The sequence below is a fragment of the Equus przewalskii genome, chromosome 19 (assembly GCF_037783145.1).
Source record: "Equus przewalskii isolate Varuska chromosome 19, EquPr2, whole genome shotgun sequence".
Taxonomy (NCBI): domain Eukaryota; kingdom Metazoa; phylum Chordata; class Mammalia; order Perissodactyla; family Equidae; genus Equus; species Equus przewalskii.
In genome coordinates, this window is record NC_091849.1 from 26540757 (window position 1) to 26612389 (window position 71633).

The 71633-nt window shown below is 40.3% G+C and overlaps 1 long non-coding RNA gene and 10 other non-coding genes across 11 annotated transcripts in view; 5 read left to right on the forward strand and 6 right to left on the reverse strand.

The window, feature by feature from the left end:
* Positions 1–3903, forward strand: part of LOC139077451 (uncharacterized) — a 14453-nt gene extending 10550 nt beyond the window's left edge. The window contains exon 3 of the long non-coding RNA XR_011529992.1: positions 3735–3903. This is a non-coding gene — a long non-coding RNA (uncharacterized lncRNA). The remainder of the gene's footprint in view (positions 1–3734) is intronic.
* A 2998-nt stretch (positions 3904–6901) lies between these two features.
* TRNAS-AGA (transfer RNA serine (anticodon AGA)) lies at positions 6902–6983 on the forward strand. The gene has a single exon. It is a non-coding gene; the product is annotated as a tRNA-Ser (tRNA).
* A 7053-nt stretch (positions 6984–14036) lies between these two features.
* Positions 14037–14118, forward strand: TRNAS-AGA (transfer RNA serine (anticodon AGA)). Its single transcript has one exon. It is a non-coding gene; the product is annotated as a tRNA-Ser (tRNA).
* A 3770-nt stretch (positions 14119–17888) lies between these two features.
* On the forward strand, positions 17889–17960 carry TRNAM-CAU (transfer RNA methionine (anticodon CAU)). Its single transcript has one exon. It is a non-coding gene; the product is annotated as a tRNA-Met (tRNA).
* A 4057-nt stretch (positions 17961–22017) lies between these two features.
* On the reverse strand, positions 22018–22099 carry TRNAS-GCU (transfer RNA serine (anticodon GCU)). Its single transcript has one exon. It is a non-coding gene; the product is annotated as a tRNA-Ser (tRNA).
* Positions 22100–24440: 2341 nt separating this feature from the next.
* TRNAQ-CUG (transfer RNA glutamine (anticodon CUG)) lies at positions 24441–24512 on the reverse strand. Its single transcript has one exon. It is a non-coding gene; the product is annotated as a tRNA-Gln (tRNA).
* A 7126-nt stretch (positions 24513–31638) lies between these two features.
* Positions 31639–31711, reverse strand: TRNAV-CAC (transfer RNA valine (anticodon CAC)). Its single transcript has one exon. It is a non-coding gene; the product is annotated as a tRNA-Val (tRNA).
* Positions 31712–39704: 7993 nt separating this feature from the next.
* On the forward strand, positions 39705–39777 carry TRNAV-AAC (transfer RNA valine (anticodon AAC)). Its single transcript has one exon. It is a non-coding gene; the product is annotated as a tRNA-Val (tRNA).
* Positions 39778–46980: 7203 nt separating this feature from the next.
* TRNAI-AAU (transfer RNA isoleucine (anticodon AAU)) lies at positions 46981–47054 on the reverse strand. The gene has a single exon. It is a non-coding gene; the product is annotated as a tRNA-Ile (tRNA).
* Positions 47055–60450: 13396 nt separating this feature from the next.
* Positions 60451–60532, reverse strand: TRNAS-AGA (transfer RNA serine (anticodon AGA)). Its single transcript has one exon. It is a non-coding gene; the product is annotated as a tRNA-Ser (tRNA).
* Positions 60533–67218: 6686 nt separating this feature from the next.
* TRNAS-AGA (transfer RNA serine (anticodon AGA)) lies at positions 67219–67300 on the reverse strand. The gene has a single exon. It is a non-coding gene; the product is annotated as a tRNA-Ser (tRNA).
* Between the last annotated feature and the right edge of the window lie 4333 nt (positions 67301–71633).

The window sequence follows — 71633 nt, forward strand, 5'->3', positions numbered from 1 at the left end:
GAAATAAATACTCATTTTCAATGTAGGTGGACCTCCTCTATTTCTAACCATTCCTTCTTTTCTTCCTAGACTTTATTACACTTGTATAAATGAAGATGTATCATGATAAAGCACTTAATTTTGGAGTTTTTCTTCCTTATGAAAGTTTAGTATGGCAAAGTAAGCGTTCTGCTTTTAAACTATCTGACCAGATGGGAAGAATTCTCAAGTAGAACTTCTTCAAAGACTCAAAGCCAAAATAGAAAATAGTTTTTAAAATTAAAAAATAGTTTTTAAAGTTAAAAAAATAGTTAAAAATAGTTTTTAAAGTTAAAGAGCCCACCACATTCTTGGGTTTGTGGCCCCCTTCTTCCGTCTTGAAAGTCAGCAGTGGTGGGTTGAGTTCTCCTCGTGCCCCATCTCTCTGGCGTATTGTTTCGCCTCCCTCTTCCAGTTTTAAGCACTTTTGTGATTAGATTGGGCCTACCTGGATAATTCAGGATAATCTCCCCATCTCAAGATCCTTACCCTTAATCACATTTACAAAGTCCCTTTTCCCATGTAAAGTAACATATTCCCAAGTGCTACAGATTAGGATGTGGACATTTTGGGGATACCATTATTCTGCCTATCACAGCACTTATTGTCTTTTTTCATTCAGCTTGAAATCTTCCTGGTTTGCGGCATGACAAGTGATTTTCAGTTGACACCTGGACAATTTAGATATTGTGCTATGAGCCTTTGGATCTTATTTAAACCTTCTATTTTAGCTGGCTTCCTCTGACACTGTTCTGACAGGGGAAGTGGTAGGAGAACCCCCTGGTTACTACCAGGTGGAAATAGAATTTCAGGTTCCCTGCTCAGTCTTTGTTGACACCCAAGGTGGGGGCTCCTTATCATTGCTGTGCAGGAGAGGGAGTTCTGGCTCTCCACTAGTTTGTTCATGTGTTGGAAGAAAAGGCTGGGCCCAACTATGATACTGAATTTATTGCTAGCTCTGGTGGGTTTAAACAATTCAAGAACTGTTATTCATTGCAAAATGTGAAAGTGAATGGTGACTCTGTGAGTGCTGATGTGAAGGCAGCTGAAGAATTTTTGGAAACGCTACATAAACTGACTGTGGAGGAAAATTACTTGCCAGAGCAAATATTCAATATGGATGAAAGCTTTCTATTTTAGAAATGGATGCCTGAAAGGATTTTCATCCACAAGGAGGCCAATGCCAGGTTCCAAGGCTTTTAAGGACAGGGTAGTAGTCTTGCTTGGGGGCAATGTTGCAGGCTACAAATTGAAACCCTTTGTGATCTGGCACAGTGAGAACCCAGAGCCTTCAAGCATATCAGTAAGCACACAGTGCCAGTGTACTAGAGGGGCAATAAGAAGTCATGGATGACCCAGCTCCTCTTTCAAGACACCCTCCTGAATTGCTATGCTAACAAAATGAATAAATACTGTTTGGAGAATAACATACCTTTCAAGGTTTTGCTTATTGTTGATAATGCTTCTGGACATCCTGAGGAAGACCTTTCCCCAGCCTATTGCTGTCACTGAGGGAGACACTGAGAAGACACTGATGCAATTCTTCAAGAATTACATCTATGACCGCATCAAGAACCTTGCTTGTGTTTGGGGTGATGTCACCAAGGCACATACGAATGGCATCTGGAAGGAGACACTCAAGAGACTCATCCATGACTTCAAAGGATTTGCCAAGGATGAAGAGGCTGCAAAAATCAACATGGCTGGGGCTGGCCCGGTTGCTAAGTGGTTAGAGTTCCATGTACTCCACTTCAGCTGCCTGGGTTCATGGGTTTGGATCCCAAGCACAGACCTACACACCAGTCATCAAGCCTTGCTGTGGTGGCATCTCACATAAGAGAGCTAGAATCACCTACAACTAGGATATAAAACTATATACTGGGGCTTGGGGAGGGGAAAAAAAAAGAGGAAGATAGGAAACAGATGTTAGCTCGGGGCCAATCCTCCTCGCCAAAACAGTCATACCTAAAAAAACCCAAATCAACAAGGCTGTGGTTAAGATGGCAAACAACTTTAACTGAGGGGTGGATGAGGGTGACATTGAGAAGCTCCTAGAGGTGGTTGGCTCCTAGATATTTTTGTACAGTGTGTGTTTTAAGCTGTTTTATTACAAAAGAGTTAAAAAGTTTAAAAAAACTAAAAGTTTATGAAATAAAAAAGTTACAGTAAGCTAAGGTTAATATATCATTGAATAAAGAAATTTTTAAAATAAATTTAGTGTTGTCTAAGTGTGAGTGTTCACACAGTCTGCAGTAGTGTCCTAGGCCTTCATGTTTGCTCACCACTCACTCACTGACTCATCCATAGAAACTTTCAGTCCTGCGAGCTCCATTCATGGTAAGTGCCCTATATAGGTACACCATTTTTTAATCTTTTATATTGTATTCTTACTGTACTTTTTCTATGTTTATACATGTTGAAATACACAAATACTTACCACTGTGCTCCAATTGACTACAGTATTCAGTACAGTAAAATGCTGTACTGGCTTGTAGCCTAGAAGCAATAGGCTATACCACATAGCCTAGGTGTGTAGTAGGCTATACCACCTAGGTTTGTGTAAGTATACTCCATGATGTTCACACAACAATGAAACCACCTCACAACACATTCTCAGGACATGTCCCCATCATTAAGGACACACAACTGTGTGTCTCCATAGCTCTGTAAGTCAAGCCCCCCTGGCAGATCCTCCAACTGTGCTGGTCGCTATGGTAATTGCAAGCCCCTAGCATCTATTGCTTTGGAGTCCTGTTATCCCCAATGCTATTAACAACTCAAGGTCTGTGATCACCTCTCCTTCAGTGAGCCCTGGCTTGCAGATATGGGCTATCCCTGAACTTCTTTGTGATTCTGGTGCCCTTTTCACCAGCACATTCCTGATGGCCTGGTGAACAGTGTGTCCTGTGGGCCCTCCTGTGGAGCATAATCCACTGGTGTGTCTTCTAGCTTCACATAGTATATGCATTCCAGCATGCCAACTGCCCTGTGCCTTTAACCCCTTCCTCAACCATCTGCCACAGCAGCAGCACAGGCATTTCAACTTCTCTCACCACTTTCTCTAGGCTTCTAAGAGCCACTCTATAAAGCATTTGTCCCATCCCCTGGAATCTTGCCAGGATGCTGACTTCTGGGCTTGACAGAGTGCCTCCAAGTCATTTAACTCCTGCTTTTTAAATCTTATGTTTTTGTGTATGGTGATGGATGGTAATTAGTCGTTAGGTGGTAAACATGATGTAATCTACACAGAAATCAAAATATAATGATGTACACCTGAAATTTATATAATGTTATAAACCAATGTTACCTCAATAAAAAAATAAATAAAATTAATTTTATGTTTTTTCCCCCTTGATCACTCCCAAAACCCAATCCCATGGGTATTTCCATGGCGCCTGCTGGTACATGCTAATTCTTGCAACTCCTTTAGGGTATAATCTGTCTCCTCCCTTACTGGACTCAGTATATCTCCCTCTGATTGTGCTGTGACTTAACCCTAGTTATTGGCCTGGCTACTAGGACAGAAAGTGGGAATAGCTCCTGAAGGATCACCTATTGCCTTTCAGGGAGGAAGCCTCTGCAACATCCTGCACAGAAGATGTGCTAGCTCTTAGTTCCTAGGGGTGAACCACTCTACAGTTTCTGAGGCTACAGAGCAGCCTTCACAGTCACAACCTTCAGGGACATTCACCAAGGTTTCTCATTCTGTGTTTCAGGGTTCCAGTCTTTCTCAACGAGGGCCCTGACCGTTGTATAACAGACCTGCATCTGCTAAGCATTCAATCATCTTCTAAGTTCAAATGACGCTAAATGTAAGGTTCTGAGAATGCCCCTCAGCTGTGTCAGTTCTCCTGCCACAGGAAACAAAGGCCTCTCTGCAAGCTACTCTATGAGTTCTGGTTCTTTCTTCTTCCTCTTATGCCTGTAATCAGACCTTGATCCTACTTTACCCTTCCCACAGTTTTCCACTAGACCCTGATTTCCATGTTTTAATTCTGAAGGTAAAGCGGGAACTGGTTAGAAACACTAATGAGGATGCCCATTCACATGAAGGTTTGTCTTCCAACAGTAGAATACATAAAAGAATTGTGCTAGGTTTTTACAGTGGAGTACTATATGGCAATACAGGTAAAGGAATTCTTAATACATGAATCATGGATTAACTCACAATATATAATGTTGAGTGAAAGAAAACAAAAATAATAAATCTGTATATTTCTACTTATATACAATTTTTTAAAATGTAGAAGTTCCCTATGTCATTAGATATTAAAATAGTGGTGAGAAGTGCCTGGGGTCAAGTGGGAGCTTCTGGGATGCTGGTTGTGATCTACTTCCGTCTGGGTCACACTAGTGTGTGGACATTGTGAAAAGTCACACAGTCATATGCTTAAGAGTTGTGCATATTTCTGTGTCTGTTTTACTTTGATAAACACAAAAATCACTGTTTGCCTTGATCGAGATATTTGTTTAGCAAAAAGAATAAAATCCAGCATTTAATACAGAGGTTGCTCTACGGTAAGCATTTTTCTAGGAATGTTGCAACATGTTAAACCATTACATCCTCATTATTAGGGATAAGAAACCAATACAGAGATCTTAAGTAACTCACTCAAAATCACACAGGTAGAAGTCATAGAGTTGAGGTCTGAATCTCCCAGTGAACTAGGGGAATTTGGCAGCAGAGTCTAGGTTCATAATTCTCAATCTCTACTAAAGAGAAAAATAGGAGCTTTGAAACGCGGTTCTCCCATAAAGTAAATTACAGGCTGAAAACGGTAACGAATTTGGGAAGGGATTAATTCTAGGATGGTAGGTGTATAATGGGGGAAGAAATTTTACCCGGAAAATCGGGAGCAGTAGAAGGAGAGAGATGGAAGGAAGAGGATGAAGGACGTGAGTTTTGGAGAGACACCTGGAGGTCTGATGCGGATTTTATCAAGCGGAGATGGAGGAGGGGCACCAGCAGAGCAAGAGCAGCTGCCCTGGGGACTTCAGTGACTGAGGACACTCGGCTTTACAGCGACCTGCACGATCCTGCAGTCAGCGCTACTGGATGCTTCTCTGATCCATCTCTTTCACCTTTTCCTTTCACTCACCAGGAACTTTCTTTTCATCTTTCTTTCTTCTGGTTGGGAACCAGACTAAGTGAATCTACTATTTGTGTCCCAGAGGAATCGTTTGCGAAGCTCCCAAAGGCATTTAAAGCCCCTGAAAGTGCTGGAGAAGGTAAGGAGAGAGCAGGTAGGGAGTGGGGATTGTAGGGTGCAGGATAGAGGCATTCAACACAATTGTTACAGTTTTTACAGACAGTAAAAGGCCTTTGCCGAATTACAGCTGCCTTTTTGTTTTTCCCAAGAAAACTGGTTTTGCTTTGTTGAATTTTAAAAATCCACTTATTTCTGGATTAGGTGGGAACTTACTTAAAAAAAAAAAAAAAGCGTTAAAACCTATCCCTGTTTTGAGAAGCAACAGGAGTTGCTAACTGGGACCAAAGGAGGGAAAGTTGTCAAGTGGGACAGGATCAAGTTTCTTCCTTGGAGGCAATATTAGGCTCTTAAACTGGTCATAGGTAGATTGCAGACCATGATCTTATCGCACTGGGCCATCACTAAAATATCAGTGTATTTCTTATTAGTAAATAGCAGTGCTCCTCATTGTTCCGTTACATGGAGATTCCAAAGTATATTTAAAAAGCTAAAAATTGATGCCCATGTCTGTTTTTTTTTTAAATCGTTGCTATAATCCCTAATTCTGTAGTAAATGTTAGAGCCTGTCCCAGTTGTTGAGCGGATCGCATGGATCCCCATCAGATAGTGGCAGAGCAGGAAGCTGATCTCTTGGAATGTCTCCTGTTTGGTCTCCTTCCATCAAACCATCAGAATAAGTTCTTTCAGTTCTGAGGATAGAATGTTAGTTGCTGATTTGGTGAAACAGCATGATAGCCATCTAAATGATGTCAGTTAACAAGAAACATTTACTATAGATACACTCTGATATGGAATGTAGGCTCCTAAGGAGAGCTAAACTCCACCAAAGCTCTTTAATTTTTAGAGGTTGCACGTTGTGTGGCTGTGACCGAGTAATCAAGGCGATCGACTAGGAAGCTCTCTGAGGCGTTTTCGCGTGGGTTCAAATCCTGGTGCCTGCGAGTCGTCGGCTGTTTTGTAAAGGTGTTCTGATCACGTGTTAACAGTTTGAAAACGTGATGTCAACGCCTGGGGGCCGGGAACTGGTGCCAGTTACAACTTCTCCCTGCTTCCCAAAGAGGTTACTGGAATCGGCCTGTTTTTCTTAAAGTAAACTCGATTAGAAACTCCAACAGCGAGATTTTTTTTTAAGTTCAACTCAGTACTAACGATGGTTATACATGGATTTTTAACTTCTCATTTTAACGCACTAGACCACGACAGAAACCCCAGCGGATGCTCTATCAGTAAACGGAAGTGCACCTCTTTCTTTTTATCAGCTACAGGATCTTCCACTATGTAGATGTTCGAAATTTTATTTTAAAAATTGATGGTCATTTCGAGTTTTCCAAATCGTCGCTTTACTCATAATTCTGCAGCGAATAGTACAGCCAGTCCCTGTTGTTGGGTGTATCGTCTCATGCATCCCCATCGGAAGCTGACAGAGCAGCAAGCTGGTCTCCCGGGATGTCTCCTGCTTATTCTCTTTCCATCAGGCCATCAGGATAAGGGGCCTCTCCAGTCCAAGGAGGAAGTGTTACTTGCCACTTTGCCACGACAGCATGACTTTCATCTAAATTATGTTAAAGAATTAAAAACATTGACAACAAATACTATCTGGTAGAAAATTTGACCGTTTGAAGGGAGCTAAAGTCGGCAGGGCTGCTTATGCTAATGAGCCACGAGGCTCCCGTGTAGTCGTGGCCGAGTGGTTAAGGCGATGGACTAGAAATCCATTGGGGTTTCCCCGCGCAGGTTCGAATCCTGCCGACTACGGTGGCTTTCCCCTTGGGAAGGTAATCTATTGACACTTTATCGGTTTGAGAATCTGCTAGAAATCTGATTGTACCCCACACCAACGAAACGGTATATACCAGTACAGTACCGTAAAAAACTCGTTCTTCCCCAAACAGCAGGAGATTAACACTACTTCTCTGTTGTTGCTGCTTTCTAAGAAGTAATTCCGCCACAGTTCTGATGGTGTTTTCTTTACCCCCAAGTAATTCCACCACAGTTCTAATGGTGTTTTCTTTACCCCCAAGAAAAGCGCAGGTTTTTGGTGATGACTTTCTGTTTCCTGGAATCAAAACCCTGCTTTGAAGCCAGGCTTTCCTAAAGAAAAAAAGTTAGCAGGACTGCTTGCCTCTCCAAAGAACTGCCCCCTGATCAGGGCCCTTCTCCAGCCGTGTGTGTCCTCCTTCACATTAGAAAAGAAAATTCCGGGAAATCTCAGATCAAATCCTAAGCCAGGACTCATACCTCTAGGCACCAAGTCGAGAATCCAAACTGGATATTAATAAGCAAACCACTACACAGTTAAAGAAATTAAGTAAAGCCATTTTCTTTGTAATCTGATCAAAAGAGTCATTGACATCACACTGGTCTGGCTTATCCCTGGGTCCTGGACAGCGGTGAAGAAAGATGGACCAAAAATGAGGTGAGGTTTTGGTTCATTCTGGGCACAAAGTTCAGACGAAAAAATCCCATTGTAAGATAACAAGTATGAGTTAATGTATTAAATTAATGTATTAAAGGAATGATCACCACAGTTGAGTACCTTCCCAGGAATTCCTAGAAGAATTCCATCTATCACTGCTTAGTCGTCTTGGTGGAGGTCGTCCTCACCTCTCTTGTGGATCTGTGCAGAGTTGTCATACTTTAGTGCACCTCATCTAAGAATGCTTCTAAAAATTTTTCAGGAACGTAGTGCTTGTCTTTTCCTTGATTAAATATCAGATCCCTTCCTCTTTAATGTGTGTCTTCAGAGGCATGAAGCATAATAAAAAGCTTTGAATTGCAAAGTCATGTGGGTCAGTGATGCTAAGCTGTAACAAGTCCTCTTTGCTGGGCAGTGCTGGCAGGATGAACACGTCTTGGTTCAGTCTACTAAGACGAGGGCTTCTGGAGTTTGAACCTGATCTTTTTTGCAAAACTCATCATCTCTCATCTTTCCGTCTCTGACATTCAGCATACTGGTTGCTTTGACTCTGAGAAACTCATGGAATTCTAGAATGTCAAAGCTAATGAAATGTTAAGCCCATTCTGTGGAAACAATTTCTAATTTTAGAGTTGAGTAAAATGACCCACATGACATCAATGTACAGAATTTAAAAACAAAAATTTGTTTAAAAAGATATCTTCGAAAAGAGTGTTAATAGTATAAGCGGGAGTTCCTCTCATCCTGAGTGCTTCTTTCTGGAGGAGCCATGGACAATCAAGCTGAGGTTCTGGGGACAGGAGCAGAGATCTGAGCCTGGACTGATCACTACACAGAATTTTCCTTTCTGGAGTATTGACCCGTGATCTGGTTTCTGAATACTGCCATTGGGGTTCTGGAAGGAGTTCTTCTCTCTTTACTTTTAAATTACTGAGACGTCTTGAAGACAACAAAAATAAAACTGAAAACAAGACATGCTAGTGGACAGTGTCACAAAAAACAGTTACAGCAATTGCAACAGAGAATGTAAGTTAGGAAATGGAGACCTGATGGAGCCACACTTCACCTCCCTCAGTCATTTTGATGTTCAGAGAGAAGCTCTAGAGTGGCAGTACATTTCCAATAGAAATGTGTGTGAGCCACAGGTGAAATGTAAAATTTTCTAGTAGCTGTATTAAGAAGTAAGACAAGACAAGTGTAAATAATTTTAAGAATACATTCATTTCAGCTAATATATCCACAATATGATTTAAGCATCTAAGCACTTTGAAAAGTTGACGAGCTATTTTATGATTTTTTTCATACAGAACCTTCAAAGTCTAGTGAGTATTTTGCACTTTGAGTGCATCCCATTAAGGACCAAGTGCTCAGTAGTCACATATGGCAAGTGATTAAAGTATTGGACATCACAGATCTAGAGTGTGTGGAGAGCACAAAACTGAGTTGGTAGAAGATTGAAACCAAGGCACAGTCTACACTGGAAATGACCCACTACAGTCCAAAATACAAGTCTTCTTGGTGCACACTTCTGGGTGCCTTCAGGGCTATTGTCTCTGTAACACCCAGTAACTAAACTCACTATTTTGGTGCTCTCTTCCTTATCTCCCTCAATTTCTGTCTGGGAAAGCCCAGTGAATGCTGCTCACAGCTTCTGTTCCAGCTGGTGGAGAGCACCTGTCCCAGCATGGTGGGGAGCTCCTGTCTGAGCATGATAAGCAGCTCCTCTTTCAGAACCTCGGGCAGCTCATGCCTCAGCACAGTGGGCACTGTCAGTTCATCTCAGGGACTGTTTCTGGAAAGGTAGAGGCCAGGAAGTCCCTGCACCTCTTCCACTCATCACTCTTTGTTTTGTTTGTTTGTTTCAGCAGTGGGGGTTGTTCCTCTCTAATTGGCTGTGTTGCTGCCCTTAAAGCCAAGTGAAAGTTCCTCAACTGTAAAAGTTGAGGACTAGCTTCTCCGCTTTTGGCCTCTCCCACTCCCAGGTTCTCCACCTCCTGAAATCCTGTGCATCCTTACAGACTGCCTTCCCATGTCTCCTACTTTGAAAAGGCTTCAAGTTTATCCCTTATCCCCTGCTTCTATGCCCCTTATGGTGTCTTTACTTTAACACTGTTCAAGAAAATGCAACTGTAATACTAGTGCTTCCATATGTCTTTGTACATATATCTCTTATCAAGCTATTTCTATATTTATGATTCATCCTGACTGCTAGCATGTGTATTTTTGAAGAAATGGACTGTTTAAATCATAATCCTCAAAGTCCAGGTGATCAGTTCTTAAATCACTTTAAATAATTTAAACTAATGTGCTAGAAACTAACCCCATTTATTAATCTAACTAGTGTTGTGCTCTCTAGCAAATAGTAAGTTCATTTAGAGTGTGTTTTCATCTCCTGTTTTCTTGGCACCATCTAAAAGTCTCAATAAAGTAGATGATCAATTAATCTATCATTTTCCTTATATATTTTAAGAGTCTTTGATATTCCCTTTGTTACACCTGTTCGCCTTTCAGAAGCAACAGAACATCCTAAATAAAATGTTATTTATGAGATATCAATGACTCTGAAATGGGAATGCCTCTAAGTGGCAATTACAATAAACATTCAATGAAAACCTAGGATTCAGAGTACTCATTAAGACTGAAGAGAACTAAAGTTGCCTGGCTCTTGTCTCCCTTTTGCATGCTTCTTTCTTCAAAAAGAGAGAGAAAATATCATAAATCAAGGGCTTCTTCTCAGTGGAGATCTTAGAGAAAGGGTTAAAAAGGAGGTGAGGTAGATATCCCAGTCACCTCTGCTTAAAAAAGAACAGCGTTCCATCCCACTCTGTCGGACCTTCATATGTCTCATTCTAGTGTCCCAAATGTATGCTGTGAGGAACACACGTACCACGAGCCTTCTGAGAAAGGAGAGAGAAGCTCAAAGAACTGGTTTGAGTAGGATTTTAGCTTCAGGCATGGGTATACTTTTGGCCTCCTAATTGAGATTAATGACTCACACAGCAACATTTCAAAGATGATATTTCTTTAGCAACTTTGCCCTTAATTACAGTTTAGTGGTGGTGAAGCTTATTAGTTAAGACTAGGTTATGTGACATAAAGGAGATTCTTAAATGCAGAGAGTTCTCAGCCTGCTGTCCACGGTCTCCAACAGTCTTTGTGAACTCCCTGACACGGTTTTCACAAGCGTCAGGAGCATCTCTCTGAGAGAGGGTAAATAAGTTTTTTTTATATACCTTGGGATTTTGAGCCAAAAAATAAATCAAGATTCTCTTTCTTAACAAATTCATGACCGTTGAACGATAAGAAGAAGAATTTGCTAGCTCTATTTTATTGTTTTGGGAAACACATAAAATGACTATGAAAAGATATGTGGACTCCAGACAAATTCTTTCTGTCTGTTCTAATAGGTTTGTCTAACAGGAGTCCAACATTTGTCTTCTCAATGATAAAATCACACTCACCACTATACCAGGGAAGAAAGCTTTATTGGAAATCACTACGTTTGCTGTCCTGTCCGTGTGTATTTCTGGTGTTCACAGACACAAACAGGCACATATTCACCTAAAGCAAATGACTCTCAAGGCTTTGCTTGATCCATGTTGCTAAGAACATTGACAAACATTTTTTTTGTTTTATATTTCACAATCTTGTTGCTTCTGAGAGCAGAAAGTCATTACTTTAAGTTTCTATTCCACAAGCTACCTCTTGTATGTGGAAAGACGTGGGCCAGGACTTTCTTCCAATCAGTATTCAAGTCCTGCCCACCTAAAAATGACAGATTTCAGTTTTATTATACTTTCTACTTTATCTCTGCCATTACGCTGTCAGTCTTAAGCAGTTTCTTCAAACTCTTCCTGTTGTGGGCTAAATTTATTTGCATGTTTTTAGAGCATCCCTCCTATTGGACACTAATCGCCATAAGGGCAGGGTCCATGCTCTTTGACCTATTATGTTTGTGTTATTATATCCCAGTGAATAAGAGTAAATCCATTCAGAAGAGGGGTTTTATCACAGTATGAATCACATGAAAGAGATTCTTTAACCAAGGTGGTTCCATGGCGCAGTGGTTAGCACTCTGGTCTCTGAATCCAGCCATCTGAGTTCAAAGGACAGGTTTATTTCACGGCTTTATTTCCCTATCTTTGCTCTTTTTGTTTGTTTTGTCTAAATAAGCCATACTAAGCAATTTTATCCCTGATATCTCTCAGTACTTAATATCTCCATCTAGGAGGCTTCAGACAGCCTCATCATTTTTCGTAGGGACGAAAAAGAGGATAAAAAGTAAATACTTTCACTTAAAATAGTATCAAAGAAAATAAAGTACTCAGGAATAAATTTAACAAAACAAATGCAAAACTTATTCTCTGAAAACTATAATATGTTGTTGAAAAGAATAAAGATCTAAATAAATGGAAAGTTATCTCATGTTCGTAGATTGCATCTTAACATCGTTAAGATGGCAGTTCTCCCCCAAATTCATCTACAGATTCAATGCAATTCCTATCAGAATCCCAGCAGGCTTATTTGTAGAAATTGGTGAGTTGATTGTAAAATTTACGTGGAATTTCAAAGAACCCAGAATAGCCATAACAATCCTGAAAAAGAAGAAAAAAGTAAAAGGACTCACACTTCCCAGTTTCAAAACTAACTACAAGGCAATGAAAATCAAGACAGTGTTGTACTTGTATGAGGATAAACATATAGATCAATGGGATAGAAGTGAGAGTCCAAAAATAAAGCTATATGTCTACGGTCAACTGTTTTTTTACAAAGGTGCCAACACCATTCAGTGAAGAAAAATAGTCTTTTCAACAAATGGTGCTAGAAAAGCTATAACCACATGCAAAAGAATGAAATTGGACCCTTTTCTCACACAATTTATGTAAATTAACTCAAGATGTATCTAAGACATAATATAAGAGCTAATATTATAAAACTCTTAAAAGAAAACATATCTTCATCATCTCAGGTTTGGCAATGAATTCTTACATATGACACCAAAAGCATAAGCAATGAAAAAAGAATAGGTACATTAGACTTCACCAAAATTAAAAGCTTTTGTGCTTCAAAAGACATTAAGAATGTGAAAAGGGGCCAGCCCGGGTGGCCAGTGGTTAAGTTCGTGTGCTCTGCTTGGGTGGCCCAGGGTTTCACCTGTCTGGATCCTGGACGTGGACTTAGCACCACTCATCAGGCCATGCTGAGGCTGCGTCCCACATAGCACAATCAGAGGGATCTACAACTAGAATATACAACTATGTCCTGGGTAGGGTGGGGGGAGGGGCTTTGGGTAGAAGAAGAAGAAGAAGAAAAAGAAATAAAAAGGAAAAAAAGATTGGCAACAGATGATAGCTGAGTTGCCAATTTTATGGAAAAGAGAAATAAATAAATAATAATAATAATAAAGAATTTGAAAAGACACCCCAAAGAGTGGAAGAAAATATTTGCAAATCATATATTTGATAAGGGGCTTGTGTCTAGAATATATATAAAAAACTCTTGCAACTCAATAAAAAAAGACAAATAACCCATTAAAAAGTGGACAAAGGGCGTGAATAGACATTTCTCCAAGACAGATATACAAATGGCCAACAAGGACATGAAAAGATGCTTGACGTCATTAGTCATCTGGGAAATGCAAATCAAAATCACAATGAGATACCACTTCACATCGGCTAGGATGGCTTTAATGAAAATGTTATATAACAATAAGTGTTGGGGAGAAGAGGGGGAAATCAGAGCCATCATACACTGCTGGTGGGAATGAAAATGGTGCAGGCATGTTGGAAAACAGTCTGGCAGTTCCTCAAATGATTAAACATAGAGTTCACATATGACCCAGCAATTCCACTCCTAGATATACAAACAAGATAAGGGAAAACATATAAATAAATAATAATGATAGAAAAGCTATTTTGAAGTATATATAGTGAAATCTAAAATCTCTCTTCAATTTAACTGCTCAACTATTCAATTTCTATTTACAGCAACAAACTGAAACCAGGTCTGGTATAACTTTCCAGAGTTAAAATATATACATGTACATAATCTTTTCACGCTGTTTTAAAAAAAATTGTTGCTATTACATACAATTCTGTAGTGAGTGTTAAAGCTTGTCCCACCTGTGGGATGTGTGTCATGGATCTCCATCAGAGGCTGTCAGAGCAGAAAGCTGTTCTCACTCCAACAACCTATCAGAATAAGGAGTCCTTCCAATTCGGAGGATAAAGTGCTACTCTCCAATATGGTGCAACAGAGTGACAGTCATCCAAATCACGTCAAAGAATAGGAAGCACGGACTGCAAATGCACTTTCTGGTATATGAGTTTGTCTTGTAAAAGGAGCTAAATTTTTGCACAGCTGTTTACTTTTAGGAGCCAGCATGTCATTGTGTAGTCGTGGCCGAGTGGTTAAGGCGATGGACTAGAAATCCATTGGGGTTTCCCCGCGCAGGTTCGAATCCTGCCGACTACGATTAATTGTGAGTTAATCTTCTCTTAGGTCCAGGCCTTTTGACCTGTTATAGGGTCGTTTGAAATCCTGGAATTGCAAGTTTACCCAAGATGTAGTCGATGAATCCTTGTTTACTAAACTTTGCGTGTTTATGGTCCTGGAATTGACTCACTGTGATGGAGCTCCCTCGTTCAGGCCAGAAAAAAGAAGTCATAATTACCGTATTTTCCGCTAAGTTTGACCTGAATCCTAATATGTCTTCTTTTCCTCTAAGAAGAATCCAAGCTTCAGAATTGGTGCAAATCAAAGCGGGCTTGAAGGCAATCCTTCCAAAAAGAATAAAAGTTGGTAGAAGTGCTTGCTTCTCCATGGAATTGTTGTAAACTTTTCAGGGATTTCCTTTCTTGAATACTAATTGTATCCCTTATATACCCCAACATGCTCGTATTTTCATCTGTCTGAGTGAGGTCAATCTAGCATTCGATACTTGCCTCATGCAATGCCAGCCTGTTTACAGGTTAGATAAAGAAGAGCCAGAAGTAAATGCTATCTGAAGACAGTAAAATCCTTTTGCTTCCATGTGACTGGAAAATAAAGTCTAATAAAAAGCCATAATCAACTCATACAAGGTTGCTTTCTTTGCATATTAAGAATTTTAATATTTAAAATATTTAAAAAATAATAATCATGATATGAAGGTCAAATGATATTGAGGTATATGCAGTGAATAAAATCTCTCTTCTATTCATGTGCTCTAGCTGTTCAGTTTCTCTTCACAGAGAAATGAGTTTCTGCATAAACTCCCAGAGGTATATGTGTGTATAATATTCAGTACACTCTTTATTTTTAAATGAATGGTGGGAAAATTATATACAGGTTTGTCTTGGTTTTTTCTTTCAGTTAAAAATATATTCTGATCCATACAAATATGCTCAACTGGTTTTTCACAATAATTCAAAAAAAAACTCAGTGGAGGAGGGATAGCCTTTTCAACAATGGTGCTGAAGCAATTGGACATCCACAGGCAAAAAAAAAAGCAAAAACAAAAACCCACACTGACCTAAACCTCATTCCATATACAAAAATTAACTTGAAATGAATCACAGACTGACATGTAAAACAATAAAAATTTTAGAAAATAGCATAAGAAGATCTTCAGGATCTACAGTCAGACAGAGTGCTTAGACTTGATACAAAAAGCCCAATCCTTAAAAGGAAAATAGATAAATTGGACCTTATCAAAATTAAAAACTTTTACTCTACAAAAAGACACTACTAAGAGATTGAAAAAACAAGCTACAGTAGACCCTGTTAAGAGTTTGAAAAAAACAAGCAACAAATTGGGAGAAAATATTTGTAAACCACATGTGTGACAAAGGACAGTATTTAGAAAATGTACACAGAATTCTCGAAACTCAACTCATTAAAAAAAAGCCCCAAAGATCAATTAGAAAATGGATAAAAGTCATGAAAAGACATTTCACTCATGAGGATATACACATAGCAAATAAACACATGAAAAAATGTTCAACATCATTAGCCATTAGGAAACTGCAAATTAAAACCACAATAAGATATCACCATACACCTATCAGAGTGGCTAAAACCAAAAAAGGTGACAAGAGCAAATTCTGAGAAAGACGGGGGTAAACTGGATCACTCATACACTGGTGGTGAAAATGTAAAAGGGTACAGTCACTCAGGAAAACAGTTTGGTGGTTTCCAATAAAACTAAACATGAAATTACCATGTAATTCAATAATTGCACTCTTGGGCATTTACTCCAAGGAAATAGAAACTTATGTTCCCACAAAAATCTGTATGTAATTTTTCAAAGTATCTTTACCCATCATAGCTCCAAACTGGAAATGATCCATATAACTAGGTGAATGGTTAAACAACTGTGAAATATCCATACCATGGAATGCTACTCAGCAATAAAAAGGAATGGACTATTGATACATGCAACAACTTGGATAAATTTCCAAGGAATTATGATGAGAAGAAGCCAATCTCTAAATGTTGTATTTTACATGATTCTGTTTATACAACATTTTGTAAATGACTAAATTAGAGAAATGAAGAACTGATTTCTGTTTTTCTGGTGTTAAGGGGGGAGCGTTGGGAAGAGATGGATGAGGTTATTAAAGGGCAACAGGAGGGCTTCTTGCTGTGATGAAACTCTTCTGTATCTTGCCTGTGGTGATGGATACATGAACGGGCACATGTGATAAAACTGCATAGAACTAAACACTCCCGCCGCCATACACACAAATGAGTACAAGTAAAACTGAGGAAATTGAGTAAGATTGGTGGATTGTCTCAATGTCGGTATCCTGCTTGTGATACGGTAACAGTCCAAGATGTTGCCATTGGGGGAAACTAGGTAAAGGGTTCACTATTATTTCTTACAACTGTATGTGGGATTATGTTAAGGAGAATATATATATAATATATATAATATATATTATGCAATTATTCAACTATGTTAAGGAGATATATATACACACATACACAAATATATGTAAATCGTATCCATACATAGAAACATGTCGCATTCATGTATCAGCTGCAGAATATTCCATTGTATACGTGTTGCACAATTTATTTAAAGAGTCAAAACCTAGTGGTCATCTAGGGTTTTCAAGTCTTTGTGTTGCACATCACTTCACAGTGAGTGTTCTCGTACTCTCCATCATTTCACATGGTTGTGGAATACTTATTTTTGATCCGCTCTGTCTCCCCAACTTCTGTCAGAGCTCATACCAGTTTGGAGTGTGGTTCATTGATTCTCATCAGAAGCTGACAGAATAGGAAGCTGGTCTCTTGGCGTATCTACTGCTTGGTGTTGTTCCTTTGGCACATCAAATTAAGGAGTCCTCCCAATTCTGGGGACAAAGTATAACATGCCAATTTGTCATAACTGATGATGGGCATCTAAATTATGTAAAAGAGTAAGAAATTTTGGCTTCAAATATACATTTTAATGTGTTATTTCACTTCACTGGGAGAAAGTCAAACTTCGAGACAATTGCTTTATTCCAATGAATTAACTTGCCGGATCTAACGCTATTTCTTATTTAATTGCAGAGATTTCATATTGATTTACCATCTCCTATTTTATATATCAAATAATCAATTCTCCAAAACCTAATTTTCCCTGGGTCAACCAATGACTCTAAGTTTCTGCGCCTGAAAAGATGAAAGCAGACTAGGGCTGAGGATCATTGAGTCTAAGATCAAATTCACTTAAATGCCAAAAGTGATAGCAAGGTAGGGGGAAAAACCTAAAGATGAAGTATGCTGGAGGAGAGGAGGTAACTCAAGATCAAACAGATATTGACCAATTTTGCCCGATAAATCTGAGCGTGTGCTTAGGAGGAGGGAAAAGAAGAATGGTAGTTGGTTCGTGGACCAAGAGGGAATCCTGAGGAAAGGGCTCTGGTTGAGAAAGAATGCTATTCTTGAAAGGTTTTAAAAGGCTTTGCCAGACACGCCTGGAAAGCTGACATCCTAGCCATCATTATTCCCGACCCAAAGGGGATGATTGGCAACCTCTAAAGAAAGGATTGAAGATTTGCGAAGATTGCAAGCAAAAAGTTGTGTGGCAATAACAATTTAAGAATGATATGGATTGTAGGGCAAGAAAGAAAGTGAAAAACATAGAAGAGATGGATAGAGGAGGAGAATAATGAAGGGCATACAGAAAAAGCAACCTTACTAAGTATGGGAAGGTGTTGGGCAAGTGGGTAAGAATCAAGACTGAAAAATAGGAGTACCATTCCTATGCAAGCAGAGTGGCGCAGCGGAAGCGTGCTGGGCCCATAACCCAGAGGTCGATGGATCGAAACCATCCTCTGCTATGGTGGCTTTTTGTAACACGGAGGGTTCCTTCCGTCTGTACCACAGGCAGACGATACCTCGAAGAAAGTCATCCTGTAGCTGTCTCCCTGTTTCATCACTCCTAAGGTGTTTTGCCACCCCTCGCCTAACCTCTGTGAATTGTTAAGCATTTTCTTTTCCTTTTTTTGGCAAAATTCACCCTTCTCATTTGTTTCAAAAAAGAGGCAAATCTCTCTCCCTTCTTACTCAGGAAGAGGTGACAAATTTACCGTTAATTTCCAAATGATCAGTGTCATGTCTTCCAGTGAATGGAATACACACTTGTCTCCAGTTATGGCTTTGTATTTTCTTTACTCTTGAAAGAAAAACGTATTTATTGATTTCTGCCCAAAGACTATATTGCATTTTTATTTGGGCTCCAGTCTCCTGCTCATTCCCACTTCTTTATTCACTCCTATGCATGATTTATCAAATTTAGATCAAGTTAATGGGAATGTTTTGTGAATCCTTCCCTAAAGCAATACATTTTGCAGTAATCATGAAGACACTATCCATATGGACTCTGTGTGAAAAAACAGAGGCAAAAATGTTAAATGTGAAACAGTGGAAAAAATGGAAGGAATGCACTAAAATAAAAAAGTTTGTGCATCAGCATGTCACAGGCAAACTCAGAAAAAAAAATCCACACACACACAAAACAAAATATGGAAGTCTTAGTGAGATATTGCAAAAACATTTTTTCTAGGAAAAGTTTTTAATTAAAGCATTCCTTAGTGAGTCCCTACATTATGACAAGAAAATATAAATTCCTCTAAACAACAAGCACCCTAAACAATGAGAATTTCAAAAAATCAAATGGAAAGTGAAATAAGGTGATGGGGGAGAGACCTGTGTTATTCATTTACTTTGTTGCTTTGAAGATGTTCAAATTTAAAGGTCCCCTAAACCAACAGTCTTCAACTTACTTTGCTTACTTACCTTTAGGGAGCAAAAGCATTTAGACTAACTTTAAATGTCCAGGGTTAGGAGATTGGATGAATAGCTATGGTACATGTACACAATGGAGTACCATGAAGCAGAATGAATAAAGAAGATGCCTATTAACTGATATGGAATAATTTCTAGGAGATATTTAGTAAAGAAAGCCTAGTGATGTAGTGGCTAATTTCATCCACTCCCTTTGGGGGCCTGGGGTTCCTAGGCCAGATCCTGGGCACAGACCTACACACCACTCATCAAGCCATGCTGTGGCGGCGTACCACATATAAAATAGAGGAAGAATGGCACAAAATCTGAGCTCAGGGACAATCTTTCGAAACAAAAAGAGGAAGATTGTCAACAGACGTTAGCTCAGTCCCTATCTTCCTCACCAAAAAAAAAAAAAAAGAAAGAAAAAGAAAAGAAAAAGCAAAGTGCAAAAAATTATATATTATATATACTTTTTTGTGCCAAAAAAAGTAGAGGGGGAGTGGATAAGATGACATACACATAGAAGGATAAATCAGAAAACACTGAAGTTGGTTACCTAAAAGGGTAGTGGTCATGGAGAGGACGGGGTAGAAGGGATATGAAAAGGAGTGACACTTCTCTGAGCATAATTTTTTTTTTTGAGAAAGTGTAAAAACACCCTAAAACTGAAAGCAGAGTGAAAGAAGTGAACCCAATTGTGCTTCCAGTGAACACCATACCACACATAAAGGTAAAAAAGAAAGCACCAAACCAAGTTATTTATTAACATGTAAACAGGGAAATACAAAAAAATCCTGGATTCTTTGTAATTGTTTTCTTTTATGTTGTCATGTGGACAAAGTAATTTTGAAGCTATTATAGGTGTATTATAGGATAGAGCACATAAGTTAATGCGCTGATGTCACTTCAGCCAGTGTTCTTATTGTGGAATAAGGGACATCCAAATATGAGATGGAGGGAAGGCAAAAAAGAATCTTGTGGGAGTGGACTAGAATTGGAAAACTTAGTGTGAACTCATGATTGCTAAAATACGCATACGTATGTGTATACACATGTACATATGCATACATATATACGTGTTTGCATTGTCTATATATTTATTATGTATGTGTATGCACATGCATATATTTCTTAGAGATTTTTGTTAAAATGTCCTAGAAGCAAAGACCCCCCAGAAGCGATAAGCACACCCAGACCCTGGATATTGGTCTCTAACACTATTCCTCACTCAAGGGGCACCTCTAAGAAATAACTGACTTTAGCACTGGGACAGAGTCAATGCAAGTCGAGCCTGGAACAACTTATTGTGCCAGAAATTAAGAAAGTCCTCAAAAACATGATCATAGACTGTCAGAAGGACACAGTAATCAGCTTGAAAGGACTACCATTGACCAAAACTGGGTTAATTTGAGTACCAAAATAGTTAAAGGCAATAATGATTGTAAACCACCGGAAAAAATAGGATTTCACCAGCCCATACTGAGAATAAATACATAAATAAGTAGAGGTTGAGGGAGAACTTTTATTTGCAATAGAATGCCAAAGTGCAGACCAGTAATTGTGAAGAGAATGCTGGCGTTGAAATATCATAATTTTGCAACTATCATAATAAAGATTGGTTCAGGTAAGAATCCTCAATAGATGCTAAATCTGAGGGGTAATTTTGATGGGGAGATAGACGCTTCTATGGTCTTAAGATGTCTCCCCAGATTGCTTATTAGTTGCACAGGGGGAAAGCATACTCACGTATCACCTTAACTGTGTGATCAGAATTAACTCCATTAATGAGGAGCAATGGGCACCACATGCCTCCAGATTTGATACCCTGGAGATAGACATAATATCACACTATTCTGGCTGGGGGTGCATAACCTGAACCTAATTATCAGGAAAAAAAAAATCACACAAAGCCCAAACCAGGAATGTTCTATTTTTAAAAAAATGTGAATGGTTACTGTATTCTTCAAAAATGTCAACGTCTTAAGATACAAAAAGAGGCTATGGAGATGTTCCAGGTTAAAGGAGACTAAGGGGTTATGGACAACTAATGCAACACCTAATCCTAGATGGAATCCTGTATTGGAGGGGAAAAAAATGTTACAAAGGGCATTATTGGGTCAATTGACAAAATTGAAAATTATTTTAAAAACACTATCAATTTTAAATATACTGAACTGATAGTTATACTGTTGTATGTAAAGAATATCTTTATTCTTAGGAAATAACCTCTTAAATATTTAAGAGCAAAGGGCCATGATACGTACAACTTACTCTTAAATGGTCCTGAGAAAAATAGAGAAATAAGGAGATAGAAATAGAGATAGAGATGAAGAGAGAGAAATGGAATGGTATAACATGTTAATAGGTGAATACCAATAAAAGGTATATGAGTGGTCTTTGTATTATTCTTATTCTTACAAATTTTCTACAAGTTTGAAGGTATCTCCAAATAAAGAGTTTAAGACCCTTTTAATGGAAATTTGAAAAAGTAAAAGAATGGTATAATGAACACTCAAGTTCCTACCAACCAGCTTAAAGAATTAGCAGTGTTTTGTCAGTGTTGTTTCTTCTATTATTCCCTAATCACCAACTAGCATTTTGAATCAAATCCAAGACAGGAGTTTCCAAAGGGCTTTATTGTAACAATAAGCAAAGAAAGATAGGGATTACTCTGACTTGAGGAAATGAAGAAGGCGATATGCAAACTTCTGCCAGTTGTTCAGAGGAGCGGGTAGCCAGGGTTCTGACCGAAGCCTTGGCTCCTCTGGCTCTGCGATTTGAGCCTCGATGTGACTGGGGCGAAGGATTGCGCCATGGGGACACCCTTCTTAAAAGGCCCCCAGGTCGAGGTCACAGCATATCCGTGTGCCAGGTGTGGTAAGACAGGAATAAGCAGTAAATCCTATTCTAAGGGCAGAGAATAATTACACTCAGCCAGACATGCAAGCCGACTAGAGCATCTGAGAAGGAAATGAAACTACCCGATTGGGGGGAGAGGAAGGTGGGAGGAGGGGAAGCAGGAAAGTTTGTACTTTTCTTTGGGCAATCAACTCAGACATAAGGAACAGAAAATATGTGCCTCAACTCGTGTAAGCTGAGAGGAGGGGTCGACGAGGATGGGATTCGAACCCACGCGTGCAGAGCACAATGGATTAGCAGTCCATCGCCTTAACCACTCGGCCACCTCGTCCCACGGGAGCCCACATCTTTTGAATACTCATTTAAGTCTTACTTTGGCAAAGCCTAGCACTATGATCCTCATGTGTAGTACTGTTCTTCAAACAGCAGCCATCTTAGAGAATTTGCATACAAAACCAGTTCTTCCCACTTTTCTCACGGGAGCGTTTCACTCATTGACAATCTTACCCTATCCTGCTAGTGTCTCCAGCCTCTATCGTCATCCTTCCTCAGTACTCACACTTGCCTTTCAGTCACGGTGAATTTCTTTCTATTCTCCCCAGGCTCCATAATCTCATTTTCTACCCGCGACGTTCTTTAGTCCTCTGCCCTGCCCTCACTTCACCTGCCTTGCTTTCCTACTCATTCCTCAGATCTCTATTTAGGCCACACAGCCCTTTCTCCCCCGTTTTTTCTTGCAGTCGTTTTTACTAAGCCATTACAGTTGACAATTTTTTGAGAATATGTTTTCTCTTGCAAACATATTTTCATTTCATATCTGCCACAGAATTTTATCCTAATAGTTTGTATTTTTGTGCTCAAAGACCCTATGATGCCGCTCTGAAACAGAAAATATTTATATAAATTGAAATTTAGTTTTTAGTTATTTTCACTGACTATAAATCTCTAGGCGCTTTTCTTCTGACTTGAATTACCTTCACATTTAAAAGTAGCATACAACAAAAGATATAGGTAGATAATTTTGATAACTAATTTATTATATGTGTAAAGTAGAACTGCCTTGGAAACGCATCTTTTAGTGAAAGGGCTGGAAATGTTTGTTTCCATCAATTCATGGGTCCGGGGATGAAAACTTCTTACCACTGGGATAAGACGAATTTGGTAGAAATTAACAGCAAAAAGACCATTAATTTGTGGTTTTGAATAAGCGTGAGACTTACAAAAAGTGCTTTTATATTTATTTAATTTGCATTTTTTACAGTAGAATCTTCAATACATTTCCACTAAATCTAATAAATAAACGGTAGCAACAAGTAATAGTGATAGTGACCAGCGGACTTCCTACCACGTAAAAATATAGTTTTACAAAATATGGTTATCTATTTTCCTTGACAAAAGTTAATGAGAATAATTTTCTTTAGAGTCTGAATAAGTGTAAAAACATTAAAGCACTAATTTTCCATGACGTGTGTGTGTTCTCTTTCGTTAAAAGTGTAACGTTGTTAGTCGAGAGTAGATGAGAAATTTGTCAACTTCTCCAGGAAATCATGTAAAATACGCAACCGAGACGCAGCTCTATGTCTTGCTTACGGGTGAGACTTCAGAGACACAATGATTCCAATTTTTCTTGCTTGTACACACGAAATATGTTTACCCCTGAGGTAACGTAGCCACAGTTAAGATGTTGTATAAAAAGTAACAGAACAGCATCATTTGCAAGGGAGTGTAAAGGTAGAGATCGTTCACATCCATGAGGAACGGGGGCGTGGTCAAGAACTTACATTTCGGGAAAGTTTCGCTCTTTGCTGATGGGTCTCGCCATCTCCGGCCTCGCAGCGCTGCTGCCAAGTTGCTCGCTCCGCTGCCCGGCGCCCTCGCTCATCTCATCTTCCTGAACGCTAGAGTTGCTTTTTCCTGTCCGCATTTCCTTTCTTCTCGCCTTGCCCGCCGCCTCCCTCTTCCATTCGGGCCTCTCTCCAGCAATTCCCGGGGCGACTGCGCTTCCGCAATCTGCAGAAGAGGGTCCCAGCTCTGGGGGAGCCGAGCAACTGCAGAGAGAGCCGAGGAGCCGCGCGCCCAGCAAAGTCCCCCGGATCCCTCGTTGGGAGAGGTCGCGGCGGCGTGAAGTCAACACCTCTGTCCTCCGAAAGGAAGTCTGTTAATCGGCTCATTTCCCCGCTTCTCCGAACAAGAAAAGCTTCCTCGTGCAAACTCGAAGCAGCGTATCTACTGACTATCGGCATTTGTATCTTCCTGCCCTCTGATCTATCGACCCAGACCTCTGAATTTGGGCTGCGATCCCTTTGTGTCTTGTCTGCGGACAGTTTTCTTTCGGCCTCGGTCGACTCTCTCAGACCCATTGCCTAGGAGTAAATCTTTTGCTAAATTTCCATCCTAACTTTTCTCGGTCCACGACCATGGCCACATTTCCTCTCTCTCTTCTCCAGAGACTTCCAGTGGCAGCAAGGCTCAGGAGACCTCGCGCATTTCCGTTTGAGATTTCTCCTAAGAAATAAGTGGTGCACAGCAAGCATTCAGTTGTCCTTTGGGTGGTGAGCGCAGATGCTGGGCTCAGCAGATGTGAGTGGGAATATCAGGAATAAAATTGGGCTCAGCGATTTGTACGAACGAGAGGAAGTTGCAGAGAAGAAATAGAAACAAGAAAGAGACCAAGGTCCCACCGAGATTTGAACTCGGATCGCTGGATTCAGAGTCCAGAGTGCTAACCATTACACCATGGGGCCCAGCTGTTTTCAGGGTTTTCTGAAGACTAGGATGACCTAATTCTTCATCCTTAAATGTGGTTATTTGAAAAGTCAGTACATTCGGGTTTTCCTCCTCTGGATTTAAATCATGGATGGTTACCTGTTACACGCCAGCACACACCTTTTACACCAGAGTTTTAATGGAAAACGCCGACTTCCAAATGTCAGGAATCCTCCCCCGCATTTCCTCCCAAGTGGTTCTGGAACCTTGTGACCCGGGGCCTCTATATCTACACTGGAAAACAGCGGAGTCCTTGAACAAGACTGCGCCCTTACGGTGTTTATGGTTTTGTGACAGGTGTTTTGTTAGCTCACCTAAGGCTCACAACTATCCTGTGAGACGGGGACCGTTATCGCTGTTTTACGGGTGAGGAACCCTAGGCAGAGACCTGAGATCCTTCACTCTGCTTCGTTCTCAGGTCTTATCTTTCTCGAAAATCATCTTTAACTAGTGTGATATCTGGCACTTTTGCGGACGCGTTGAGGAAAGATTTCACCGGCCACAGGAGAGACGTTGGCGTTTAGGGAAAAATCGAAATCAATGTGCTTGAATGACGGGGCTGGAGGAGGATCCCAGAAGCCCTGAGAGCGCAACTCCGGGGGCGAAAAGGAGGGAGAAGGACAGAGCGCAGCCCGCCGTCCTCCTACTCTGCCCTCACCAACCGGAAATACGAGCAGGGGAGACCCCCAAACGGACTCAGAGAAGATTCCCCGCCCCTGCCTCGCATAGCCCTTTCTGGCACACACAGGACCATACTGTGAAAATCCACAAAACGAATTTCTGTTTCTGCGATGAGTTTCGTTGAGAGTCCTTGTTTCAGCATCTTCGTAAACTTCTGCTGGCCGTTAACTGGCTCAGAGCGCGAAGGTTCTCCGCACAAATTTAATTAGGAATTTTGAGAAATTTCTTTGGTTGTATAGCTTGTATTGAGGTCTGTAGCCTGGACCTTCCATGCAGGTTGACCCAGTTGGATCCCGGAGACCCAGTCCAGTATCTGTGCAGACTGCTTGCCACAAGCAATCTGAGGCCCCAAGATTCATAGAAAGGTAGTGCAAACTGCCCCTTGACAGGCCACTGCCCTTACCAACAGGCGCCTCTTTGCTACCAAATGCCTGTGACCTGCAGCAGAAACAGCAGAGGCCTTAGCTTCCTCCTTTTATCCTCCAAATAGCGGGGAGACTTGTTTCCAGCCAAGAAGGAATAACAGGGATCAGATTCACCTTCCTCCCTGAAAGAACCAAAAGCTGACAAGACATATGAAACAACAGTTTTTAAGACACCAAACATCAGGCAAAAGAAGGATGGTAATCCCTGAAAGATGGAAAAAAATGAAGTCATCTTGGGGGAAAATAAGGTGAGAAGTAAGATTGCCCCTAACTTACTGCTTTAAGAGAGTTTCTAAGCTGCAATGCAGGGAAGGGAAACCCAGGCAGAAGCTGGTTGACGAGAAGGAGCTGATAGTTCAGAAGACCAAGACAGCTGAAGTTGGCAGGACAAAGTAACAGAAAGAAGAGAGCTGTGATAAGAGAAAACTCCAGAAAGAGCTCCCATTGAGCAGAATACTGATCATCACATGCAGGCAGGGAAACTATACCAGGCTGCAGAAAGACTACTCAGAGATCAGAGGTAACTGTGACATTTCACCCTCCTTTCAAGTCAAGAAGCAATGATGCAAGATGCATGTCTATCTATTGATCACAAGAATCCAGATTTGACTTCTATCCTAAAAAAAAAAAGTCTGTGTTCTGTGTTTCCTGTTCAAAGTGATACAGACACGTAGGGAGAGGAGGTCTCCTGAGCCAGTCCTTCACCTTCCGTGGTGCTTCCTCACGGGGTCATCTCAGCTGTCAGTGAAACCTTAAAGAATCTTCAGAGACAGGGAAAGAACAACCTTTTAAAAAACTTCTCTTTACTTGTAGATGATTTGAGAAAGGAGGTTGATTGCAAAAGTGCTTTGGAAAGACAATTTAAAATCAAATAAGCTTTTTTTAAAAAGTTGCCAGAAATTTTTTCCAGCTTTTTCCCCCCCCCCATTAGGCAGAGCTTCCACTCTTGGGCTCTCTGCCCTTGCCGGGCTCCCTGCATTGCTCCTGGAGGATCACTGCCCTGGGTAAACGCTCAACTTGTGGAAACCCAGGGACTGAGTTGGGTTACGAGTGGGTTACTGGAAAATGAGGGCAATGGATCTGGAACTTCTTAGAGCGTTGAAGCGGGATTCTCTGAAAATAACTCATAGCCTCCTTTTGGAGGTTAAGGTCAGTGGCCCGCCTGGGGATCAAACCCACAGCGTTGGCTTTATGAGCACCACACTCTAACCAACTGAACTAACTGGCCTTAGACTGCTTTCCACTTGTTTTTTGTTTCTTTTTGTTTTGTTTTAAAGTAAGTTCAAAATGATTGTTACAGTTGTTTGTTTTAGGAAAATTTCTTCTGCTTGTCACCCTTAATAAAAAGAATGAGACACTTTCTCTTACAACAAAAACAAAAGAAATAAAGAACATTGGTTTCAAGTCGTATTCATACACTTGAAAGAGGAAACAAACTTTTCAAACTGTGGCTACGGGCCCAGGAATTCCTGGAAGTATTTGCTGCTCTCTACATGGCTGGTGATCAGCACGTGCAGATAATGAACCTGACCCCCTGAACCATGAGCCAGTCCAGGCTTCAGAAAAGCTGCTTACTAATAGGTAAAGCTTTGTGCCTAAAGAATATTCCCAGGGGTCTGATTCTCGATTGTCCCAGAGTCTCCCAGGTCACACTTGCCCAATGCATCTGGGGTCAGACTTGGTCCACATTCGGGAGCCTCCATTTACCTGCTGCCTCAGATTTCCGGAGTGACCTCAAATCGAAAGTCACTTCAGGAGTCTCGGTACTGCCCAGTTCTAGAAACGTGGTTCTGTCACCATTCCAGAAGCCATTAAACCCGATTTGTCTCCATGCCTAACGTTTCTGCTCATTGTCCTCCCAACTAACATTGTTTTTAGTATTTTGTTTATCCTTCCTAAGATTTTACATGCATGAAGTTATGCAAATTATGTATTTTTTTCTCTTTATAGAGAGTGGCATTTTATCCACATTTTTTCTGTCTTGCTTTTTTCTTTTTTACTTAGAATGTATTTTTTGTGATCTTTCCATATCAGAACAGAGAAATGTTTTTCATCCTCATTTATTTCTGCATGGTATTCAATTATATGGAATGTATCACAGTTTAATAGACAGTTAGCTTAATCTTCCCCATCCTGCTGTTGCAAACACTGTTCATCTCTATGAACACACACTGTATCTCATGTGTGTCATGACACTTGCACACATGTGGGAAAACGGCATCAAAGAATAAGTGCGTTGGCAACTCTGATAAACATTGTCTGATTGTGCTTCAGGGGCTGACCCCAATATTCTTTTTGTTTGCTTATTTGTTTTAATTATATTGAGCACAAATAAATAGGGTCCTGGCCACATGTCCTACTCCTTCTTTCTGAATTCCCTGCTACATGCTACAGGTCTGCAGCAAAACTAGGTGATCAGTGAAGATGTGGAGGAATTCACAGTGGAGGCATGTTTGATTCGGAAATATCATCTTCTCTCAGGTAGGTAAGACTTTGAGGATGCATTTAATGGTGATTGACAAAGGAAAAGTGATAGAATCAGACAGGAAAGGGAGGGGGCTAATCCGAGAGCCAGGAGAAGGGCCAGCAGTGGCTTCCTTTTTCACACCTCAGAATGAAGAGCATGGGCAAAAACACCTGAGGAGAGAGGCGCTAAGACGTGCCAGTGTGCCTGGAGAGTAAGACTGAACTGCAGAGTGATGGGGGAGAGTAGTAGGAGATGAGGCCAGAAGACGAGAGAATGTGTGGGTGATGCTGGAGCCTCCAGTAGAATACAATATCTAAACCAGGGTACTTCTGTGTGTAAAGGAGGTGCTGAAAAATAGTTAATAGGCATTAATTGATCTGCATCAGGTGTAAACTAAGAAGTAACAGGTGTTAAATGATCTACATCAGGTGTAAATTAAGAAGTATTATTTATAGGCAAAATTAAGGATTTTTTGAATTGATTCTAACAAGAATGAGAATCTTTGGAAAGATTTTAGGCAGAGCAGTCACATAAAGAGAGTTTCAGATGATCTTCCAGTTTCAGGCACTTGGGAAGCATTAGGCAATTACAGCAACAACACGTTACTACTACGAACAACAAAAAAATTCTGCCTTCATAGAGGGTGGAAGCAGATATAACTAATAAACATGAGAAAAATGGGAATTACATAATGTATATGGGGCTGTTAAATGTGATTGAAAAAATAGAGCTGGGTAGGGGGAACTGTAGTGTTGGGTGAAGGCTGGAATTCTAAACAGTTGTTAGTGTAGGCTTATTAAGATTTTGGTAACACGTTTGACTGGAAGAAGATGGCAGAGAGCACAGCCAGTGCAAAAGTCCAAAGCTGGGTGCTTGTATGGAATGTTTGAGGAATAGCAGGAGGGCCCATGTGGCCAGAGCACAAGTGAGGGAGAGAATAACGGAGATGAGACAGAGAGAAATGGAGGGTTAGAATGTGTAGAACCTTGTAGGAGATCTTGGGAATTTGGCTTCACTTCAAGCACAATGGGGAGCTATTGGATAATTCTGATTTTAGGAGAGACAAATCTGACATGCTTTAAAGTGACGTCTTTGGTATCTCTTCTGCAAATACACTTTAAGGGAATGTATTAGATTGAGTTCCCTGAAAACAGTCCCTGGGGTGTAGTTTTTAGGAAGGAAGAATATCGGGAAGTGCTTTCAGGAACAATATACAGGAGGAATTCAGAGGATAAAGAGCAAGTGTGAATTGTGACGTCCTTGTAACAGAAGCCTCATCCAATCCCAGATGGAGCTCTGGAGCTACAATGACTCTTCAGAGTTGTCCTGAATTGAGACACAGGAACTGACTTGTATCCACTCAGAGACCTGTCTTTAGATGTAGGCTGCTCCCAGAGAGAGGGTGTAACCTTAGACAAAGTAGCTTCCTTTAGTTGAAAGCAATTCCTGGGAGGAGGTCAGCTTTGAGCTATCAGCAAACCGCACTCCAGGCTGCTGGGAGAAATGGGTGCCTTGCACAAGAAAATGGTGGTTCTGGGTGGTTCCACTCCAGTTCACGACTTGTGCTACTCAGAGCCACTTCCTTTACATAATGACTTCATCCCGTCTGGGAATAACTTCTCTTGGACTCTGGTTGGCCAGGTTGCTCACTCTTCCTGAGTAAACTAATAAGAAGCAGGTGGCTACTTGGTCTCCTCCAGAGGTGTTGCATTAAGGACTCAGCCTTGGTCTGTACAGTTGGCATGTTCAATGTTTGGTGATGGCAATAACTTGATCAGCCTTGATGAATAAGACCCCTGGTTATTGGACCCATCCCTGCCACCAGGCTACTCCATTCATGTGACCAATTTGCCAGCCCTGGAGTTGCGAATTATTAAGGCTGGCTGACAATAACTGGCAGAAGCATTCTGGTTACTTAGTTGTTTAGTACTTCTTCTGTGGTGGATGCACTCTGGTGGAAGTTAACGTGATAGAAAGATCTTCTCACTTTGTGCCCTTTCTGACCAACCAGCCCAACTATAGTCTCTGTGCATGAGTTCATGTCTATTCTGACATCCGAAAGCAGTAGATGACTAGGTTCACTGCCCAAAGCTCTACCTACTAGGAGTATTCCCCCCTCACTACTATCTTGCAGAGATATTACAGGATGGGGAGTAATGCATCAGCACTTCTCCAATGCTAGTAGCCTGATAGCACTGTGTTAGAGAGATTCATTCAAGGACATACTCAACACTCCCAACCCAGGCACTTTAGTGTAAGGCTTGAAGATAAAAGACAGGGCTGTTTTTCTGCCTAAGAGGCAAAACAACAAATATATAGCCTGAATATGTTTCCTAATGTTTTAAACCGATTCACATTCTTACTAAGTCCAGGCTCATGCCCCAGCAAAAGAGACCTTCTTGTTGAGTTGAACCCAAGCCAAAGAGGAGCTACTTATGCGGACTTTGAACTCAAATGAGGACACACATGAAGGACTCAGCCACTTGCAAAGAAAGACTGTCCTTTATGGTCCGTGTTCTTGAGTAAAATATGAGACTAACACACACAACTAAGTCACTATTAATCCTTTCCCTGTCTTCTTCATCGCCTCCAAAAAACCCAGCGAATGACCCCACTTATCTAGATGATGCGGACTCCTTTCTCCTACCGGGAATGGTCTTGGTCAGAGCTGGATGATCTCCACCAGCTGGATGCTGAGTCCTGGGAAACGTCCAGCAAGAACACCTGCAGGTCCAGGTTCCTTGCGAGGACCCCAGCGCACAGACGTGCAAGGAAACACACCCTAACCCCATCCTAAATCCACCTGGAGCATCCTGGACTAAGTGGAGCCTCGCGTTGATCCCACTGAAGCTAAACCAGTGAGTCCTGGCGCTGCGGGCGAAGCATGAGCACCCTGAGCCAAGCCTTGGCCTGGAGGGGCGGGTTCAACCCAGGACTCCGCTCCACCCCAGCTTTCCGCAAAAGCGCCCCCCAGGAGAAAGGCGTTGATCAAGCTGGCTGCGAACGGAGTTCCTGAGGTCTTCCTGGGGACCAGGCAGTGGGAGCATCCAGGCAAGGAGTCATCAAGAGAGGCAGGGTCAGCAGTGGGCTCTGCTACATTGAGATGTCCCTGCAGAATCTTGTTTTATCCATGTCCCCCCCCACAAACCCCATACTTTTCTTCTCCCTCCGTCCTCAAATGTCAGGAGATGCCTGAAAATATTTGTCCGGCAATAAATAAATTGCTGGAGAGATTGGTAATGTCCACCCAAGTGGCCATCAACACTCGGTTTCAGATCTTTTCCTTTTAGGAATCCCGAGAGCGCTCAGGGATAAGCTTTCCTTTCCTAAGAAGATGGACACAACCCTCCTCCACACATTCTGTTCACATCCCAGTTGACCACTGGCTGCAGGTGGGCGCCTGACGGAACAACCTTCCGTTTTCTAGCAAAGAGCTCAAATGATCCTGGATCCTGCTGTGGTCCAATTTTAAATACGACTTCGAGGAAGTTTAGGAGAAACTTCAAAATGGAAGCTATTTTTGAGCACAGTTGTTTCCGCCCGGTTTCGAACCGGGGACCTTTCGCGTGTGAGGCGAACGTGATAACCACTACACTACGGAAACCTGCACGTTGCTTCTCTTTTCTTCTCTATAGGGAATAGATATTTTTCTGGCTAGCCCAAGTTTGGTAACGTTGAATTAACCTTCTCTTTCAAGAAATTCTCAAGGTTACTGAGTTTATCTATTTATTCAAATTAATAATATTGTAGCAATGAGTCCCTTCAAGGAAATACTGCACTTATCAGAAGAATCGTTTTCCAAACGCAGTACAGAAATTTTAGGCAGCCTCGGCACATGATAGCTTTCAGAAAAATTCCTCGATTTTGTCCTATTTGGGTTTATCTGACCCGGGAAGCATCTGTGAGCTCCGTCTCTTGGGTGCCAGAAGATGATTCCAGGAAAATAACCGAGGCCGGGTAGACTTCAACTCTGGAAACTGCCCGTTCTGTAGCCAAGCACCGTTTGGCCGATAGAAACTGAGGGGCGGAGAGGGGGATGTGCCCACTTGTCTGCCAGGCAGAGTGAGGACTGGGAACGGGGAGGGGGTCGTACTTCCTATGACTGGACTCAGAGCGTCTAAAAGACGTCAAGTGGCCCCCTGACATGGAATGTGCGTGCTCAGTGTCCACGTCTGTCACTGTTTTATAACAGGAGGAGGACCACTGTGATAACTGAAAGGCAGACCACGGCTCACGGGTCTTGCCAGCAGCCTTTGGAATGGTGACTGGAACCATATTTCCAAACCTCGGCAGTGCCCAGAGCTCAGGAGGAGATTTCCTCTGATGCCCGTGAAGGCAGCGATTCCCACAAACGCGGTCTGAGGTCACTCAGGAAATCTGAGGCCAAAAGACAGGGCTATTGAGTCGTATCCAAGCCTGGCCCTGGACGCGGGGCCAAGGGAGATCGGAAGACTCGGGAAACCATCGCAAGGAAAATGAGACCATTCAGAAATCCTTCCTGGACGGCATTAGATTTCCAATTTGCGGGGTGCCTGTGCAAACGAGACTTGAAAGAGAAGCAGAAGGAAACCGGGCCCAGAGGATTGTGTAGATCCCGGAAACCAGCCCAGTGTGACTCGTGATCAATTTGCATAATTCGCGTTCGTTTACAGATTTTTAGTAAAATGACAGGATAGAGCAACTTTTCTCTTTCGAATATTTTATATATTATACAAAGATTGTGCTTCCCTTAGCAGTTTCACATTTGTGTGAGAGTTTTTTTTCACAAGCTAGTGAATTTTTTTAAATGAAAGTTTGTAGTCAGTTCAGCTTCTCATGTTTCCACCTAAATCCTCACATTTCTTTATATACTTATATTAGAGACCAATGATGTGGATGGGTCAGTAATTAACATCTGAATTATTTTTAAGTTTACTTAAGAAAAATAAACTGAGAGCACTGGAACAAACTTTTAAATAAATCATAATATATTTTCACTCTGTCAGAAAAGAATAACTCACTAAGAGGAGAAACCTGTGTTAATATGTAGAATAAAACCGTCCAGCAGAAAGGTGCAAAAGTCAAAAAAGTAAAAATGGAAGCAAGAATTTAACAAATTTATTTATTTTAAAAATTATATTTAAGAGGTGGGCCCCGTGGCCAAGTGGTTAAGTTCACATGCTCCGCTTTGGAGGCCTGGGTTCCCCAGGTTCAGATCCTGGGCACGGACATGGCACTGTTCATCAGGCCACGCTGAGGTGGCATCCCACATAGCACAACCAGAGGGACTTGTAACTAAGAATATACAACTATGTACTGAGGGGCTTTGGGGAAAAGAAGAAGAAAAAAAGAAAGAAGATTGGCAATAGATGTTAGCTCAGGTGTCAATCTTTAAAAAAAAAAATTATATTTGACCAAGAAACTACAGAAAACTACATATTACAACCTATAAAACTAAACCAGATAAGTGAGGCTCACACAAATTGCCTTGAGAACTTATGAAAAATTCAAAGGAGGAGAAAATCCTTGTAAGAGTGTGGTCTTGGGGGATGGGAGGCAGCATGGAATGTCTCCAGCAGCGCTAACTCTGAAGCCAGACTTCACTGATACTTGATATCAATTCTGTGATTTATTTGCTTTGTAATTTTGAGCAAATTGTTTAGCCTCTTTCTGCCTTGGATCCTCCAACATAAGAAGCCCTGTGAAAAATGCTTGCCCCATGGTATGGATTATTATCTCACATAGGACTGGTTACATAATTTGCCAGGCCTAGTCCAGAATAAAAAATGAGGGTTCTCTCTGAGACTAGGAAAGTCTGCACACAGGCTGCAGACCCAGTTCATGCCAACGACTGCAACCTCAGTGCAGAGACTCACTCACTACTCAGATAGAGGTGGGCAGGGGTGGGCCTCCCCTAGCTGCCCACCTAAGGAGTGGTGGTGTTGCCTTCTCCACTCTGGGTGGGAGTGTTGCACCCAGAGCCTAGGCCCCACCTGAGGTGGAAGGTGGAAGCAGTTATGGGGCTAAGCAGGTCAGGCAAAGCCAGGTGTGTCCCAGGGCCAGGTAACAGGAGCAGGTGGCCCAGAACACATCCCAGGGAGGTAGGGAGACAGCAGAAGGCAGACCACATGCAAAAGTCCAAGCCCCCAGTGCATGCTCCACTGTCTCATAGACATCACTTACAAAACACAAATTGAAAGGTAAAATTATTAAGGATTTCAAGACAGTGACCTCAGAGCATTAATCCCCAAGCACAGGGTCCTTCTGAAAGTGAAGATCTGTGCAACTGCACTGGTCTCATCCATGAAGCTGATCTTGGGATCAGCATCTTGGATCCTAAATCTGAATGGGTTCCTCCACCAAGAGAAACAGTACAGCTTCTATTGCTACCACTTATTGCTTTATAAAGCTTCCTGCATCTCTTTTGATGGAGAGACAAACTTTATTTCCAGGCATTTCAATACTTGAGTTTCTAGAGCATGCATCTGAAAAAGGTTCATGTTATTCCTCCATGTCTAACTTGCAACGTTTGAAAACACTGGATAAAACTTGAAGCCCTATGAGCCATTCATCAGACCATAAAACTGGTAGGAGTCACATTCTACTAGCATCCTTGTGTCTGGAGAAAGAAATGAACAGGTTACAGATTCATTCCCACAACGTATTGAGCACACCTGTATTCCAAGTGTGTGAAGGTTCTGATTGTGGAAAGAATGAAGAGAATTTGGAGACTGCTGCAGCCCCTAACACTTGCTTGTCCTTTCCTCTCAAGCAGTAAAAGGATAGGGAGAAGGACAAAGACTTTGATGCCTGCATTGCAACTTGCTTAAAGGTCCTGGTTCCTGAGGTCACTGAGAAAAGCAGACATAAGAAAGTAGGTCTGCCTGGAATTCTCTCTAGTGGAAATTAATCTGTACACTAGAGGGAAACTAAGTCTTCCAAGCCCTGTTGATGGATCCTTGGCCCCGTTTCACTCTGATTTCATGGTTTTTAATATCTTCTTCTTTGCTCTGAGACTTTCTAGGAATGGAGGAAGAACGCCCCCTTTGAAATATTTATTTTGTTCTTGGGTCGTGACCAGAGAATTTGAGAGAATTGCCCCTTAGAAGTGAGGTTCATTACTGTGGAAGTTGAGATTTTTTTCTTTATCCTCTTACCAGGGGAAGGCAGGGATTAAGAAGAGTGTGATTTTGTTGAAAAATGACCTAAAGAGACAATATCATGGACACAATTCTATAGATTGTGAAAAGGAAGAGTTGTATTGAGAGCACTGCAGGTAAACTGGGTTGTTAAGATTAGAGAGTGGCTTGATAACTTAAAGTCAAGGGTCAAAGTGAGTGCATTTTCTTTACTTCTGCAACAGAATATGTAGTTCAGGCTGGAAACAGCAGGGAAAGCCCATCTGAGAATTTACCCTTTGTCCTAACTCTAGTCTTCATTAAAACTAGACACCTATCGTGTATGCCTTATGCCAAATGATTTCCCATCATCTCTAGCTTTTTAAAAGAAGTATCATAAAATTAGTGTACGTATTTTATTGCGAAAAAACAACAAAAAACAGAAACAGCAAACAGTTTTGGGGTGGGAGTAGAATTGGGAAAAGGATTGCCCCGTATTGGTGTGTGTGTGTGGTGGTCACTCTCCATTAAGCACCTGGATCCTCTCTCTTTCTCAGAGTGTGAGCACTGACACTGAGCGTCCGTGTGCCAGTCCAGCACTTCCCCTTTGCCTGGTGAATTAGTATGCTAGGGTTGCCATAATAAAGTACCACAGACTGGGTTAAACAACAGAAATTTATTTTTTTCACAGTTCTAGGGGCTAGAAGTTCAAGATCAAGGTCTCAGCAGATTTGGTTTCTTCTGGGCCTCTCTCCTTAGCTTGCAGATGGCCACATTCTCAACGTGTCTTCACATGGCTGCCTCCTCTGTCTATGTGTTATCTGTGTCCTAATCTCCTCTTCTTAGAAGGATACTAGTCCTATTGGATCAGGGCCCACCCCTATGACCTCATTTTATGTTAATTACCTTTTAAAGGCCCTATGTCCAAATATAGTCCACATTCTGCGGTCCAGGGGGTTAAGACTTCAACATATGAATTTTGAGGAGACACTGTTCAGCCCATAACACCTGGTCTTTCCTTGTTTACCTCCAATGCCTCAAATTCACCTCAAATTAATGGACAGCAGTTCAAACTGATATTCCTTACATGTTTGTTTTAATCATTGTAGAACAAACTATGTATTTTATTCACTTATTTTTTTGTTAGTCTGCCTCCACCAGGATACGGGCTTCATGAGGGCATGAGGTGGCTTTTTTTTTGCTGCTTCTTTTTTTAACCCTGTCCTACCACATGACTTAGAGCAGTGATGACTTCCAAATAAAACATCAGTAAAGGGACTGGCCTGGTGGTGCAGAGGTTAAGTTTGCACATTCTGCTTCGGTGGCCCGGGGTTTGTTGGCCCGGATCCCGGGTACGTACATGGCACCGCTTGGCACGCCATGCTGTGGTAGGTGTCCCACATATAAAGTAGAGGGAGGTGGTCAAGGATGTTAGCTCAGGGCCAGTCTTCCTCAGCAAAAAGAGGAGGATTGGGAGCAGATGTTAGCTCAGGGCTAAACTTCCTCAAAGAAAAAAAAAAGTCAGTAAATATTTTGCAAATCCTCTCCCAAAGTGAATGCTGTTAAACTTTTGTATGTTTGTCAATCCAGACTATGAGAACAAATATGCAACCATAAATATTAGGAATCATATGCAACCAACGTCATCATCTACTCTGAAAAATACATGTCTAGGGACCCCCTTATTTTACATAATATACCTAGAAGTGCAGAGAAGAAAAATAAAGTGACAAATATATGCTAAGAGGAAAGATATTTAAATGTTGCAGATTTGACCAGAAGATATTTTGACTTGTCTTAATAAAGAAACCATCAAATTTTCAAGATTTTTATTTGTTTTGTTTTGTTTCCAAGAATATATGAAATATACATCTCTCTTCTTTCTCTGAACCTCTCCACATTTTGGATGTTGGCTTTCTGACCTTCTAAATCAAAGATGAGATAAAAACCAGAGATGGAATGAATATTATGCAACTATGAGATGTGATAGAGTAGACGTACGTGGAACAACACATGTGAACCTTAAAAATAAAATTTTTAAAAAGATTTTTAACACAATAAACGTTTTTCTTTTATTATACTAATCATCCTGTTCTCTGGTCTTCAAAATCTTGCTGCTGCTCTCCACTTTCTCATGTTTGTCTTTGTGCATTTATGCCTTCAACAAACCTAATATTTCCTACGGTGTAGTTTGAGATAGAGAGAAAGCAAATGCTGTGCTTAATTTGCCATAATTATAATTAGGCCCATCTCTAACTTACTGTGAGACCCCAAGGATTAGTAAAATAGTAGGTGGTGATGGTGCACCACCATTTATTTGGGATCAAAATAATAAAGAGACAAGAAAATAATTTTTATGTCAAATTTTCCTGTCTCTCATTTCACCACTGACCACTTCAATCTAACGAGGTTAAGCTGAAGAAACAAATGTCACTCCAGGACATGATCAGTACTTCATTGACAAGCTGTTGCTATTTCTGATCACTCTTCCTAATTTCCGACAAATGCTGGCTCGGTGACCACCATCCTCCCTCCCTCCCCTGCTGCTCCAGCTTCTCAGAATATAGAGCTAAGGGACAGGATCCACATGAGCTCCACTTTTAGGAGTCACAAATGAGACTATCCTCTATTCCCTGAGCATTAATTTCTCTCCCTGGTGCTGGACTCAAGGCCTGCTCAGGCCATCTGAATCCCTGGCCTCCTCTTTGTTGGCCAAGCAATAGATTCATGCCAGGGGCAAGGGAGATTGCCAGGGAAATATTGCCCTTTAAGTAGAAATGCTCAGCAAAGAAAGCTGAAGACCAATCTCCAATAAGTAAATATGCGTGTGGTGTTCACCGCACAGTTCTTTCAAATGTTGGGAATGCTTGAAACATTTTTCATAAAATATTGGCCCTCTTCACTCATTGTCTACACAAAAGCCAAGAGGTCTTTGGATCAGGATGGAAAATGTCATATTCCTCTTTAAATGTTCAATTCTTTCCCACCCATCAGATTCAGATTAAATTTAAAGTCCATCCTGTGAAGGGCTTCCTTTATCTCCCTGATCCAGCACATGTTATTTTACTTACACTCAGTGAATAAATTTCCATGAGGAAAAGGAATAAATAAAGTTTCACTCTGATTCAAACCTACAATTGGAGCTCCTCACACCACATTCACCCTCAGTCCCATGTTCACCCAATGCAAGAACCCCTCTCCATTCGAAGCTCTTCAACTACTTCATACTTTTTATTTCCGTCAACTAAGTCATCTCATTTCCCCCAGCAAGTGTTTTCTGACCATTAAGCCTGGAGGGGATGTTTCTTTTCTGTGCTCATGTGAGAAAGTCCTGTGAATTTTACAGTTGTTGTTCCATGCAGTATTCTCAAAGTAACTAAATTACTATGCGCAAACTTATCATTATGACCAGCTTAGGTCCCCTTTCCCTCCTTCTAGTTTGTCAGTTCCTTTAGGGCATCAGGTGCCTCCAGTGAGCAGAATAGGAGTGGGCTATTCAATAGTTTCTTTAAAATACACATCAAACCAAATTGCTGAGAAAGGTTAACAAACACACACATTCTCCTTATCTTAATAGCTCTTTATCTTGCTGATCTGATCTCAAAGCAAAAAAAGGTGGGGCTAGGATCGTGTCAATGAGAAACATGTCTCTCTCCTCCACTATTCACAATATTTCCATTAGGTCACGTTTTAGCTGCCACAGGAGGGAGCCAGTCGGGGATCTATCTCAAAGGCCCAGACGCCTCTGTCCTGTCACCAGTTTCTCACGACTACTTTGGGGACACTTTTTGCTTCTGCAGCCTGAGAACCTAGTAGAAGGCAGATGGCTTGCAGTGTCCGGGGTAAAGAGGGTGACTTAGGAGAGTTGAAATGTGGTGAAAAACAAAGGAGAGTCAGGTAAAATCACAAAGGTCATCTTCCTGCTATGAGACCCTCACGGACATCACACACCGAGCTGACACGTTCCAGAGCAGTGAACGTGAGTGATGCAGAACAGAAGAGGGAAGCTCGTTTGATGTCTACTGGACTTGATTCCACTTCCACAAACTTCCCAGCCACCCCCACCACCCTCGCGTGACCGACAACGGGGCACAGTCCTCACCTGGCCCTCTGCCCCTCAGTCTCTCCCTTCATTGCCCGAGGAAGTCCCCTGAGTTCAGCCAGTCGGTTCTGGTTTCTAAAGGATAATTTTCAGTCATCGAGAGATGAAGATCAGAGAGTCTCACAAGCACAGAAACGTACTAAAGCTTATCGAGAAATTTCTTGAAATAAAATTTCCCAGAAGCCAGCCTAAGATTTCCCTGCCCGGTGCTTGTAAAGTAACTGGAGCTCCGGGAGTAGCATTTGCCTGACTATGAGTTATGGCGTTTAGAGGTTGTTGATTCAAAGAATCGGAAAGTGTACAGGGAAAAATAGTACCTCAACCAAGAAAATATTCCGAAGGATAGATTTACGATTCATTTTAACTAATTCAGGAATTTAAAAAGTGCGAACAGGGCAGTTTCCGTAGTGTAGTGGTTATCACGTTCGCCTAACACGCGAAAGGTCCCCGGTTCGAAACCGGGCGGAAACAGCTGGGATCGCTGCCAGGAATTTTTCTGCTTGAATCTGTTCATATTTCCACCAAGTAGCAATCATCCCCCACTCCTTTTGCAGCCCAGCAATCTCAGCTACAAGAATGATAAAACAAAACCAGAGCTGAAGCTTGCTTCTTCGCCCGTTCAGCAAGCAACCGTGTCTTATCTATTCCGTTGGGTTAGAGAAGATACTGCGCTTGGCTGCTGTTACTGTCCATCAAAGGAGGCGCGGTCCCCAGCCATTATGGGCAGGAACAGAGTGAATACCACCGAGACGGGGTGTGGTTGATGAATGCAAGGAGGATCAAGAAGCCAGCTGTAACTGGAGGGGCAAGAGTCCAGTGGACATTAGTTCCTGTAGGCAGACAGGTAACATAATGGAGGGCAGAGATCAAGCGGAGCCTTATCATTTCTTGAGGACGTTGGTCTTTACTCTGATAAAATGAGGAGACTTTGGATTTTAAGCAGGGAAGTAACTTTACACGACTTGAGTGTTTTGAGAGAGCCCTCTGCCAGCTCTGTGGAGAATATTTTTTATGGAGAAAAGAATGGAAGCAAGGAGATCTATGAAGTCCCTCTCATCATGCTACATATCAGAGGTAACTGTGGCTTGCACAGGATGGTGGTATCGAGTTGGTGAGGAGGGGTCACAGTCTGGATACATATTAAAGATAGGTTCAAGAGAAATTCCCGAGAAAATGGATGTGAGGAGCGAGAGAAAGTAGAATCAATGATGACTTTGAGGTGTTTTGCTAAAAATTGGAAGGATGGAGCTGCCATTAACTGAAATGGAGAAGATTGGAAGTAACAATTTTATTAGGGAAATAATGTGAGTTCTGTTTCAGACATGCTAATTTTTACATGCCTAGTATAAAACCCTCAAGTCTAATGCTAAGGAAGGAAGTGAATATACAAGCTTGGAGTTTAATGGAGTGGTCTAGACTGCAGATACACATTTGTGAGTTGTAGTCACATAGATGTTATTTAAGTTATGAGAACAGATGAAATAACCAGGTAGTGAGCATATATAAAGGAGGTCCAAGGACAAAGCCCTGAGACATCTCATTATAAAAAAAAGAATGGGTAAGAAGAGAGGAAATAAAAGATGTTGAGAAGGAGAAGCCAGTGAGGTAGAAAGATAATCAGGACAGCGGTATCTTGGAAGACAAAAAAAGAAAATATTTTAAGAAGGATAATTGCCTATGGCCCCTGAGAAATCAAAGACTTGGAAGTGATCACTAATTTTAGATATTTAGAGGTCACCGGTTATCTTGACCAGAAGTTTCCATAAAGTAGTAGTGCCAAAAAACCTGAACGTAGTGAGTTTGAAGAAAAATTATAGGAAAGAAACTACAGATAGTAAATCGTTATAGTTCTCTAGAGATTTTGTATGAGGTTATCTGAGAAATAGGGCAGTCGCTAGAGGAAAATGTTGAGGCAGAGAAGCCCTTTTAAGATAGGAGTCAAAGAGTATATTTGAATATGAGATTCATCCAATAGTCAGGGGAAGATTGTTCTAGTCAATGCAGATAAAAATCTCTTTTAGTCATTAGTAATACTGATAAGAATACAAGAAAATTCCTCCCCATGAGGATACTGAAGAATTTTCCAAAGTTCTATAATAGCAACATGTCACAAACAGATTTTAATTGCATGTTTGTCTTTTCTTTTATTTTCTCTTTTCAGGACAAAGATACATGAAGACTGGTTATAGAATTATCCTAAAATTTAAAATGGGGGAAGAGATCATGAGATGTCTACTTCAGAGTAACAGACTTGGCAATCCACTAGCTTGCCATGTCATTAGTTTCATTTAATAGATGCTGCTCCACTGTCAGCCTGGATCACAAAAGTGCCACATGCTTTTGGAGGGTGGCCATATTTTCCAACATGTAATAGTGACTCCCAACAGCCTGCCCTATGTGACTGGAACAGAGCTCTCAAAGGCAGCCAATCCATGGGCTGGCAAGTAACCTGTAAGAAGACCTATAACCTGATCCTCAGTAAAAATCTCTGCCCCAAAAGTGGTTCAATTATTTAGATATGTGGACCACATGGATTTTTTAGGGGGTAAATCAGAATTGGAAAAAGTAAAGATAATCAGACAGTAGACAGAAGAGACATAATAGATTCAAAGAGAAAATGATGCTGAGAGATTTACTCATTCACATTAATTCCTGATTTGCCAGCATAAAATGAACTACTGCCCTTGAGTAGGTTCAAGATAATCTAGACCCTCTATACATCTTGTTAAATTAAGAGACTCTTCTAGCTGGAGTATAGGTGACCTTATCCCTAAAACCCTGATTGGGTAACTCCCACTCCACCTAGGTTCTAGATAATGGAGGGAGGGAAGGGAGATGGAGAAAGCTAACACCAAGTGTGTCCTCCTACAAACTTTTGTAAAAGGGCCATGTGCCTTTCCTGCTCTATTGGCCCAACATCTCTCGAGGCCCATATCTAAGGTGATGTTTGCTCCTCTCCCCACCTTCTCTTCAAGCAAGTGTCCTCTTTACTTTAGACAAAGAGAAATTAATCACTCATCGTCTGTGAGTATACTATGAGTCAGATACTGCATTAGTCACTGGGATAACAGCTGTGAACAAAATAGACAGAAATTTCTTTCTTTTCTAGTGGCAGGTTTACAGAATTATTTGTGAAATGAAGTTGCAAATACAATGCTAGGTGATGTGATAATAAATGCTAAGGAGAACAATTAATCTGGGAAGGACATTAGGGGTAAGTTTTTATTTTCAGTTTCTAAATGGAGTATTAGTGACATTTGAGCAAAAATCTGAAGGAAGAAAATGAATGAGCCATGAGAATATCTAGGTAAAGTCATTCCAGACATAGGATATAGTGCCCGCAAAGACCCTGAGGTGGTGTTTACTTTGCATATTTGAGGAACAGCAAAGAGGCTAATTCTGCTGGGGTAAAATGAATGATATTTTAATGTACATATCAGTTACCTATTGCCACAAATATACTGCTTAACAAATGATCCAAATTCAGTACCTTAAAACAATTAGAATCTACTTACCTTGCTAGTCTATGGTTTACTAATACAGGTTGGAATTGACCAGACTGTTTATGTCCCAGCTGGGCTGACTCACATGTCAGGTGAACAACAGACAATCAGCTAATCTTCATACATTACTTATTTTCCAGTATGCTAAACCCAGGCAAGTTCTCATGACAATGGTTCAGGGCAAAAGCAAGCAGGGGAAAACAACCCCCCCTCCTGTAACAAGTATATACGCAATTATAGCAAGGTTGTAGGATATAAGGCTAGTATACAAAAGTTAATAACTTTCCTATATACCAGAAATGAACAATTGGAATTTGAAATTAAAAACCCAATATGATTTACATTAGCACCCCCTAAAATGAAATAGGTATGAATCTGAAAAATGTTGTATAAGATCTATATGAGGGAAATTACAAAACTCTGATGAAAGAAATCAAAGAAGAACTAAACAAATAGAAAGACATTCCATGTTCATGAAGAGAAAGCCTCAATATTGACAAGATCTCAGTTCTTCCCAACTTGATCTACAAATTCAACACAATCTCAATGGAAATCCCAGCATGTTATTTTGTGGATATTGACAAACTGATTCTAAAGTTTATATGGAGAAGCAAAAGACCCAGAATAGTCAACACAATATTGAAAGAGAAGAACAAAGTCAGAGGTCTGACACTACCTGACTTCAATACTTATTATAAAGCTACAGTAAGCAAGACATTGTGGTACAGGCAAGACAATAGATACATAGATCAATGGAACAGAATAGGGAGCCCAGAAATAGATCCACACAAATATAATCAGTTGATTTATGACAAAGGAGCCAAAGCAATACAATGGATAAAGGACTGTCTTTTCAACAAATAGTGCTGGAGCAACTACACATCCACAAGCAAAAGAAATAAAGTTAGACATGGACTTGACACCTTTCACAAAAATTAACTCAAAATGGATCATAAACCTAAATATAAAACACAAAACCATAAAACTCCTAGAAGATGACACTGGAGAAAAATCTAGATGATCAATGAGTCTGGTGATGGCTTTTTAGATACAAGACCAAAGGCACAAACCATGAAAAAACATTCAATAAGCTAGACTTCATTAAAATCAAAAACTTCTGCTCTGCAAAAGACACTGTCAAGAGAATGAGAAAACAAGCCACAGACTGGGAAAAAATATTTGCATAAGATACAATTGATAGAGGACTGTTATCCAAATATACAAAGAACTCTTAAAACTCAACAAGAATATGAACAATCTGATTTAAAAGTGGGCAAAAGATCTGAACAGACACCTTACCAAAGAAGATGTACAGATGGCAAATAAGCATACGAAAAGACGGTCAACATTATGTGTCATTGTGGAAATGCAAATTAAAACAGTGAGGTTACCACCACACACCTATTAGAGTAGCCAAAATCTAAAACACTGACAACACCAAATGATGAGGAAGATGTGGAGCAACAGGAACTCCCATATATTGCTGGTGGGAATGGAAAATGGTACAACCACTTTGGAAGAGAGTTTGCAGTTTCTTACAAAACTAAACACACTGCTAACAACCATATGATCCAGCAATTGAGTTCCTTGGTATTTACCCAATGCAGTGAAAATATATATCCACAGAAAAACCTGCACACAGGTGTTTATAGCCATTTTATTCATAATTTTATTTTTCATAAAATTTTATTTTTCATATTTTTCATTTTATTTTTCATATTTTTCATTTTATTTATTCATAATTGCCAAAATTTGGAAGCAACCAAGATGTCCCTTAGTAGATGAGTAGATAAATAAAGTGTGGTACATCCAGACGATGGAATATTATTCAGCAATAAAAATAAATGAGCTATGAAGCCATGAAAATATATGGAGGAACATTAAATGCATATCACTAAGTGAAAGAAACCAATCTGGAAAGACTACATACTGTACACTTCAACCATTTGACATCTGAAAAAGGCAAAACTATGGACACAGTAAAAAGATCAGTAGTTGCCAGGGGTTAAGAGGAAGAGAGGGATAAATAGGCAGACCATAGAGGATTTTTTAGGGCAGCGAAACTTTCTGTATGATACTGTAATCGTAGACATATGGCATTACATGTTTGTCAAAACCTATAGAATGTACAACACCAAGAGTGAAACCTCATGCAAACTATGGACTTTGGGTGTTGGTGCTGTGTCACAGTAGGTTCATCAGTTGTAACAAATGAACCATTCTGATTTAGGATGTTGATAGTGGAAGAGATTGTGTGTGGCAGGGGAGGGGATATGTGAGAACTTTCCATTCGATTTTGATATGAACCTAAAACTGCTCTAAAAAATAAAGGCTATTTTAAAAACAAACAAAAAATGAAAAGAAGCAAGCAGAAAGAGCAAAGGGCTTATTCAAGAATCTTCTTTGTCAAGTTTGTTAACATCCCTTTGGCCAAAGTAAGTTGCAGCGCTCAGCCTAGAGAGAGTGGGAAGGCACTACAAGGTCACATGAAAAACAGCATAGATAAAGGGAAGGGAGAAGGAATGGGATCCTTAAGGCAATAAACCCACCACAAGGAGCTAATTATTTCTGGTGGATTTGATGCAGAAAGGTCAAAATAAAAATCATCATTTTTATTATGCAGTTATGTGCTCCACATATTCCAGTTTCTGACCCTAATTCCATCACCACCCCAGCCATAATCATGATCCATCTGCCAGTTACAGCATCCCTAAGACTCACCCATCCCTCACCCTGTCCTTAACTCCATCTCTGCTATCCATCCCATCACTGAACTGAAAGTTGAAGGTATCTAAGACAGATGGAAAGAAAACGAAAGAAAGAAAGGAAAAGAAATAGAAAGGAAGGAAGGAAGAAAGTGATTTTGCTTTTAGTCCAGAGTAAAATGTTGAGAACATAAACCAGTCACAAACTTAGGAAAAGACTGATTGTTCTGTAGCCATGATAAATGTAGCCACCAGAATGGATTTTAAATCAGTTCTTTCTATCAATGATAAAAACATTGTGTGAACATACTCTTGCACGACAACCAATCAGTGCCAACACTTCTGAAAGTCAGCCAGTCAGGGATGGACTCACTTCAACAAACATGCCTTTGAGTGCCACCCAAACAACAGCATTCTCTCCCAAATAACCAGACTTCCACCGGTTGTGTCAGTCAATCCACTCAGCCTCTGACAGTCCTTGCTTCCCTAAGTCCCTTTCCCCTGAAAACATCATCCATGGGCTCTCTCAAAGGAGCTGTGCTTCACCACACAGCTGTTTCCTTAAACAAGCTTTGACTTTGTGTTTCAAGTATTGAGGGGTGGTTTCCTCATCCTTTGAAAATGCCCCTTTGTCAAATCTGAAACATCTAAATTTCATTTTTTGCTGGGATTATATTTGTCATTAATTTTTCATTTTTGAAATTCTTTTATATTCTATACAATAATGTGGCCTCTGCAATCACAGTGTTTTGTCATAAATGGTGACTTTGGTAGGCTTTAGTTCCTTTATATAAAAGTACATTAACCAAATTCGGCAAACAAAATCCCAACGTTTGAAAACACACTCTGATGGTGAGGCTTCATACATTCACTACAAGTATTTGCCAAGTACCTACTTTTCGTTCAGAACTGTTCATGGTCCTAGAGATCCATAAGAAAAAAAAAATCTTTCCCCTGGAAAAAGCTGACTAATCATTTTAAAAAGGGAGTTGGGGAGAAGAATAAGCAATGTGTCCGATGGTGATTATTTTGGAATAAGCAATAGCGACTTCAACAGTGTTGAAAAAGCAGCGTAAAGGACCAGGAGACAATCAAATAGATGAAGCAGGTAAGGGCCACACTGAGACTCCGTCACTGGACTCTGGGAAAAGGACAAGGAAATCGGGGCGCTCAGAGGCTCAGGGGCCATCAGACACATCTTTAATGCCACCTCTACTCTCCTTCTCTAATTTGCTAAAATTTCTATCTGAAAGTTTTATGACACTTTTTCCATAAGTTGTTTTTTTCTTTTATTTTTTCCTGCCTTTGAAGAGGGAGACAAGGAAGGTAAGTGTAACTCCTGAGGATTCAGAGATACAGTCAACATTTAATCCCAATTTTATGTCAGAGAGGTTACTTCCGATGTATGAGATGACTGAGCAAAGTTAATTTTTATTCAACAGAAAAGAACAAAAGAGGTACCTTCTTGGCCCGTACGGGGATCGAACCCGCGACCTTGGCGTTATTAGCACCACGCTCTAACCAACTGAGCTAACCGGCCACCTGATAGACATCGACTTTTAATTAAGAATGTAATAAGTATGGGCATTCTTCTGTTTGTTTGAAATCAAAGAAAATCTATCTTTTCCTTTTCCAAAGGAGACTTTTGCTTTTAATTTTAACCAAGATCAAGTAACATTGTTTCTTCGAGCCTCTCTTTTGCTTAAGATTTCCCTTTTCCGCACTCCCGCGAAAAGAAAAAGACAAGACGAAACTCTGCCTCTGGTAGAAGAGAACTTTGTCTCTGCTGGAAAGTCGACTTTCTCTAACTCATTGATTTCGTCCCGAGAAAACGCAGGGAAACATTCACAACAGAGGCTTCCTTCTTCCCACCCTGGGAAAGATCTGGAAGGAGAAGCTGGTTGTCGGAGATTTACTTCCAAATGGGCAGATTCTGAAACTGACCCTCCAGCTGGAATGGCTGCTGGGTTTGGTCCTGGCTCCCGGCAGGAGGATTCCTCTCCGTCCCAGAAGGAAGGAAATCTCCGGCAGATCCGGATTCCTAAGGACTCGGGAGATGCTCCTTCTCTGCGCTCCCCTAACGACGCCCGGAGGTGTGAATGTCTGCAGCTTCCCTTTGCGACTTTATTATCATTACCTGCTTGTGTTTCTCTATCTTTTCCTTCAGGACGAGGACAGTGCTGTCTTCATTCCTCTCTTACTCTCAGAGCCCGCATAGCTTGGTAGGTTCTCAGTCATTTAATTTAACGAATGGGGGAAAGGTGTCCAGGATAGTCATTTCTGCTACTGATCTGGTCTTTGAAATCGAGCGCGAGGATACCCTGTCAATTCTCACCAGGAATTTCCATTTTGTCTTCTTTCCAGAAAGTCACTTTCAACAGAAATCAATTCACCTCCTCCCCGGTGGCGTGTTGGTGGGAGATGGTGGAGAAAGATGCCCTTTAATAACAGCTCGGAGATCTCCGTCGGCCGGAGAGAACTTTCCCTCCCAGTTCCCGCCGCTCTCGCTCCAGGAAGAATTCCAAGGACTTCCTTCTCAGCCAGGCTCCTTCCGCGGCTCTTCTCATCCGGCCGCGCCTCGGGCTCCTGGCGCTCAACTCGCTCAGCCTCCTGCAACCCAAGGGTTCCCGAGTTCATCTTGGTGCGCAATGCTTTTGACACACGAAACACACAACGACTGCGATACACCCGGGTTTAGCAGATGCAGGTGTGTGTGTGTGTGTGTATGTTGTGTGTGTGTGTGTGTTGGAGGAGACAAGCCTGAGCTCCAGAGCCCTCGCAAAGATCCTGGACAGGCAGCTCTTCCTCCTGGACAATTTCCCGGCAACTCAGCGTCCCGCTCCGAGTTTGGTGGCCACGTAGGCCAAGGCCATTTCGAGTGGAAAGAGAGATCCCGACCATTTCTGGAGTGACAATGGCACCCGCGAGGGCTCTAGATTTTCAGGTCACTTTCAAATTTCTTGGATTTCCATTCTGAAGGTAAAAAGAGAGACGCTCAGCTGGCCACTAGACCCCAGCAGCTGTGCAGACCTCCAAGCATTCCAGGGACGGACGTGTTAGACTATCCGGTCTGAGTGGGGTCTCTGAACCTAGTGGAGGCTGGGTCCAATAAAAACAAGATACAAACAAACGCTGAAGAACTAACAGAGCTTATGCGTTGTCCTCAGCCAAGTTGAGCTTTTAGCCTTCAAAATTTTGTTACCCATACCCCTCCCTCAAATTTTAAAGCTATACACCCCTGGACCTAGGCTCTAGTACTTCTTGCAAGGTCTTCCTGTGTCCCCATGAGTGAAATTAGTCGACAGTGGAATTTGTGTATGTAAGATAGAAAGCTATAAATATGAGCGACTCCTCCTAGCCTCACTGGACACTTTCTGTAGTCCCCTCAAACCCTACGCCTCACCACCGCCTGGACACACCCCATCCTGCCTCAACTTCACAGGCTTCCAGTCAAGTATTGCCCTTCAGTGACTGCTGATGGCTTCCAGAGCTCCTTCTTTGGGACTCATAAATGACCAGTCATGAATTGGTGAGAGCAGAGAGGAGATAAGGAGTGGAAATGTGTGTTGAGCGCATTGCCTTGTAATAAAAAATAATTTTAGTTTTAGAAATTTCTATTTAAATTAGCTACACCCAATTACTTTGTCAAAATCTTGATTCTGCTACAATTACACTGGCCTATTTAGTGATCCTTCAATATACCAGGCATAGTCTTACCTCAACATTTATTGTGCACTGGCTGCAACCTCTTCCTGCAAAGGCCTTCCTCAGATATCAAGTCTCCTTCCTTCTGTTCCTTGCTTCCTTATTTCCTTTCCCACTCCCTCCTTCAGGTCTTCCTTTCTTACAGGTCATATGATCAATGAAGGTTTCAGTGAAAACCGCATTCAAAATTCCAAACAAACACCACACTTTCAATATTACTTCCTTGATTAATATTTATCCACCACATTTATCAAGATCTCTATCTGAGATTTTTCTTTTGTTTATTGTCTGTCACCCCTCCTCTAGAATGCAGAACAGATATTTTTGTCTCTTTTGTTCACTGCTCTATTCCCAGTAACTAATACAAGAGCTTGACACATAGTATAAGCATTAGTTAAGTATTTGTTGGATGAATGAATGAATAAGTTAGTGAATTGTGCTTTCTTTACAGTAGGTAGGATGCTTGCCTAGTGAAAGGACCTACACAGGCATATTCCTGATTTCTCGTTATGCTGATGAGGCTAATGAAAAAGCTGGGAAAGAGTTAAGGTACTTTTAGATTCAAATGAAAAAAGTAGCAGGGCCCAAGTCTGGCATAAGGGATAGAGGGATATGCCGTGAGCCACTTTTGACTCTGTATGAAACACTCCATTGGAATTTTGTCTCTAGGCCATCAAAGTTTAATTAGAAAAACAAACTTTAGATAAATTAAATCTAAGGTGATTTGGTGCAGTCCAAGCTTCTCTTCTCAATTTTACTCACTCCCTGCCAGATCTTGTGCAGTATCATCATTTAAATATTGTCTATATGTCAGCAACTCACTCATTCATGTCTTCAGTCTGAACCACTTCTTTAAACTCCATGCTGGTGTATCAATCTGCCTAATTGATACCTCCAGTTGGAGGTCTTGCAAGACGCATCTCCAACTTAATATATTCAACATCAAACTCTTGATCTCTCCCCGCTCTAATACCTTCCCTCAGTTTATTCCGCTTCTCAATTAAAGACAACTCCATGCTTCCAGTTAGGAGGCCAAAGGGGCTGGACTCTTCTTCAATTCCATACATCCCTCACTGCCCATGTAGAATCTGTCTATTTCTTTAAAATATGTTTAGAATCTAACCATTTTTCATTACCTCAACTGCTACTCTGGTGGTCCAAGCCATCTTATATCTGGCATGAAATTCTTAAAAAATATTTTAATAGTCTTTCTGCTTTACCTTTTCTCCTCTACAATATTCTCCATGGAGCAACCATAGAGAATTTTTTTTTTACCTTAAGTCACATGAAACCATTCTCTTGTGGACAGGCAAACAATGGCTCTTGCTTCACACAAAGTCAAAGCCAAAATCCTTACAATGATGTGCGAGTTTTTTCTGCATAGCTCATTACTTCTCTAATCTCTTCACCTTCTCTCCCCTTGCTCACTCCATTGCCGTTACAATTGACTTGCTTCTCCTTGAACATAAGATATGTTTTTGACCCAGGGCTTTGCACTGAGTAATTCTTTTCTCTGGAACAGTTTTCCCAAACATAGACATGACTTGCTCCTTCACTTCCTTCGAATCTTAGTTCAAATGCCACCACATCAGTGTTAATTTATCTCAACATTACTCCTAGAATTCCTTTTTTGCATTCTTGCTTTATTTTTCTCCATAGCACTTATCATCTTTGAACACATTACAGCACTTGCTTAATTTTTTTCATACACCATTTTTTCTCCTCACTGGAATGTAAGTTCCATGAAGAGACAGGGAACTGTTTGAGGTTTTTTGCTTCTCCATGTCTTTATCTACAACAGTGCTGGCCACATAGTGAAAACTCAACAAATATTTGTTGAATTAATGCACCAAATTTATGTTCAGGTTTGTATATTAGAAAAATGAATTCCGTTATTGATCTTCCCAGAGTCATAAAGATAATAAAAGTCATGTTTAAATCTCGCTGTCTGGATTTAACGCTTCCCAGCTTCTGATTGATTGTTGACCATAGTGACCTCTCTTTCTTGTGTGTCATAGGTTTGCAGACTTCAAAATCCTAACACTCATCTGGAAGAAATTCTTCCTATATAAAGTTGCATTATGACTGTTACTCATAACTCTCCTTGGTAAATGGAACAAGCAATTTTTGATTTAGAATAATAATGACCATTAGGGAAAATTTTAACATGTCAAAAACAATAAATTAATACATGTAAGAAGAACTCTAAAAAACAATTAGCACTACTCAGAAATGGAGTAAGCACATTCCACTCATCTCTCCCATTGAATACAATTGAAACTCTGGGACAGAATGAATGAAGCAGCTACCTGAGGACTCTGGAAAGTAAATGGTAGAGGCAGATTGAGGGAGAAAACCAGAACTAAAGTCTCACCAAACTGGGTGTGAGTTTCTCACTTCCTTTACTGAAGTAACTCCCAGACCAGACTCAAAGGCAGCCTAAAACCCAGAGCTGCTCCAGTCTTTGGGCAATCTTCCCTGTGGTTGGTGGCAACGGCAGCAGCAGCTATGCAAGCATAAAACTCTGAAGGAGGGGAAACCTCAACTCTGACCAGAGAAACTGCTTCCAAGAGTGTGGAGGAAATCTGAACTGCTTTTAGTTGCTATCTTCTCACTGCCCAGAGAAAGACTCAGTTGAGTGAAGTGCACAGCAGAGCATGGAAACTAAATCCGAGGTCTTCTAGCCAGAGAACTAGGAAAGGGACCCACTGAGAGCTGGAAAGTGGGAGATTACAGAAAGGATCTCCGAAAGGTGAATTCATAACGTTGTGTACAAACTTGGAGACTCAGTTCTAAGCTGTGCATGAATACATCTGACACTAAATGACATATCAAAAGTGCTTTTTTACTGCTATATGGAGATATAGTTTACCATAACGTGGATCCATTTTGAGTGTGCAATTCAATGATTTTCTTTTGTAAATCTACAAAGGTGTGCAAGTATTATCACAATGCATTTTTAGAATATTTCCATTACTTCAAAAAGAAATTTCATGTCCTTTTGCAGTTACTTCTCATTCCATCCTCAGCTGCAAGCAACCACTAATCTACTTTCTGCCTCTAAGATTTGCCTTTCTCTGGTCATTTCATATCAGAGGAATCATACAATATATGGACTTTTGCATTGGTTTCTCCCAATTGGCATAAGGTTTTTAGGGTTTATCCATGTTTTAGCTTGCATCAGTATTATATTCCTTTTATTGCCAAATAGTATTCCATTGTACACCACAATTTGTACACCCATTCACCCACTGATGTATATTTGGACTGTCTCCACTTTTTGGCTAATATGGATAATGCTGCTACGAACATTTGCATACAAGTATTTGTGCGGACACATGTTTTCTTTTCTCTTGTGTAGATGCCTAGGAGTGGAATTACTAGATTATATAGTTAAAATTATGTTTAATCTTTTAAGAAACTGTAAAACTATTTTCCAAAACAGCTGCACCATATTATGTTCTCTCCCAGGAATGTATATGAAGGTTTCAGTTTCTCTACACCCTTTGCTATTGTCTGCCTTTTGTAATATGGACATCCTTGTGAGTGTGAAGTAGCATCTCATTGTGATTTCAACTTGCATTTCTCGTGTGACTTATGATGTTGAGCATCTTTTCATGTGTTTTGTGGACATTCATATATGTTCTTTGGTGACAAGACTATAAAAATCTTTTGCCCCCTTCTTAATTTGGATCATCTGTTCTCTTATTATTGAGTGGTAAATATTCTTTATATATTCTGGATGCAAGCCCTTAATTAAATATTTGACTTGCAAATATTTTCTCCCAGTATGCTGCCTGTCTTTTCATTTTAAAAATTATATTCTCTGCAGTGCAAATGCTTTAAAGCTTGATGCAATTCAATTTACAATTTTGTCTTTTATATGCTTTTCATGTGGCATTGCAGTAATCTTTTCCTATTCTGAGGTCACAAAGATTTATTCTTACGTTTTCTTCACAGTGTTTCATAGTTTTAGCTCTTACATTTACATCTATGATCCATTTTAAGTTAATTTTTGTAAATTTACAGCAGTTAATTACAAAGTTAACTCAAAGCTAATTCAGGTCAGTTTGGTGTGAGGTAGCTGTGTTTTTCATGTGAATATTCCATTGTCTCTGTACTGTTCATTGAAGGGTCTATCCTTTCCCTCATTGAATTGTCTTGGCACTTTTGACGAACATCGATTGACAATACATGTAGGGGGTTGTTTCTAGATTCTAATTATGTTGTTTGATCTGTATGTCCATCCTTATTGTCAGTATCACACTCTTGGTTACTGCAGCATTGTAGAAAGTTTTCATATCAAGAAGTTTTCACACTAAGAAAGGTAAACTTACAATTAACATTTGTTCCTTTTTTTTTTTCAAGATTATTTTGCCTTTTCTGGATATTTTGCATTTCCATATGAATTTTAGATCAGCTTTTCAAATTTTCCAAAACAAACAAACACTTAGTTGAGATTTTGATAGTTATTGTGTTGAATTTATAGATAAATGTGGAAAGTATTGTCATCTTAACTATATTCTCATCCATGAACATAGGATGTCTTCCTATTTGTTTACATCTCTCCTAATTTCTTCCAGCAGTTTTTTGAAGTGTTCGGTGTACTAGTAGTGCACTTTTTGCAGCCTAAAGAAAGCAGATCTGTCTAGAATTTCCTCTGCTGGAGTGCTTTTTATCCTCAAGTGTGCACCAAAACTTTCTTCCTCCTTCACCATCAGAAAACATCCACAAAGTAAGAATGATAGTCAAAAGATAGGACCACGCCAGCAGAGACAGTCTCACAACCATTCTTATCCTCTCATGCTCCTGGGACAGGATTATCTCATTTTCACTCTTCAACTATATTCAAAGCTCACAGAATAATGAAAAACACTCTGGTTTTATTTGGCTTTCACCTCAACTGCCTACTCCCTCACTGCTTGTTTGACTCTCACTAAAGGTGCTCAGAAATATATGATGAATCAAAGAAGACTTACCATGATCATGGCCATACAGGATACTTCCTCAACTGCCAGGTCTTTTTGGTCTTTGAATGGGGTGGAGTCAAGATAGACTATGGAGGGACAGCATTAGAGAAAGACCTGGAATAATGGGGAATCTCTGTGTGTTGGGGAGAGGCAGACAGTGGATTAGTGTTGTTCCACCTTTTCCTAGAGGAAGGATAATGGAGGAGAAAGTATTCAAGTTGGAAATGTTAGGCAACAGCAGGAAAGGGGAAAGAGGAGCATGGAGAAGAGGGAAAAGAAGAAGAGACTATGAGAAAGGAGACTGAAGAGTGGGTGGACAAAAGGGAAGACAAGGAGAGAGAAGAAAAGGAGGAGCAACTGAGTAGAAGAGCAGGAAAAGAAAGGAAAAAGTGCAGGATTTGGGCGGTGTGGGGTAAGGGACCAAGAGGGAACTCGACACTTGAGCCAAGGACTCCCTGACCTGTAACCACATGCCTAAAAGGCAGCAAGCAGGTCCTTTGTTCTTCAGTCCTCATTGTCAGATGGGCATTGCTCCTTTCTCAAAGGGCATCAGTTTCCCTTCACAAATTTTTGTATGATTTAGCCCTGGTGCTTTTCTCCTGACTTTATGGAGGTAAAATGATCCCTTCATGCAATCATTGATTCCAGGAACAAACTCTCTGAATCACTCTCACCCTACTTACCTAGCCTGACTTTGATCTACTTTGGGAAAGTAGATCACTTTCTCTTATTTATCATCAATAAAGCAGAGATCGACAATGATATGCTCAGCGAGAAAAGCTCATCAGTCACCAACTCCCTGATACCCAAGACCCAGGATGGAAATGGGAATTACCAAGACTTGAGAAAGATCCTTCTATTCGCTCACATCGTGGACCACTCAGTAGATAGAGTAGCATACTTTTAATCTGAAGATCTAGGGCTCAAATTCCCATTTTTCTCCTTTTGATTTCAGGCTCACCAGATATGGCCCACCACCTGGAGTATCGCTGCTCACTGGAGAATTTCTGGGGACCCAGCAGTGAAAAAAACAGAAAAGGTACAACTTGCAGATCCATCTACAGTCATATCCATCACTGCTTTGGGGCTTAGTTGATTCTCATTTAATTCTTCCTGGAGGGAATATCAACAAATTAACCCATCCTAGATTGTGTCTGAAGAACAATAATGCACTGACTCCCTCCCTCCCTTCTTTCCTTTCTGTTTTGCATTGGGTCTCTAAGTTTTCAGAGACTGCAGAAAAACAAACAAATAAGGCAGTTGCTTACAAGACAATACTTTGGAATGAAGTTAATATTCCCTGCTCTCATGGTCTTTGTTAGCTTATCCTAATGATTCTATACTTTTATTAAATGACTAAGAAAACATTGTAATATGTCTGTTTGTAGAAAATCAAATGTTTAATCTGGGCATTCAAGGTTTAAGCTCATTGATTGCAGACAAGTCTAAATACAGAACATGATCAAAAAAAAAAAAGAGAGAGAAAAGAAAACCACTGATCCCAGCAAGAGAATTTCTAGAGATCCATAACCTCACCCAAAAAACAAAACAAAAATCTTCGCAGAAACTTATTTTTCTGTAAAATGGTCTGGAGAAGCATCTTGTTTTCAATTTTTCTTTCACTGAATGCTTACTGTAATCTAGAATCTGTTTTGGACCTAGAGATTTGGACACAGTGACCAAAACAGGCAAGTAGAGTTTTTGGAGAATCTGTTGATAGAAGCAGAAGGATGAAGGCCATCACTGTGACAAGAGAGGTGGAGCTTCACTCAGTGATATCTTCACTTGGCATGTCATGTTAGCCAGATCTGGACCTTTCCAGGCTTAAAGAAAGAAAAAAATGCTTTCCATCAGCTTCCTAGAAAGGGCTCCACCACTCTACCCCAAGGACAACACAAAAGCTTGAAATACTATACCTATATTTCAGGCTTTTATGGAGGGTTCTTTTCTAACAGAGTTTGGAACATACTTCTTACTTGAGAAAAACGTTTTGGACTCCTGTTACCTATTCCAAGTTCTGCTGCAAGAAAGTTTCCTTCATACCAAGAACAATAGAGAAATCTCAAGGACTGATCATTATTGCCCCATCAATGGCAAAGGAAAGGCAGGAGAGGGGAGCAACCCCAGATTGTCAACCTGAAGGACTGTGGGGAGGAGCAACTGGCTTTTGTCAGAGAAGAAAGAATCACAGCTGTCAGAATTTGAACCTACCCAGCTGGACCCCAGTAGATTTCATAACCATGGTGCAAAGTCGATTTTACTGCATTGAAGATTTCTAACACTATGGAAGCAAACATTCCCAAGTATTCAACTGGCTCTGACTACTCATTAAAATCCTGTGCTGCACAGAGAACTATGTACTCTGTGATTTAGTGGACAGTGGCCACTGGATTAACAGAGGAAAATATCACTGTCTCCTTTCCCTCAGAGCTCCTCAGGGCACCTTGATTCACTTGTGTACTTGGAGGAAGACAGTAGAAAGGCCTCCTGACAAGTGAGGTCTTTAAAAGGCTGACAGTAAACAGAGGAACTGAATCACTCCTACCAACATCCTCAAGGAGAAAAACTTATAAGAATCACTTTAACGTTAGCTTCAGCTTACAGTGAATTTTAAATTTAATTCCATTTAACACACTATGGTGAGCACCTTCTGGAGGACAAGGCTTTGTTGCAGGCTCTGGGCTCTCTGCAACCAATATGTAAATATATATAATCTAGTAAATCAAGTAAATATTATTCTACATCACACATGAATATGGACCAAGAAGGTGGAAATGGAAGGAATTTCTCCAGTGGAAATTTAAAAATTAGAGCCTGCAATGTGAGAAATACAACTTCCCTTCCTTCAGTAAATGAACTGCTTCTTCAAATCCAGTAATAGCTAATGGCTCTGTGGATAGCCACTTCTTGACTAGCTTGGAGATGTTATAAGTGAGAATATAGACTTAGAAGGTGGAAGGAAGAATTAAGATGAGAAGGAATTTGGATTGAAACAATCATAGGACTCAGGTAAGGAAATATACTGATCTGCAGTCTTACTGTGAGCTAAACATTTGATCAGAAGCTCCGCCAAGGTCATTTTTTTCTACAAATAGTATTAAATTTTTGTGGTGAGCCAGGTGCTGCACTTGGTGCTACAGACACAGAGGTAAACAAGATGCAAGCAACAGTTCTTGCCCTTAACAGAGATGAGTGCCTATTAGGAGGATATTCTACAAACATAAATAAAATATAGTTCACACATGGAGACTTTGGGGAACTACTGGTGGCCAGCAGCATAATGGTGCAAAGGAGGTAGCACACACAAATAGAAATGAAAACTGCAGTATCTAGGGGGATGAGCATTGGAGAGACTGTTTGGAAGAAATTGTGGGTCTCCCATTTTCCACATGTAGGAGGAAAACACAGTATGAAGGCAGCTTGTGGGCCCTGATCATCAGAAGAGGTGATTGATTCTGGGGAGCAACAATTTGAAAGAAAAGATGAAGAATAAGTTTGGTAATGGGATTATCAGCATGGCTCATGCAAGACCTTGAAAGTCATTTGCTTTCAGTGTGCATGTGTCTGCTTTGGTCTGTGAACATCAGAAATATACATGGACCATAGAAGTGAGCACAGTAATTTCCAATAAAGCTTTCCTCCCTGGTTTAGTAGTGAGTTCACCTTTGTCACTAGGGAAACGATGCTTGGCCCACGTCAGAGAAACTGCTTGCAACAGAAGACACCTGTTTGGAGTTCCTATTTTCTCATAGGCATTTTATCTGCTTCCCCTAACACCAAAAAGCACTTGGTAAATTCTTCTCCCTCCCACCTCATGGTTATTGAAGTTATTAGGAAATAGATTCCTTAACTTCTTTTTAGGGGGAAAGGTTACTCAAAATCCAAGGCATATAGAATAAAACATATTTCTCACAGAGAGATGCCCCCAACACAAAACATAAAATTGTGGAAACCAAGTCAGGGAGTTCACAAAAACTGTGGAAGATCATGTATACCAAGCAGGGAATTCCTGGCATTTTGAATTCTCTTCATTGTCAAATAATCTAATCTAACTAATAAGGTTCAAAAATCACCAAACTGTGATTTTTAAGCATGACACTGTTTAAGAAATATAACCTTTGAATTGATTAATTTCAACCTTTTTGATTATGCCAAAAGTGCATCTATGACCCTAAGCTGAGATCCTAGTCAAACCAGTTCTCTGAATTTCTCTCTCTTTTGTTCTCAGAGTGTTCATGGGACGTGCGTTCCTCATAAAACAGTTGGAACACTAGAAAGAGACATATGTAGGTCCAGCAGAATGGAGTGGAACTCACCTGGTTAGAGGGTGATTGAGCTCTACTTCAGGTCTGTTTCAACCCTACTCTGAGATCTCCATTAAGAAGCTCTTGATCAGTGATATTATCTCTTTCTTATTGAGAAGAGAAGCATGAAAAGCAGACAGAATCAAAGCCATACTCCTTGTCTCAACTCTCTAAGAGTATTCTGAAGTGAACGTAATTTAAGCCCAGATTTTTTTTCCACTGAGTGTCCTCTTGTTTATGTAAGTGCTACTTAAAGATGACACTAGTCATCTGCCAATGATAAATATCTCATAAATAGCGTTTTATTTAAAGACCTTGTTGCCTTGGAAGACAAAGAGATGTGGAAAAGGGAGATCAAAGATTCCTAAACTGTATAAGGCAAAATTTACAAAACTAGAAATAGAAAGAAATAACTCCACAATCATAGTTAGAATATTTTAACTCAGTACACATCCCTCAAGAAAAAAAGGAAACAAATAGAGAAGAGAGGGAAAAAAAACCCATAGGGATATAAAAGTCGTAAACAATACAATTCCAAAATTTGACCTAACTTACATATAGATAACACTACACCCTTCAACTTCTGAAGACAAACCTCTTTTTCAAGAAGACACAGAACATTTTAAAAAACCAGACCTTTTGCTTTGCTGGCTATAAAGTAAATTTCCAAAATTCTAAAAATTCTAAAAGATAAATACTAGTGTTTAACCACAATACATTTTGCTTGCTATCAATTAAAAATGGAAAATTCTGACATGTTTGAAAGATTAAAAATGCACATATAATTTAAAGAAGATATCTAAATGGGAATTAAAAGCTATATTGAAAAGAATGACACGGAAAATAATTCAGATGAAAATACATTTTAAGTAGCCAAAGATGCACTTAGATGGATGTTCAAGCTCTTCATTACATATGTATAAATAAAATAAAACTTGAACAGCATTGATCTAATGATCCATCCCAAGAAAATAATCAAAAAATATTTTCCAAAGAAATACTAGTGAAGAAAATAATGAAGAAAATTGCTGATTTAATGCATTAGAATAGAAGCACAAAATGAAGATGACCAGCAAAGCTGAAATTTGATCTGAAACAAATAATAAAATTGCTAAACCTTTGGATAAACTGATCAAGTAATAAAGAAAGAACGTGTAAATAACTGCTATCAGAAATGGGAGAAGAAGAATGGCATGCCTCACAGACTTCAAAAGTAAGAAAGAAGACAGAATGGCAAGAGAGGTGAGGACAAGCTGACTAAGCTACTACGGCAGTGATACGCCGAATTCTCCTGGGAATTCCTAGGAAGATACTCAGCTATGGTTATCATTTCTTTGAGCAATACATTAACCATACTTCGTTAATCATACAATGGAATTCTGCATCTGACCTGGCCCTGGCTCTGTGCTCAGAATGAGTAAAACTTTCACTTCATTTTTAGTCTCTCTCTTCACCACTGTCCTGGACCCCAGGAGAAGCCACTGCAGCATGAAGTCATTGATTGGATTACAAAGAAAATGGTTTTAACTAATTTCTTTAATTGAGTAGTGGTTTCCTTATTAATATCCAGGTTGGATTCTCAGCTTCTTGAAGCTGGCTTTCACTTGTATTTGATGCAAGATTTCCTGGAATTTTCTTTTCTATGCAAATGAGGACACACATGACTGGAGAAGAGCCCTGATAAGGGTGCAGTTCTTTGGAGACACAAACACTCCTGCTAACTTTGTTTTTCAGGAAAGTCTGCCTTCAAAGCAGGGTTTTGATTTCAGGAAACATCATCAAAGCCTGGGGTTTTCTTGAGAGAAAAGAAAAGAACATTAGAATGGTAGCTGATTAATTTGAAAAGAAGAAACATATAGAGCCATGTTGGGAACAGTAAAGTTTCTTCCTGAAAGGCAGCAGGACAGTCTAAAACCAGTAAGGTGTCTATAGATGATCTTTCCAAAGAGGAAGATAACGTAGTCGGCAGCATTCGAACCTGCGCGGGGAGACCCCAATGGATTTCTAGTCCATCGCCTTAACCACTCGGCCACGACTACACGATAAGGTATTGCTCCCTAAAAGTAAATAGCTGTGCTGAAATTTAGCTCCACTTATAAGATCAAATCACATACCAGAAAATCTATGTGCAGTCACTGTTTCCTATTCCTGTTGACGTCATTTGGATGACTATTATGCTGTTGCACTGTAGGCGAGTAGCAAATGGAAGGATTCCTTATTCTGATAGGTTGTTGGAATGAGATCAGCTTTCTGCTCTGCCAGCCCCTGATGAAAATCCATATGATACATCTCACAACTGGAACAAGCTTTAACATTCACTGCAGAATTCTATGTAATAACAATAACTTTTTAAAAATAGACTGAAAAGACTATGTACATGTTTATATTTTAACTCTGGAAATGTTATACCAGACCTTGTTTGCTGCTGTAAACAGAAATTGAATATCTGAGCATCTGAATTGAAGAGGGATCTTAGTTTTCACTATATATACTTCAAAATAATTTGTTTTACTTTCATTACTATTTATTTATATGTTTCGCTTTATCTTGTTTATATACCTAGGAGTGGAATTTCTGGGTCATATGTGAACTCTATGTTTAATCATTTGAGGAACTGCCAGACTGTTTTCCAACATGCCTGCACCACTTTCATTCCCACCAGCAGTGTACGATGGTTCTCATTTCTGCATATTCTCCCCAACACTTACTGTAATATGACATTTTCATTAAAGCCATCCCATCGGGTATGAAGTGGTATCTCACTGAGGTTTTGATTTGCATTTCCCAGATGACTAACGATATCAAGCACTTTTCACGTCCTTATTGGCCATTTGTGTATCTTTCTTGTAGAAATGTCTATTCACGCCCTTTGCCCATTTTTTAATGGATCATTTGTCTTTTTCTTATTGAGTTGTAAGAGTTCTTTGTATATTTCACATGCAAGTCCCTTATCAGACACACGATTTGCAAATCTTTTCTTCCATTCTTTGGGTTGTCTTTTCACTTTCTTGATAGTGCGTTTTGAAGAACAAAAGTTTTTCATTGTGATGAAGTCTAATGTATGTATTCTTTTTTTATTGCTTGTGCTTTTAGTGTCATATGTAAGAATTCATTGCCAAACCTGAGATGATGAAGATTTACCCCATGTTTCCTTCTAAGAGTTTTATAATATTAGCTATTACATTACATCTTTGATTCATTTTGAATTAATTTATATAAATTGCATGAGGTAAGCATCCAATTTCATTCTTTTGCTTGTGGTTATCTAGCTGTTCCAGCACCATTTTTGAAAAGACTATTCTTTCCTCACTAAATGATCTTGGCACCCTTGTCAAAAAACAGTTGACCATAGATATAAACTTTTGTTTCTGGACTCTCAATTCTATCCCGTTGATTGATATGTTTATACTAGTACCACACTGTCTTGATTGTTGTTTTCTCGTAGTTAGTTTTGAAATTGGGAAATGTGAGTCATTTTACTTTTTTCCTTTTTTTTAAGATTGTTCTGCCTATTCTGGGTCCCTTGAAATTCCATGTGAATTTTAGAATCAACTCATCAATTTCTACAAAGAAGTCTGCTGGGATTCTGATAGGGACTGCATCGAATCTATAGATCAATTTGGGAGAGAACTGCCGTCTTAACAATATTAAGGTGTAATCCATGTACTTGAGATATCTTTGCATCTATTTTATTTTATTTTATCCTTTTCAACAATGTTTTATAGTTTTCATGGTATAAGTTTTGCATTTATTTTGTTAAATTCATTCCTGAGTATTTTATTCTTTTTGATGCTATTTCAAATGAAAGTCTTTACTTTTGACCCTTTTATTCTTTCCTGTGAAACATGATGCGGCTGTCTGAAGCCTCCCAGATGCAGATATTATGTGCTGAGAGATATCAGGGACAAAATTGCTTAGTACAGCTTATGTAGACAAAACAATGAACAGACATGCAAAAAATCAACAACGGGGAAACAATGGTGTGAAATAAACAAGTTCTTGGAACTCAGATGGCTGGATTCAGAGACCAAAGTGCTCACCATTGCACCATGGAACCACCTTGGTTAAAGAATCTCTTTCATGTGATTCATGTGATAAAAAACCCCATTTCTGAACAGCCTTAATCTTATTCACTGGGATATAATAACACAAACGTAATAAGTCAAAGAGCGTGGTCGCTGCCCTTGGGATCATTAGCGTCCACAAGGAGGGACACTCTAAAAACCTGCAAATAAATATAACCCACACAGGGAGAATTTGAAGAAACTGCTTAAGACTGACAGAATAGTGGCAGAGATAAAGTGGGGAGCATAATTAAATTGAAATCTGTCATTTTTAGGTGGACAGGACTTGAATACTGATCGGAAGAAAGTCCTGGCCCACATCTTTCCACATACAAGAGGTAGTTTGTGGGATAGATCCTTAAAGTAGTGCCTTTTTATTCTCAGAAGCAACAAAATTGTGAAATATAAAAGAAAAAAACGAGTTTGTCAATGCTCTTAGCAAGGATGGATCAGGCAAGGCCTTGAGATTTATTTGCTTTAGGTAACGATGTGCCTGTTTTTGCCTGTGAACACCCGTGGACATGGCAGTGAGCATAGAGATTTCCATTAAAGCTTTCTTCCCTGATATAGTGGTGAGTGCGATTTTGTCATTAGGAAGACAAATGTTGACTCATGTTACACAAACCTATTATAACAGATAGAAGGAATTTCTTTAGAGCCCACACGTCTTTTCATAGTCGTTTTGTATGCTCCCCAAAATGACAAAATAGAGCTAGCAAATTATTCTTCTTCTCGTTCAATGGTCGGGAAGTTGTTTAAAAAGATTCTTAATTCACTTTTTGGCTGAAAATCCCATGGTACGTAAAATAAAACTTATTTATCCTCTTTTAGAGATATGTTCTTGACACAAAACAATTGTGAAAACCGTGTCAGAGAGTTCACAAAGACTGTTGGAGACCGTGGACAGCACACTGAGAACTCTCTGCATTTAAGAATCTCCTTTATGTTACATAACCTAATTTTAACTAATAAGCTTCACCATCGCTAAACTATAATTAAGCACAAAGTTGTTAAAGAAATACCATCTTTGAAATGTTGCTGTGTGAGTCATTAATCTCAATTAGGAGGCCAAAATTATACCCATGCCTGAAGCTAAGATCCCAGTCAAACCAGTTCTTGGAACTTCTCTCTGCCTTCTCAGAGGGCTCATCTGGTGTGAGTTCCTCACAGTACACATTTTGGACACTAGAATGAGACATATGCAGGTCCAACAAAGTGAAATGGAAACTTGTTCTTTTTGAACCAGAGGTGACTGGAATCTCTACTTCAGCTCCTTTTCAACCCTTACTCTAAGATCTCCACTGAGAAGAAGTCCTTGATTTGTGATATTCTCCCTTTCTTGTTGAAAAGGAAGCATGCAAAAGGGAGGCAGATACTAGGCAACATTTGTTCTCTTAAGTCTTAATAAATATTGCGAACTTTGTGTTTTTACTGAGTGTTTATTGCAATTGCCACTTAGAGGGGGCACTTTCCATTTCACAGTCACTGATGTTGCATAAATAGCATTTTGTTTAGGATGTTTTGTTGCTTCTGAAAGACTAACAGATGTAGCAAAGGAAATATCAATGATTCTTAAAATATGTAAAGAAAAGGATGGATTAATTGATCACCTACTTTATTGAGACTTTTAGATGGTGTCAAATTAAAAAAGAGATGAAAGGACACTCTAAAGGAACTTGCTATTTAGTAGAGGACACAATATTAGTGAGATTAATAAATAGGATTGGTTTCTAGTACACTAGTTTAAATCATTTAGAATGATGTAAGAACTGACCACCTGGACTTCGAGGATTAGGACTTAAACAGTCCATTTCTTCAAAAATACACATCCTAGCAGTCAGGATGAATAATAGATATAGAAACAGTTTGATAAGAGATATACGTACAAAGAGTATGGAAGCACTAATATTATTGTTGCATTTTCTTAAACAATGTTATGGTAAAGACACCATAAGGGGCATAGAAGCAGGGGATAAGGGATAAACTTGAAGCCTTTTCAAAGTAGGAGACATGGGAAGACAGTCTGTAAGGATGCACAGGATTTCAGGAGGTGGAGAACCTGGGGGTGGGAGACTCCAAAAGTGGAGAAGCTAGTCCTCAATTTTTACAGTTGAGGAACACTCTCTTGGCTTTAAGGGCAACTCTGCCAATCAGAGACGAACGACACCCACTGCTTAAACAAATGAAAAATGAAAAGAGTTGATGAGTGGAGGAGGTGCACCAACTTCCTGCGTATTCTTCCCAGAAATAGTCCTGGAAATGGACTGATGGCACCCGCCAGGCTTAGGCATGAGATGCCCGAGGTGCTGAAAGAGAAGCTGCTTATCATGCTCAGACAGGAGCTACCCACCATGCTGGGACATGTGCTCTCCACCGCTGGAACAGGAGCTGTGAGCAGCATTCACTGGGCTTTCCCAGACAGACATTGAGGGAGATAAGGAAGAGTGCACCAAAATAGTGAGTTTAGTTACTGGGTGTTACAGAGACAATAGCCCTGAAGGCACCCAGAAGTGTGCACCAAGAAGACTTGTATTTTGGACTGTAGTAGATTGTTTCCAGTGTGGACTGTGCCTTGGTTTCAATCTTCTACCAACTCAGTTTTATGCTCTCCACACACTCTAGATCTGTGATGTCCAATACTTTAATCACTTGCCATATGTGACTACTGAGCACTTGGTCCTTAATGGGATGCATTCAAAGTGCAAAATACACACCAGACTTTGAAGATTCTGTATGAAAAAAATCATAAAATATCTCGTCAATTTTTCAAAGTGCTTAGATGTTTAAATCATATTGTGGATATATTAGCTGAAATGAATATATTCTTAAAATTATTTACACTTGTCTCTTCTTACTTCTTAATACGGCTACTAGAAAATTTGACATTTCACCTGTGGCTCACACACATTTCTATTGGAAATGTACTGCCGCTCTAGAGCTTCTCTCTGAACATCAAAATGACTGAGGGAAGTGAAGTGTGGCTCCATCAGGTCTCCATTTCCTAACTTACATTCTCTGTTGCAATTGCTATAACTGTTTTTTGTGACACTGTCCACTAGCATGTCTTGTTTTCAGTTTTATTTTCGTTGTCTTCAAGACATCTCAGTAATTTAAAAGTAAAGAGAGAAGAACTCCTTCCAGAACCCCAATGGCAGTATTCAGAAACCAGATCACGGGTCAATACTGCAGAAAGCAAAATTCTGTGTAGTGATCAGTCCGGGCTCAGATCTCTGCTCCTGTCCCCAGAACCTCAGCTTGGTCATCCAGGGGCTTCTCCAGAAGGAAGCACTCAGAATGAGAGGAACTCCTGCTTATACTATTAACTCTCTTTTCTAAGATATCTTTTTAAACAAATTTTTGTTTTTAAATTCTGTACATTGATGTCATGTGGGTCATTTTACTCAACTCTAAAATTAGAAATTGTTTCCACAGAATGGGCTTAACATTTCATTAGCTTTGACATTCTAGAATTCCCTGAGTTTCTCAGAGTCAAAGCAACCAGTATGCAGGATGTGAGAGACAGAAAGATGAGAGATGATGAGTTTTGCAAAAAAGATCAGGTTCAAACTCCAGAAGCCCACATCTTAGTAGATTGAACCAAGCCGTGTTCATCCTGCCGGCACTGCCCAGCAAAGAGGACTTGTCACAGCTTAGCATCACTGACCCACATGACTTTGCAATTCAAAGCTTTTTATTATGCTTCATGCCTCTGAAGACACACATTAAAGAGGAAGGGATCTGATATTTAATCAAGGAAAAGACAAGCACTACGTTCCTGAAAAATTTTTAGAAGCATTCTTAGATGAGGTGCACTAAAGTATGACAACTCTGCACAGATCCACAAGAGAGGTGAGGACCACCTCCACCAAGACGACTAAGCAGTGATAGATGGAATTCTTCTAGGAATTCCTGGGAAGGTACTCAACTGTGGTGGTCATTCCTTTAATACATTAATTTAATACATTAACTCATACTTGTTATCATACAATGGGATTTTTTCGTCTGAACTTTGTGCACAGAATGAGTCAAAACCTCACCTCATTTTAAGTCCATCTTTCTTCACCGCTGTCCAGGCCCCAAGGATAAGCCAGCCTGGCAAGATGTCAATGACTCTTTTGATCAGATTACAAAGAAAATGGCTTTACTTAATTTCTTTAACTGTGTAGTGGTTTGCTTATTAATATCCAGTTTGGATTCTCGACTTGGTGCCTAGAGGTATGAGTCCTGGCTTAGGATTTGATCTGAGATTTCCCGGAATTTTCTTTTCTAACGTGAAGGAGGACACACACGGCTGGAGAAGGGCTCTGATGAGGGGGCAGTTCTTTGGAGAGGCAAACAGTCCTGCTAACTTTTTCTTTAGGAAAGGCTGGCTTCAAAGCAGGGTTTTGAGTGCAGGAAACAGAAAGTCATCACCAAAACCTGCGGTTTTCTTGGGGGAAAAGAAAACACCATTAGAACTGTGGTGGAATTACTTCTTAAAAAGTAGTAACAATAGAGAAGTAATGTTAATCTCCTGCTGTTTGGAGAAGAATGCGGTTTTTTTTTTTTTTTACGGTACTGTACTGGTATATAGCGTTTCGTTGGGGTGGGGAACAATTAGATTTCTAGCAGATTCTCAAGCCGGTAGCGTCAATAGACTACCTTCCCAAGGGGAAAGCCACCGTAGTCGGCAGGATTCGAACCTGCGCGGGGAAACCCCAATGGATTTCTAGTCCATCGCCTTAACCACTCGGCCACGACTACACGGGAGCCTCGTGGCTCATTAGCATAAGCAGCCATGCAGACTTCAGCTCCCTTCAAAAGGTCAAATTTTCTACCACAAAGTGTATTTGTTGTCAATGTTTTTAATTCTTTAACATAATTTAGATGAAAGTCATGCTGTTGTGGCAAAGCGGTAAGTAACACTTCCTCCTCCGACTGGAGAGGCCCCTTATCCTGATGGCCTGATGGAAAGAGAATAAGCAGGAGACATCCCGGGAGACCAGCTTGCTGCTCTGTCAGCTTCCGATGGGGATGCATGAGATGATACACCCAACAACTGGGATTTGCTGTACTATTCGCTGCAGAATTATGAGTAAAGTGACGATTTGGAAAACCCGAAATGACCATCAATTTTTAAAATAAAGTTTTGAACATCTACATAGTGGAAGATCCTGTAGCTGATAAAAGGAAAGAGGTGCACTTCTGGTTACTGATAGAGCATCCGCTGGGGTTTCTGTCGTGGTCTAGTGTGTTAAGATGAGAAGTTAAAAATCCATTTATAACTGAGTTATACTGAGTTGAATTTACTTAAAAAAAAAAAATCTCACTGTTGGAGTTTCGAATCGAGTTTACTTTAAGAAAAACAGGCCGATTCCAGTAACCTCTTTGGGAAGCAGGGAGAAGTTGTAACTGGCACCAGTTCCCGGCCCCCAGGAGTTAACATCACGTTCTCAAACTGTTAATACATGTTGAGAACACCTTTACAAAACAGCCCACAGCTCGCAGGCACCAGGAGTTGAACCTACGCAGAAACACCTCAAAGAGCTTGCTAGTCCATCGCCTTGATTACTCGGTCACAGCCACACAACATGCAACCTCTAAAAATTAAAGAGCTTTGGTGGAGTTTAGCTCTCCTTAGGAGTCTACATTCCATATCAGAGTGTATCTATAGTAAATGTTTCTTGTTAATTGACATCATTTAGATGGCTATCATGCTGTTTCACCAAATCGGCAACTAACATTCTATCCTCAGAACTGAAAGAACTTATTCTGATGGTTTGATGGAAGGAGACCAAACAGGAGACATTCCAAGAGATCAGCTTCCTGCTCTGTCACTATCTGATGGGGATCCATGCGATCCGCTCAACAACTGGGACAGGCTCTAACATTTACTACAGAATTAGGGATTATAGCAACGATTTTAAAAAAAAACAGAAATGGCCATCAATTTTTAACTTCTTAAATATACTTTGGAATCTCCATGTAACGGAACAATGAGGAGCACCGCTATTTACTAATAAGAAATACACTGATATTTTAGTGATGGCCCAGTGCGATAAGATCATGGTCTGCAATCTACCTATGACCAGTTTAAGAGCCTAATGTTGCCTCCAGGGAAGAAACTTGATCCTGTCCCACTTGACAACTTTCCCTCCTTTGGTCCCAGTTAGCAACTCCTGTTGCTTCTCAAAACAGGGATAGGTTTTAATGCTTTTTTTTTTTTTTTAAGTAAGTTCCCACCTAATCCAGAAATAAGTGGATTTTTAAAATTCAACAAAGCAAAACCAGTTTTCTTGGGAAAAACAAAAAGGCAGCTGTAATTCGGCAAAGGCCTTTTACTGTCTGTAAAAACTGTAACAATTGTGTTGAATGCCTCTATCCTGCACCCTACAATCCCCACTCCCTACCTGCTCTCTCCTTACCTTCTCCAGCACTTTCAGGGGCTTTAAATGCCTTTGGGAGCTTCTCAAACGATTCCTCTGGGACACAAATAGTAGATTCACTTACTTTGGTTCCCAACCAGAAGAAAGAAAGATGAAAAGAAAATTCCTGGTGAGTGAAAGGAAAAGGTGAAAGAAACGGATCAGAGAAGCGTCCAGTAGCGCTGACTGCAGGATCGTGCAGGTCGCTGTAAAGCCGAGTGTTCTCAGTCACTGAAGTCCCCAGGGCAGCCGCACTTGCTCTGCTGGTGCCCCTCCTCCATCTCCGCTTGATAAAATCCGCATCAGACCTCCAGGTGTCTCTCCAAAACTCACGTCCTTCATCCGCTTCCTTCCCTCTCTCTCCTACTGCTCCCGATTTTCTGGGTAAAATTTCTTCCCCCATTATACACCTACCATCCTAGAATTAATCCCTTCCCAAATTCGTTACCGTTTTCAGCCTGTAATTTACTTTATGGGAGAATCGCGTTTCAAAGCTCCTATTTTCCTCTTTAGTAGAGATTGAGAATTACGAACCTGGACTCTGCTGCCAAATTCCCCTAGTTCACTGGGAGATTCAGACCTCAACTCTATGACTTCTACCTGTGTGATTTTGAGCGAGTTAAGATCTCTGTATCAGTTTCTTATCCTTAATAATGAGGATGTAATGGTTTAACATGTTGCAACGTTCTTAGAAAAATGCTTACCGTAGAGCAACCTCTATATTAAATGCTGGATTTTATTCTTTTTGCTAAGCAAATATCTCAATCAAGGTGAACAGTGATTTTTGTTTTTATCAAAGTGAAACAGACACAGAAATATGCACAACTCTTAAGCATATGACTGCGTGACTTTTCACAATGTCCACACACTAGTGTGACCCAGACGGAAGTAGAGCACAACCAGCATCCCAGAAGCTCTCACTTGACCCCAGGCACTTCTCACCACTATCTTAATATCTAATGACATAAGGAACTTCCGCATTTTAAAAAATTGTATATAAGTAGAAATATACAGATTTATTATTTTTGTTTTCTTTCACTCAATATTACATATTGTGAGATTAATCCATGATTCATGTATTAAGAATTCATTTACCTGTATTGCCATATAGTACTCCACTGTAAAAACCTAGCACAATTCTTTTATGTATTCTACTGTTGGAAGACAAACCTTCATGTGAATGGGCATCCTCATTAGTGTTTCTAACCAGTTCCCGCTTTACCTTCAGAATTAAAACATGGAAATCAGGGTCTAGTGGAAAACTGTGGGAAGGGTAAAGTAGGATCAAGGTCTGATTAAAGGCATAAGAGGAAGAAGAAAGAACCAGAACTCACAGAGTAGCTTGCAGAGAGGCCCTTCTCTCCTGCTGTAGGAGCACTGACACAGCTGAGGGGCACTCTCAGAACCTTATATTTAGCGTCATTTGAACTTAGAAGATGATTGAATGCTTAGCAGATGCAGGTGTGTTATACAATGGTCAGGGCCCTCATTGAGAAAAACTGGAACCCAGAAACACAGACTGAGATATCTGGGTGAATGTCCCTGAGGGTTGTGACTGTGAAGGAGTTGCAGGAATTAGCATGTACCAGCAGGAGCCATGGAAATACACATGGGATTGGGTTTTGGGAGTGATCAATGGGGAAAAAACATAAAATTTTATTTATTTATTTTATTTATTTATTTTATTGAGGTAACATTGGTTTATAACATTATATAAATTTCATGTGTACATCATTATATTTCGATTTCTGTGTAGATTACATCATGTTTACCACCTAAAGACTAATTACCATCCATCACCATACACAAAAACCTGAGATTTAAAAAGCAGGAGTTAGGGATTGGCCCCGTGGCCGAATGGTTAAGTTCGTGTGCTCCACTGCAGGCGGCCCAGTATTTTGTTGGTTTGAATCCTGGGCGCGGTCATGGCACTGCTCATCAAACCACACTGAGGCAGCGTCCCACATGCCACAACTAGAAGGACCCACAACGAAGAATATGCAACTATGTACTGGGGGGCTTTGGGGAGAAAAAGGAAAAACATAAAATCTTAAAAAAAAAAACAAAAAAAACCAGGAGTTAAATGACTCGGAGGCACTGTCTCAAGCCCAGAATTCAAGAATTGTTATTCATTGCAAAATGTGAACGTGAATGGTGACTCTGTGAGTGATGATGTGAAGGCAGCTGAAGAATTTTTGGAAACGCTAGATAAACTGATTGTGGAGGAAAATTACTTGCCAAAGCAAATATTCAATATGGATGAAAACTTTATACTTTAGGAATGGATGCCTGAAAGGACTTTCATCCACAAGGAGGCCAATGCCAGGTGTCAAGCCTTTTAAGGACAGGGTAGTAGTCTTGCTTGGGGGCAATGTTGCAGGCTACAAATTGAAACCCTTTGTGATCTGGCACAGTGAGAACCCAGGGCCTTCAAGCATATCAGTAAGCACACAGTGCCAGTGTACTAGAGGGGCAATAAGAAGCCATGGATGACCCAGTTCCTCTTTCAAGATGCCGTCCTGAATTGCTATGCTAACAAAATGAATAAATACTGTTTGGAGAATAACATATCTTTCAAGGTTTTGCTTATTGTTGATAATGCTTCTGGACATCCTCCTTTTATTGGTGATCTTCATAGCAATATTAAAGGAGCATTTCTCCCTCCAAACACC